We start from the raw sequence: 72,089 nt of genomic DNA, 5'->3' as shown, positions 1-72,089 counted from the left end.
AAAAAATTATGAAGCTATGTAGAATAATACAATTTCCTTACAAAAATAAAAAATATTAAAAAAAAGTTTAGTGGAATAATCCGCTTTTATTGAAAAAAAATACAATTTCCTTGTAATTAAGTGTGGGAGTCCAAAGTGAAAAGTAAATGTAAAGCAGTATTACAATGAAGACGCCAAGATCTTGTATTAATGTGGAACTCATGAAAATATATATTAATTTCAATAGCTCCTCTTTAGCTAGGCTTAATTGTAAGAAATTGGGCTCACTACGGACAATCTATGCACTGGTCAAGACAAAGCTTGCGGGCTGGCAACAAGGAAACAACTTATTTGGAAGAGGGGGCCACGATGTTGACAAATGATATTCAGCGTGTGAATTTAATGATCTTCCTCAAGCAAAGATCAATAATTGCTAGGTTACCTCTAGGGAAAGAGAGATTTAATGAAGATATGACTCCCTGAGTAAGATGCTTGTAAAATCCGTTTGACTTGTTTAGTCCATTCATCTGCACTGCCATACTTAGCAATATGAAGATTCAATGCTTGGGCATGTTATGTTTCAAAGATGCCACTCATAGAATAGATTTTTTTAATTTAAAAAACTTTCAAGGAAATCCAATTTGTAGGCGTAAAGCCAAATGTCATGACCTTTGTCATCACAACCACATGGGAGTTTTGTATGATCCTGTCAACTGATATGCTAGCCTAGTATGAGCTAAATCTAGTGGATATGTGCACATAACTGTTGTTCCTCCTGACAAGGAACCTACCAAGAGATCAACAATTGGACCAGTCTCAACACCGAGATAATAGTTAATGATCCAGCGGCGGTATTGTTCATATGTCATAAAATGCAGAGCAACATATGGGACAATTCTAGCAACACTAGCCCCGTTTCCTCTGTAAAGGCCACCAATGCCCTCGGTCTGACGTATCCTTCCAAATATTTCCATATATCCAGTGATTGAATTATCCACTTGTTGAAGAAGAGTATGGACAACTTTGAAGCATAAAAATTGAGAATTATTTCATATTTTCAAGATACAGGGAAAAATTCCAAGGGTGAAACCTCATACGTGGACCTTTTTACCATTCCATAAATTTATAAGGAAGTCGCTACTAAACAATCCGTCCTTTAAGAGTAGAACATGATAGTTTAAAACAGTGTTTGGTCAAAGATGTGGAAGGTCATGACCATTTCAAAATAACACTTAGTCGAAAAAGAGGTGATTGGTGATTGATATATGGTGAGGATAAGTGCAAACATGTTTACATGTCGTTCTTAGTGAAGTAATATGAGGCACTTAAAAATGATTTATGGATATAAATTATTAATAAAAATAATCAAAATCTATAATCATTTTTGTAATTTTAGACATATACAAAAATTTATTTTAAAAAATCAAAATATCACGTGTCTATATAATGCATGGCTCTTCTAAAAGTAGGTTTTGGTTAAATAATATGGTTATTAATAATAGGTGTGTTATCTTTTGTAGATTTTAGGATTCACAAGCTATTAATTTTTTTATGTCACTTAATAGTTAGATGGTTGGTAAGCATAATCTTATACTACATGAGTATTTAAGAGAAAATGTGAATTTTTTCAAGATATAACTTTTGTAAAAAAAAATTGATAGAATCTCCTAACTTGACTTTCATGAAATGATTTTAAAATTCAAGAAAAAGAATATAAGATACAATACAAAAAATGGCCTTGCATATGTGTTGATTGAGCATAAGGAGGTTTCTCACAAAGTCCTTTATATATTCTAGTATAACCTATAAAAATGATTAGTATAGCCTAACTTGCTCTGATACCATGTTAGAAATTAGGATCTTAGGATGCTAATCATTATAAACAAGATATAAAATAAATGAAACGAGAATCATACATGCATAAATGTACACATTACACAAGATATACATGGGGAAAACCCTTTCGGGTAAAAAACCCCATAAAGCATCATTTAATTAAAACACTTACAAATATAGTCTATCATAAAATAGACATGAACCTAGGGACACTCCTCCAATACTTCCACATTGCCAATAATATCTCATATGCATAGTGATACAACTCACCATAAAGCTCCAAATTCACACACCTCTCAAATGAGAGAGAACCTCCTCAAATATAGGAGGAAGGGTGACTTCACTAGTCACACCTTTTCAATAACCCCCACTCATAAATAATTAATAATCTAATAGTTATTGCATTATAATTATTTCAAATGGGATATGCTTATAAAGCATATAAGATATAAGGTTTTATAACCTTATAATAGAACATTATATATAAATGTTATAAGGATGTGATCCCTAATAACATTATGTTCTACCATCCTTCAACTTGTCCATTAATTCCTTCCTCTTTTCTCTACAAACACTTTCTTGATCCTTTAGTTCACTAATGAATTCATCAGCAGCATTCAGGTTCTTCTTCAAGGTACATACCTCATTTCTAGCTACATTCAAATCCTCAAGTGCCACATTGAGTTGTCTCTGAAAACTGAAATCCATAGAATCAATCTCCCAGATCTTCCACAAGTGGTTAAGCTTCCTTAGAGAAAATAGGATCTAATACCAATTGTTAGAGTCAGGGATCACTGGGAGGGGGGCATGAATCAGTGGTCTACCGTATTTTAAATCCACAACTTATTCTTTATCCACTGGTTAGCATTGCATAGTAGAAAGGAACATAAACATGCAACAAAGAATACACAAATCCACAACACCAGAATTTTAACGTGAAAATCCAGAAAGGGAAAAACCATGGTGGAGTTGGAACCCACAATATTCATATACTATGGCCGGGAATACATAAATATTACATAGATAGGGAATGCACTTGCATTCAGGCTCACTGTCTAGAGCTCACTTCTCAGTTACAATTGCCTGGAAGGCTACAACCTTCAGGGAAGTCTCATTGACTTACAATTTGATTACAATGATGAAATACAATGACATGAACTCTCAATTAGCATCTAATAATGCAAGAATGAGTTTCGGTTGAGCATTGAATCTCTGATTGTCTTCGCTCTGCTGAATACTCAGTTTTGGTCTCAGCCAGCTACAGGTTGGTCTGAAAGAAAAGTGTGCACGTGAAACTGTAGACACCTAAAAATGTCTCATTGATCATGTACGAATTATTCCTCTAATTGATTAAATAACTCTTTAATTTTTTAATTAAGTTAATTAATCTTATTCTTCTATTTTATATTTCCTCATAATCTTACTAATTATTCTATTTTCTATTTCTACCATCATTTAATCATTTTAACCATTTTCTAAATATTAATTAAATATTAATTATTTAATTAATTATGATTAATTCCCCAATTTAAATAATCTTTATTATTTAAATTAATTAATTCTCCAATTTAAATAATATTTATTATTTAAATAAATTAATTCTCCAATTTCTATCTCTAATCATCTAAACATTCAACTCTTTTCTAAATATTAATTAAATATTTATTATTTAGTTAATTGTGATTTAATCCTTTAAGTTAAATCATCTTTATTATTGAATTAAATTCCATTTCTAAATAATTAAATAGTTTCTTTAAATTATATAATTAACTAATTAATTCTTCCATTTCTAAATCCCCAAATTCTAATTTCATTTAATTTCATATTCTTCTAATTTCTTTCGAATTCAAATACATGTGCATGATTCCAAAAACCAAATTGAAAACCAAAGTCAAGTTCTAAATATATTCAAATGCTAAATTGAATTAAAATAAATTAAATTATTTGAATTAAAATCTCATGCAAAGATTAAATTGAAAATCTAAATCTAAATGCAAGCACATGCTAAATTAATTAATTCAATCAATTAATTAATTAAATCATTTATCTCTTCAACTTCTATTTCCATCTTTCAGTTAGCTTTTTCTAAATTAACCTTTCTTTGTCATCCTCTTTATTTCCTCTAATCATTCTTTTTCTTCCTTCAGTCATTTTTTTCTCAATCAGTTGACTCAATTGATCTATTCAATCTATTGAGTTTCACTCCTATAATCAGCAGTTCAACTATCAATTTTGATGTGAGCTCACCTGAGTTCCACCTCTTGATCAATTTGTTCCACCTTTCAATCAACCCTCTTCAATTTTCTATAAATTGATCATCCAATCTCCATTTTCAATAATCACGAACTTTGAATCTTTGTGTCACTTGCAAATCACCAGCGCAATATCTAAGAGTCATCATACCACAGAGAAGAGAAGAGCAATGGAAGGGATATGCAATCTTGGAATAGGGAGTTTCATTGAATTTTTAAAATTCCTATTTGATATTGCATTATTTCATTGTCTTGTTTGTTAAATTCTTTGATTAGATAGGGATTCGTGATTTCCCTTTTGCTTCTAATTGATATTTTATTAAGATGAATTTTAGACATACACATTTTGGTGAACCCGACATGAACTAACAACAAATTAACCTTCTTTATTTTTTTGTGTGATTTTTTGGAGATTGTGCAGATTTTTCATTTTTTGCAGGTTGCACGAATTTTGAGAAAATATTTTCCATCACGCAATTGAGCTTACATCGTCATGCAATCGCATAGACAGGATCATGCATTCGACTCTTCAGGGTCACACAGTCGTTCTAACAGGGTCACGTAATTGCCTTGTCTAGATCCCGCAATCGCCCTTTCTGCATCACGCATTCGCAGGAAGCTTTGTTGTTTAATTATTTATTCCGTCTGTTATTTGTTCTATTTAATTTTGTCTTGAATTGGGTTAATCTAGGATCAAATTTCTTTTATTTTATGATTTGATTATAACCGTTTATGGCAAGAAAAGTTCAGTTCAGGATTTCAGGTGCAAGGAGGACAAAGCAACAAAGGAGAGAAGCCAAACGCTATCAAAAGGTTCTTAAGGCAGAAAAATTGATACAGGATTCAAAGGAACAACTGGCCTTAGATAGATATAACAGCCTAGTTCTTTCTTATACAATTAAATATGATCTAATCAATATTGAATGGATGATGAGAGATTTGGCTAGGGCTTCACCATTGGTTTTGCAAGTTCCTAATCGGGTTTAGTTTCCTTTTAATTTTATTTTTTTTGTTGTATGCCTTCTGTCACGCAATCAACCTGTTAGTGCTACGCAATTGACCAAATATTGTCACGCATTTGGTCTGTCAGATTTACGCATTCACTCTATCAGATTCACACATTTGGTCTGTAAGTATCACGCAATCGCACAGGTAAAATTACGCAATCGTCTCTGACAAGTTTTGAGTTTCTATTTTTTGTTAGTTTGGTTTTACTACTAATCTTCTATTTACAGCCTATGGCGGATTTCCAGAGAGGATTAGATTAGTATTTTTGCATGCACACTTCACACTTCATTTTTAGTGCTTAAAATCAACAACAGTTAAAATGGACATGCATGGATAATCTCGCACTTCATTGTTGGTGCTTAAAATGAACATGGACTAAAATTGACTTGCATGTATCTCACACTTGGTTTTTGGTGCTTAAAATCAACAATTGGTTAAAATTGACATGTATGCCTTCATACTTGGATTTGGTGTTTAAAATAGACATGAACATGCGTATCTAACACCTAAATTTGGGTTATAAAATGAACGTGAATTAGGCTGCATTAGATTACATTTTTCTTTTTCTTAAGGTAAAGAAATTTTTATTGTGTCTAGGGTGGACCTACTGTTGCACTAACTGACTTTCCACCTGCCTTTGGCGTCTTGCGAGAAAGAAGGAAGGTGACAACGACATCCAAATTTTCTTTTATTCTACATAGTGAGGGGTATCTTTGACTAGGCATTTCATCACCCCACAGATGTACTTCGAATTGGCATGCATTGGGGATATCATCTCTCCCAGCGTACTCTCAAGCGGGTTTTTTGAGCCGCTATATAAATATAATGGTCAGGCGGCTAGAGTGTTGAGTGAATTCGACATATGTGGGGGCCTTCCCTGCATCGATAAGCTTGACTAAAGCCTTAAGTGGCTTGCTCTGAGAATCCATCGTTGGATCGGGACCCCTCGAAACCTAATACTAAGAACCAATTTAGTTGCCAAAAATCCTACATTCAGTGGTTCCAGGAGTGTGGATCGTACCCCATAGATACCCTTCATGTACCTTACACTATGATACAAGAATCCCTCAGCTATAAGATCCTCGGATCTTCAGGGTAAGAGAGACTGGCATGCTCAAGAAGTGTGTGTCGTGGAGTGGAGCCAGTGCTGCCAGACTCTCTATCTATTCATTTTGTCTCGGTATTTCGTAAGGGCCTCACTGAATGGTGTCCACTATCCAACCTAAGATTGTATTTCATGCTTTTTTATGTATCGATGTGCTAGACTAGTATCGAGTCAGTCCCTTGGGCTATTTCAGGCCCTATCCCACGTATCTCTGAATTTTTTGAGATTGTATGAAAATTGAGTCAGTCAGCTATACATACCTACTAGCAATTGTTCTCAGATTTGGAAAACTACAAAACATTGTCCTACACATGAAGTTACAGAAAACAAAGTCCATTTTGAAACCAAAACTCAAAAGTCCTTACATACTTGTGACCCTAGGCAGTCTTTTACATAGTCTTTTGCATAGACCTAATCACATCCTCATTATCGTCCTACGTCTCTTGCATAGTCCTAATCACATCCTCATTATCGTCCTACGTCCTTTGCATAGTTCCACTTATGTCCTCATTATCATCCTATGTCTCTTGCATAGTCCTAATCACATCTTCATTATCATCCTACGTCTCTTGCATAGTCCTAATCGCATCCTCATTATCGTCCTACGTCTTTTGCACAGTCCCACTTACGTCCTCATTATCATCCTAGTCCTACATTATCATATACGTCTTCACCTAGATCTCATATACGTCTAAGTCCATTGTTAGTTATAGGTTCATAGCATGTGCCTTCATGGGTCTCCCAGGTGATGGTTTGCTCCCCTTCGAGCAACCTAATTTAGTTCCAAACGACGGTCAACGAGAAATCATTGATGGTCTAGCTAACTTAGCTTGGGATTTAAGAAGAACGCACCTCAATATATAGGAGTCATACATGAGATAAACATTGAGTCTAGGATTTCCCGTATAATTGATAGAGAGATTGAGGCTAAACAACTTCGTCAACAAATGGAAAGACTTGCATTAGAGAAATCTAGGAATGCTCAAAAGGTCTCATGTCAAAATCCTCAATAGAGAGTCTAGTATAGCCTTGCATTTACGTCTACAGTCTAGGGTTAAGTCGTCATCTTGAATAGAACCACCTTCATATAAGAACTTTTAGATGCCTGTCACAAGGTCGCAAAAAGCAAAAGGAATAATGGACCTGAACAACACACAGTCTGTAAACCCTACTTAAAATTTAGACATGTCAACAGGTCAACACTCAGGTACACAGACAATGTCAACCCTAAACAAATTACAACAACATTTCACAAAGGAAGAAATTAAATCCGTACAACAAGACCCACATGTCCTCATGATCCTAGATGCACTTATACATAGCGATAGGGACAAGTATCTTTCGTTGTTAATACAAAATGGGGCAAAACTACCTGAGGATTTTGATGTCACAAAGATTTACCACCAGGAAAAACTTTAGGTCAAGATAACAGTCAAACACCACCCTTGACACAAATGCAAGAAATGACCTCCAGTTTTCTTCAAAATGTACCTATCCAAACAAATATCAACACAAACACAAACTTTCAAACAAGTGTGTCATCTTCAGTGATCAATGCTAGTATACCATCACAAAGCATACCGATAATATCAAGTGTCTCAGCACCTATTCAAACACAAGTAACAAGTGCAACCCAACCTCCAGTTTCCTATTCTATGGGATCCACATATAGTTATCAAAATGTAAATCTAGGTCTTGCCAATACAACAAGTACAACTCAACCAAACATGGGTTCGCATATTAGCTATTTCACAACACCTAGTGGAATGCACAACACACAAGGTTATAATATTGGTACCTTCCAACAACCTCCTAGTTATGCAACCATGAATCCTTTTGTGGGACATACACAAACACAAGGTATACCTTTGACACAAACAGATATTCTGACACAACAAATGATGACTATGCAAACTGGTAACGACAAAAAGAGCTACACAGTGCAAGACTTATATCCTTATCCATTCGATCACACATTATACATACCACCTTTCCCACAACATTTTGAAACGCCCAAATTTGATAGATATTGAGGGAAGGGTGATCCTAGAGATCATATCAGAGAATTTTTAACAGAATGTATAGAGGTTTCCTTAGAAGATACTTATCTAATGAGATTATTTCCTAAAAGTCTAGGAGGTCCAGCTTTAGAGTGGTTTTTACATTTACCACCAACCATCACATCATGGGGAGATTTAGATGAACAATTTATTGCAAACTTCTCGCACAACATTGACACCCCAGTTACTTTGATGGACTTGTGTGTCGTTAAACAATATGAGAATGAAATATTTGCATCCTTCATACAATGATGGAGGGCTCTCTATAGGAGGTGCAAGACAGTTATCCCAGAAATAGAGCAAGTGGATATGTTCACAAATAATTTGATTCCTAAGATTAAATATTCGATACAAATGCAATGTTTAACCACATTCATACAAATCACAGAAAAATATCTCAAATGTGAGAAGGGACTAGTAGAACAAGGTCTTATTAAGTATGACAATACCAACAACAATGACGAGTCTAAGTTTTGGTCAAAAAACAAAAATGTGACCAATGATGGTATTGTAGACACCAGAACGATAAACAAAACTCAACCCATTTTATCTTTGGGAACGAGTATGTCATCTAATTCACATACAGGGAATAACGCAACCTCAGCAAATGTAAATGCTACACAAAACATTAACACAAGATACCCATGGGTAGATGCTCCAAGAAGAAATTACACACCTCTAGGAGAACCTATTGAGCCAGTGCTCCAAAAGTTAATACAGACAAACATGATCACTTTACCTGAAGTAAGAGTGTATGAACCAGGTCCTTTCAAACCCACATGGTGGAATGATAATGATTTATGCGATTATCATCAGACTAAAGGTCACAAAATAGCAAGTTGCTACAAATTGAAAAACTTGGTCCAAGATATGATAGACCAAGGGGACATCACCATTGATACCGATAAAACCTCAGCAAACATAAATCATATGATTTTTAAGGATCCTTTTGTTAAGCATGACAAGGGGAAAGCTACCACATCAGGTACCCAAGACAATACTGCTAACTACACAAAGGTCTCATACGACTACATTATTCATGCAATTAGCTCAGGAGATGTAGCAAACAATGATTTACAAGAAACACTTGATCAAAATGACCAATATCAAAACACTCACACAGATGATAACCTAATTTGCATGATATTAGAGGCACCGAAGTACGATGATGATAGAAATATTTGTCTCAGAGACTGGGGGCATGATCAGCCATCTCACTCAGGTTGGTTTGAAGATGAACTCATAGAACACATCATGGATGTCAAACATACCCATAAAGACTATGAAGAAGGATTTAACATACATCTTGATAAAACAACCTATGATACAAATGATACAATCGCTACGATCACCATAACTCCCAGAGATAGAGACTATGCAGTAGTTACTCACAAATCAAAGGTAACTTTACAAGGAATACCACAAAATCAACCACCAGTAGTAGGAACTTACAATGTTGTTGAGCAACTTAAGAAAACTCCTGCACAGATATCATTATTCGAACTATTGCGAATTCTGCCCACCCATAGAGCTATACTGGACAAAGCACTTCAAGATTCGATAGTGAACAGAGATATAGATGAAAATGCCTTCCAGTCTATGGTGGTAAATCTGACACAAGGTACACGTATTGCATTCATAGAATAAGATATTCCTAGTGATAGACTGCTTCATAATGACCCTCTACATCTAGAATCTTACATTCATAAGAGAAGAATCAGAAGAGTACTCATAGATGGGGGAGTCGATCTCAACATTTGTACTTTAAAGCTGGTCAAAGCACTAGGATATTCTGAACTTCATAATGATTCTTCCAAGAGGATAAATATCAAGGCTTACGATGATGAAGATCGTCCATCTAAAGGCATTGTAACATTACCTGTACAAATAGGACCAATAACGACAAAGGTCGCTTTTCAAGTCTTGGACAGAGAGCTGGGATTAACATGTTATTGGGCCACCCATGGATCCACACCATGCAAGCAGTACCATCCACATTCCATCAATGTGTCAAATTCCCATACAATGGCATTGAAATCACCATAAAGGGTAATCCAAATCTATTTCAACATTGCAATTATTTGAAAGACAGTGTGGATAATCAGATACCTATTAATCAGGTCGCACCTCTCACTACACAGCTGGAAACATTAAAGATCACATAAACAAAAAAGGAAATGCCTACAACATCCTCATTACAAATCAAAGATATGGATTGTGGAGAGTATTCTATTGCAAATACTTTGAGTGGGAAACAATTGTCTCTTTCTCCTAAGTCCTTTGGGAAACCACACACTACAGTGCAAAAATAGGACAAAGGAAAAGAAATTGTCAGATATACAGATTCATGCTCTTTCATTAGATGGGGTGACTTACAAGAAGAATCCCTGAACGAAGATGTTAACCATTGGATATATAGAGAAGAAGATCATATGACAATACCCAAAATACACAGAGATTAGTATGGCAATGGATTCAAAATACTCCAAAGACATGGGCATGATGGTACCATAGGCCTTGGGTTACAAAAACAAGGAAGACTAGAACCTGTTGTTCCTAATGATAATCCAGGGAATTAAAGATTGGGATACAAGCATGTACAATGTATCACCGAAGCAAGATAACATACCCTTGATATACTAAATTGACCAAGAAAACTGTCAGACTACATATCACAAAGGAATTTGTCCACACAAGCACTCCCATCTTCATCTCAAACAAGTAATCAGGTACCTACATCACCTAGTGCAAAATCGGATGGAGAAGACATGAGACAACTCTTGCAAGAACCTACCACTAAGTTATAAAATGATGCAGTTGTTGACACAACAGTACAGGCTAATGTGGCAATAGATGTAGGTTTACCACCACCACCCAAATCCCACCCATGGTTATTGTCACTAATTCTACCATGAGAAGCCATTCAGGCTCAACCTAATGAAACAGATGAAGAAAGATTGCAAAGGCTTATACCAGGCTTAAGAAGGGTAACTAATGTCCAAAGAAGACCAGGCAATCTACAACAGAATCAAGGACAGGAACAAGAAGAAATAAGTGATGATAGCTCATATGATGAAACATATATTGAAAGTGAGACAGACTCTCATGACTACGAATTCTTATCACTCCATGATTCTAGCCCACCAGAAAGTGTAATATTAAGGAATCAAATAAGGCTTATATGGGATGAAGATGCACAAAGTTAGTCAAACAATCAAGTCTTCATGTTATCAAAGTCTACTATAGAAGGGAGTAATGATTTACCCCTAGTGCATTCACACTTGATTGATTGGGGGAAAGAAGGAAAACCAATGCTGGATTGGTTTGAAAATGACGAAGCAATTTTAGAATTTCTAGGAGTCGGAGAGGGATTTCCACAAGGTGATCATAAAGCAGGGTTTGTTATAGACATTAATAGAATGACATGCTTTGGAGAAGAAAGTACTTCTACAACAAAAGATAAGGATCAAACTACTTATAATGACAAGAGTGACTTGGGTAATCTTCCAAAGGAAAGAGAAAGGTCAGCATTACTAATAGAGGAAACAGAAGAAGTAAACATAGCAGAAGAGGAGGTTGTACATAACATCCATTTGGAAAAATCACTAAGCAAAGAAGAAAAAGACAGATTCATTCATTTTTTCAAGCAACGACCTATCAAATTTTCTTGGTCCTATTCAGACATGCCAGGTTTAGACACTGAATTAGTGTTGCATCAATTACCTTTGATACCAGGAGTCAAACCTTACAAGCAAAAATTGAGAAAAATGCATCATAGTATCGCATTACTAGTTAAAATAGAATAATAAAAGTTGTTGGATGTAGGTTTTATTAGACCTATTGACTACGCAGAATGGATATCCAACCTGGTACCTGTGACTAAGCCCATGGGAGGCATAAGAATCTGTACTCATTTTCGAGATCTAAATAAAGCTTGTCCTAGGGATGACTTTCTGCTACCCAATATTGACATGATAGTTGACCTAAAAAATGGAAATGAGATGCTATCCTTAATGGATGGTTTTTCAGGATACAACCAGATTAAAATTGCACCAGAAGATCAACATAAAATAGCCTTCACATGCCCATGGGGAACATACTACTGGAATGTGATGCCATTTGGTCTCAAAAACGTTGGAGCAACATACCAAAGAGCCATGACAACATTGTTTCATGAAATGATCCACAACATAATGGAAGATTACGTGGATGACATATTGGTTAAATCACAAACAAGAGAAAGTCACCTTGCAGTTCTTACACAGATATTTGATCGGTTGGAACAGTATAATGTCATATTAAACTCGAAGAAGTGTGTGTTTGGCGTAACAGCAGGTAAACCGTTAGGGTTTATAGTGTCAAACAGAGGAATTGAAATAGACCCTACCAAGGTCAAGGAAATCATTGATATGCAACCTCCGTCAACACTTAAACAACTCAGAGGGTTACAAGGAAGACTGCAATCCATAAGGAGATTCATAGCACAGTTGGTAGATAAGTGTCACCCATTCTAGCATTTACTCGGGAAAGGAGTTACTTTTAAATGGACAGAACAATGCCAGGAAGCTTTCCAAGCTCTGAAAGACTATCTTTTGAACACACCAATGTTAACATCTCCTACTCCAAGACAACCTCTATTGTTATACATATCAGCAACGAACTCAGCTCTAGGAGCTCTATTGGCATAGCATGACAAAAATGGAAAAGAAAGAGCCATTTATTATATAAGTAGGACTCTAATCGGCTATGAGCTTAATTATACCCCCATAAAGCGAGCATGCTTAGCAGTAATCTTTACATCCCAAAAGCTCAGACATTACATGTTGAGTCATAAGGTACAACTCATTGCACACTTTGACCCACTCAAGTACCTATTGAGCAGAGCAACATTGACCGAGCGATTGGCTAAGTGGGTTATGATCCTGAGCGAATTTGATATATAATACATAGATAGAAAAGTCATCAAAGGACAAATTATAGCAGATCAATTAGCAGAGGCTCCTATACAGGACAGTCACCCGCTGCTGATAGACTTTCTAGATGAATCCGTGTTTACATTAATTGCCTCAATAATGTGGAAGTTATACTTTGATGGGTCATATACAAGTCATGGATCTGGAGCAGAGATTCTCTTCATTACTCCTCAAGGGGACGTTATACCTAAGTCATTTAGGATCAATTTCCAATGCACCAACAATATGGCTGAATATGAAGCTCTCCTCATAGGGCTTCGTACAGCTGTACAATGGAAAATACAAGAGTTACAGGTCTATGTTGATTTGTAGTTGATTGTAAACCAAGTCAATGATGATTACAACACGAAGGATGAAAAACTCATTCCTTATAAGAAGTTGGTTGAAGATTACAAGGAGCACTTCAGCAAAATTACCTTCGAACAAATCCCAAGAATATAAAACAAGGTAGCAGATGCAATGGCAACCATAGGATCTCTTCTCAATATGCTTGCTAATGAAACTCAGTTCGAGTTCATCATAGAACAGTTGATGCTACCTGCATATGAGACTCCTCTATCAGAATATGTATGTGCAATTGTGGGTCCAGAATTACCTTGGTATAATGAAATATATACATATTTACATACTCAATACATATCACCGGATCTGTCCAGGAATCAAAAGAAGACATTTATTTGTCAGGCATCTAGATACACCATTATAGTTGATACTTTGTATAGAAAGGGTTTCGATGGAACTCTTCTCTGATGTCTGGATGAGAATGAGGCACACCTTGCTTTAAAAGAAGTCCATGATGGAATCTGTGGGGCTCACCAAAGTGGTCTGTCGTTGTCAAAGAAATTGTTGAGAACAGGTTATTACTAGCCAACCATGGAAAAGGATGCTTACAAGTATCTACAGAAGTGTAAACAATGCCAAATGCATGGAGACCTTATTCATGCACCAGCACAAGATCTTCAACCCATCACATCACCATGGCCATTTTCACATTGGGGATTAGATCTAGTGGGTAAAATCAACCCTACTTCTTCCAATGGGCACAAGTTCATCGTGACAGCCACTGAATACTTTACCAAATGGGTTGAGGTAATTCCTCTAGCATACATTACTAGAAAGCAGATATCAAAATTCATGCTCAACTACATTATATGTAGATACCGAGTTCCAATGTGCTTTGCTACAGATAATGGACTTCCATTTAAAAACTAGGAAGTGAAAGCGTTGTGTGACAAATTTCATATACAACAGAGATTTGCCACACTATACTATCCACAAAGTAATGGACAAGCAGAGGCTACAAATAAAATAATACTAAAAATTCTTAAGAAAGTAGTCATTGACAAAGGATGGGACTGGCATCTACAGTTAAATCTCGCTCTTTGGGCCTACAGAATAGGAGTACGCACACTTATAGGAGCAACACCATATTCCTTGGTCTATGGTACAGAAGCTATACTCCCCATTGAAATAGAAATACCGTCTCTAAGAGTCTCCTTACAAAACATCATTTCAGAGGACGACTACAGGGTAGAAACGTTACAAGAACTCGAAACCCTTGATGAAAAAAGAAAAACAGTGTTTAACCATCTACTAGGATATCAAAACAGACTGAGACGAAGTTATAATAAACGGGTCCGCCCATGAAATTTTCAAGTGGGAGATCTAGTACTTAAAGAGAATCAAAGGAACCTAGCGGAACAAGAAAGGCCAGGGAAATTCGAACCTAATTGGCTAGGTCCTTTCATTATAACAAGGGTCATAGGCAATGGAGCATATAATTTGGCTACCATGGAGGGAGATCCACTCTTTGACCCTATGAACAACATGCACCTCAAGTGATATTATACCTAAGGGTTGTATAGTTTAGGTTTTATTTTCTGCATTGCATATCATATCATTTAAAACACTACATTACATATAGTTTATTTTTTAGATGCATCGCATTCTCAAAGTTTCGGCAATTACATATATCAGCATTAATAAAACAAGGCAATTGTCCAAGTTTATCATTTGTTTACATTCAAGAGAAACAAGGGTCATCTCCTTTCTTAGATATTCGGACATGAAAACTTTGAGGTCCTAAGGTCATTCATTTTCAACATTACCCTATGACAATGCTTTACTTATGGTTGGGTAGCAATTTCACTATTTGAGACTTGTTAACCCACAATCTATCAATTGCTATATCTCACACATTAAGAAGATCTCTAATTCATTCTAGACACCTAGTTTATCATATGACTCGTGAAAAATCTAAAATTCTACTTCAGCTCCATTGTAATTGTCATACCCAAGTAGGTTTCATTACTTACAAGTCAAGGCAAAAAAAAACAAATAAAAAGAAAAAAAAGCTATGCCAAATAACAATCTCAAGGTAAAAGAGCAATGATATATAACTGAAATATCACGCATACAAATGCGATAAAAAGCTTGACTATGGGAATATGCGAGTAACTCCATTAGGGCTATGAACGCCTATTGGCAATGGAGAAATATTTGAGAAATTATAGTCTATAACCTCATCAGAGCTCTCAAGGCTTGCTGGCAGCGAGGCTCTATTCGAGATACTTTTGAAGTTAGAATAATCCATGTAGCTAGTCATATAGGATGCTAAGGATCTTTAGTGAACACAAGAGCAGGAATTAACTCATCTGCACACACATGGGCAAAAGAAGATCAAAGTTTCAAGAACCAATGGGGAAGTTTTTTGCGTCTCCATTTGTAAATCCTAGTCACTAAGTGTGTTGAGTTGAATGTTCCAAAGGGCCTTAGGGATCGATTGACCGCTTATCTATGAAATGTTTTGCACCTCGATTTCAATTGGTGTATTACAAATGCAAAAACAAACGCAATCAACCTTGTTCAAATAGGAAATGCATCTTCTTCCTGCATATTGCATTCACATAGGTCATACCAAAAATTCATTTGTCTCCACATACATTCTGCAGATCATCATGTCGTACAGGTCTGCACACTGGGGGCATAACTGAAAAAATCCTAAAAATCGGATAAAGTCCTGAAAAAATCCTAAAAATCAGATAAAGTCCTTAAAAAATCCTAAAAATCGGATAAAGTCCTGAAAAAATCCTAAAAAATCAGATAAAGTCCTGAAAAAATCCTAAAAATCATACAAAGTCCTGAAAAAATCCAAAAGCATTGAAAAACTCAAAATCCAAAAACATTGAAAAACTCAAAATCCAAAAACATTGAAAAACTCAAAATTCAAAAACATTGAAAAAATTAAAATCCAAAAACAGTGAAAACCATAAAAAAAAACCAAAAACATCCATACAAAGTCCTGAAAAAATCATCCAAAACAATCGGATAAAGTCCTGAAAAAATCATCCAAAACATCGGAAAATGTCCTGAAAAAATCAATCAAAAACATTCAAATATCGATCCACATAATCCAAAAACATCGAAAAATCTCTTGGAAAAGAACTAAAAATCGAAAATCAATCAATCAGAAAAACTTGCAATAAAATATCTTGTGAGAAACAAATACCCTAGCAGATATCTAGCAAACACTTCGCACGAAGTTAACAAAGGATATGACTATCCAGTCAAACATCTGCAATCAACTGGTCAAATTGTCTTATCAATCCTATCGTATCCATATCAAAGTGATCATTATCTTGTCTTAAACAGAAGATGATACACTCGAAATCAGACAAGTCAGTCTTAAACAGGGTCTGCAACTTTCTGAGATCAGACATTATCAACCATCACATCAAACAACTAAGAACGAAGGCACAAGGTCAGTATGGCTGCTGAATTTTGTCCGGGTCAGTCTTTATCTTTTTATTATTTGGCAACAGATATTATTCCTATGCTACTCAAGGATGTCTACAAGTGACTAGAGGAGCTATGATGGGCATTATCTTTTTCTTTGTTTGTTGTTTGTGGTGTGAACCGATGAAATTCTAGGGAAATTGCTCTAGTGGGTGTCTGTGATAAGAGCCTTCACATCAAGGTGAAATTGCCACACATACCTCGACCCCTAGCGTAATTCCTAGAATGGAGGGTTCACTCCTTGTCTGCTATGTGTTTGTTTATACAATGAGATATCTTTGCATCTTGGTTCCTTATACCCTGATGTGCTAAGATTCATTGTTCAATAATAAGGCTCAGTGATGAATATATATTGACGCAATAAAATATGTGACATGGGTTCGTGATTCATTCAATATCATTCTCATCTCATTTGTTTCTTGATAGTTTGTTGATTATTCATCTTCTGTCTAAATCACATTCTTTCTAACATTCCTTATATCATCAATTTCTCTTTCTATCATTTAACTAACGTTTCTTCAAGGTGTATCTGAGTTAAAATTGGTTCAACCATTGTCATACAAAAAAAACATTCATTGTAGATTCATTAACATTCATTATAGATTCATTAGCATTCATTATAGATTCATTAGAATTCATTGTAGATTCATTTGCATTCATTATATCATTTATTATAGATTCTATTTGCATTCATTTTAAAATTCATTACCATCATTAATACATACATGTACTACCATTGCATTCATAATCATATAGAATCGAATATATATAAATCATAAAACTCATAGCATCATATAAGCATACATGAGAAGAAAAACATACATAGATCACTATTAAAACCCGCATGTCATATATATATAACTCAAAAATGATAATATGTGTGAATACAATAAATAAAACCCAAAGGATCAAATAACATGATCAATCAACACTGCCTCTGTCCGCAGGTGGATCCTGCCCTAGGATGTCGAGGTGGTCCCATAATGCCACCATTGCTAGTCCGTCGTGAAGTAGATCTACTCGATCTCATCCCCATAAATGCACTGAAGCTATGCTCTCTCTGACCCTCAGGGATGGCTCGCTCATATGCCTGTCTATAATAAATAGCTTCCTGCGCAGCAATGAAATATCTATCTGCCTGGTCGCGCGCATTTGTACCTGCTCTAAAAATCTGATCAAAGGCATCCATGATAATCTGACATCTCTGCACTGCCTCATCCCTCTCCCTCTGGAGACGATCTCTCTCAGCCTCAAGGGCACCATAATCTACATGATAAGTATCTCACTCGATATCTCGTCTAGTGACCTCATCCTCCAAACTCTAGACTCGCGCTCTAAGAGTCTGTAGCTCATCCTCCTCACCAACCTGTCCTCTCCCACCCTCTACAGCAGGCATGTCCTCTAGCTCTGGCATATCCTCATCATCACCTCCATCCTCGCTACTCAATGACTCAGAAGAATCATCGTTATCCTCACTGCTAATAGACTCGATGTCTCCACCAATTTCTACATCCTCATCTCCCTCATTTCCTCCCTCATCTCCACCACCTCCTCCCTCAGCTCCACCCTCTCCATCTCCTCCAGCTCTCTCCCCTACATCTATCCTCAACCACTGTCTAGGATTTCGTATCTACTGTGTTGTAATCGGAATAGCAGGATCAATCAAAGGCACTGGCCTATGCCTAGCAAACCATGCATCATACTCCACCATCATCCTTGGATCCACTGCACCTCTACCCCAACCCCAGAGTAATGGTTGCAGAGAATCAAACTCAGCAGGAGCAACATGTGGCTATATGCACACACCCCAATCAGATACCTCTCGCGATACATGAAAAATATGCAATAACCATAGGTGTCACCTATACCTCTCCGAACTGTCTCAGAACTCACCCTGGAAGATACATCTCGATAATCCACTGGGTAAGGTCCTACCAATAAGATATCTCTACTATCGGCAGAAAGGCAAGTGTACTGCATCGTCCTCCCAACTGGGGCAATCTTAGTATGGTCTCCAAATAAAATGCTACAATATGTCAAACTGATGTCTCCAGTACAAGGTGCTCCCCAAACCCCTATGTCTGATACCTGTTGTATACCTATAAGCATAAGGCTCACTAAGTTGCAAATCTACATGAATAATAGGCCTCGAAATAGAAATGTGCTCCCATGCCCATGTCTGCAGAAGAGTAACACCACAACTGATAGAACGATATCCAAGATACACAATACCATGCAATTGATAGTATAACATGGCTAGTAGACAAGGACCCCAAGCATACAGTTGACGATGAACAATCATATCATGGAGCACTCTGCCCCATCCAACTGGAAACCCATGACCTCATCTGTCAGGTATCAGTAAACCACCAACAACACCGCATAATACAATAGTCAGATCATCATAGTCTAATCGGGCCCAAGGGATGTCATAACGGCCACTGATCTACAAGTTCTGAATCTCACATTCGAAAAGTGCACATAGTCCAGCAATGCCATCATCATGGTCATATACAACTCTCTCACCATGAATGGGAATCCGCGGTATACACCATACATCCTCTAAAGTAATCGATGCCTCACTAGTCAGAAGATGAAAAGAATAGGTCTCAGAATGCCACCACTCTATCAAAGTTGTAATCATGGCCCTATTGGCCGTAGCCTCTGGAAAATGTAAAACATGATATAGACCAAGCTGTCGGATATGCTCGATCTCCTCATCCGGTAAGTCAGCTCGAAGATCAAGTCCACTAGGTCTGCTCTGTCGATAGTATAACACTCCCATGTTCTCCTGCAATGAGAAAATATTCAAAACATCAGATATCGGATCCCAAGAAACTTAAAAAATAATTTCCAAACGCATGACAAAAAATTACACATACAATGAATGCGTGATAGTTATGACTAATGTGGTACAATTATGACTCTTGCATGATGTTTAAAGCTAATGCGTAATGATATGGGATCTTGTGTAACAATAAATACTTATGCATAAAGAAATGAGTGAATGTGGCATGTTTAATAGTAATGCGTAACACTTACGATGCATGCGTAGCATTTAGAACGTTTGTGTAACAGTTAACACTAATGCGTAAACATCAACAAGCAATTGCGTGACACAATGCAAAAATTGATCATGGAAATTTTTTTGGAAAATAGCATAAAACATGCATAAATCAGGAAAAATTTTGGAAAAATACCATGCCGCTAGTCCCAGGAGGTCTCTGATATGAACGTACTCGGTCAGACATGTGCAATCGAGCTCTATAACCAGCCATGATGATCAAATACTCAGACAACAGCACACAAATTGCAGAAAAAACCAAGGAATTACCAATTTGCAAATGAGCAAATGAAAACCTAAAAATCTCTATTTATAGCTAAAAATTAGGGTTTTCTGACACCTTGACGCCCGTGGTCCCCGCCAGCTTCAAACATCTTGTAGCCTACTCAAATGATCTCGAAATCGCATGAAATTTTACACGCTTGCTCATTAAACTGATATGGAAAACATGGTCTCAATTTTGGAATTTTCCGACCACCATTTCCGAGGGGGTATATTTACACTATACAACAGTACCAAGGCATACTGGGGCATAATTTTTTGTTTTCTTTGAAACAATGTCGTTCCGACTTTGTCTCAAAGAGGGGCAAATGTAGACACCTAAAAATGACTCATTGATCATGTACTAATTATTCCTCTAATTGATTAAATAATTCTTTAATTATTTAATTAAGTTAATTAATCTTATTCTTCTATTTCATATTTCCTCATAATCTTACTAATTATTCTATTTTCTATTTCTATCATCATTTAATCATTTTAACCATTTTCTAAATATTAATTAAATATTAATTATTTAATTAATTATGATTAATTCCCCAATTTAAATAATCTTTATTATTTAAATTAATTAATTCTTAATTTCTATCTCTAATCATCTAAACATTCAACCCTTTTTTAAATATTAATTAAATATTTATTATTTAGTTAATTGTGATTTAATCCTTTAATTTAAATCATCTTTATTATTTAATTAAATTCCATTTATAAATAATTAAATAGTTTCTTTAAATTATTTAATTAACTAATTAATTCTTCCATTTCTAAATCCCCAAATTCTAATTTCATTTAATTTCATATTCTTCTAATTTCTTCCAAATTCAAATACATGTGCATGATTTAAAAAACCAAATTGAAAATCAAAGTCAAGTTCTAAATATATTCAAATGCTAAATTGAATTAAAATAAATTCAATTATTTAAATTAAAATCTCATGCAAAGATTAAATTGAAAATCTAAATCTAAATGCAAGCACATGCTAAATTAATTAATTCAATCAATTAATTAATTAAATCATTTATCTCTTCAACTTCTATTTACATCTTTCAGTTAGCTTTTTCTAAATTAAGCTTTCTTTGTCATCCTCTTTATTTCCTCCAATCATTTTTTTTCTTCCTTCAATCAGCTTTTTCTCAATCAGTTGACTCAATTGATCTATTCAATCTATTGAGTTTCACTCCTATAATCAACAGTTCAACTATCAATTTTCATGTGAGCTCACCTGAGTTCCACCTCTTGATCAATTTGTTCCACCTTTCAATCAATCCTCTTCAATTTTCTATAAATTGAGCATCCAATCTCCATTTTCAATAATCATGAACTTTGAATATTTGTGTCACTTGCAGGTTACCAGCGCAATATCTAAGAGCCATCATACCACAGAGAAAAGAAGAGCAATGGAAGTGATATGCAATCTTGGAATAGGGAGTTTCATTGAATTATTTAAATTCCTATTTGATATTGCATTATTTCATTGTCTTGTTTGTTAAATTCTTTGATTAGATAGGGATTTGTGATTTCCCTTTTGCTTCTAATTGATATTTTATTAAGATGAATTTTAGACATACACAGAAACTACGCTCAATCGCACCAAAATTGATCGCCACTCCACTAATACACCTAAAATCAATCACCAAATCGATCTTATATATCTTCTCTTAACACAAAAGTAATATCCTTGAAGTCAGCTTCAATAAGTGTAACATGTAGATCCAAGTCGGCTTCAATCTCGAACACAACATAGCACCAGACCAAAAGATTCGCTTCCTAAGGGTCTTCCCAATCACCGAGATCACAAAAACAATCTCCAAAAACACCGCAATAATCGGAAATCATTCTGGACCAAAACATTACTGAAATACCCTATCTTATCAGTTAAATGCCAACCGGTTACCTCCTTCTTCCGGATAAGATGAATTACAACTGTCGGATCAAATCATCAAGAAGAGTTACCATAAATGACAACCCTAGACTATAAATCAGGCATCAAAAGTCATTGAATGAGTGTCAATTGCCAACAACAGATACCACATTGACACCTAAATTACATGAATCTAACACCTATTTATACAATTCATCAACCTTGACTACTAGGTCAGTCAAACTCTCAACCCTTAATTACAAAATTACATCACATGATACATAAATCAACCACCAAACCAATCCAATACCATAAATGGCATAGCATGGACCTAAACCAAATCTTCAAACATGCATCACCACTGGAAATCTCGCCAAGATCAACCACAACACGTTACACCATTAGAAATACTGCATAACACGAAGAATATCACCAAATCAGAAAAATCACCAATACCATGCACAAGGATCTATGTGGATCAACAAAACAAATAGGACATGATTAGGAAACACCAACAAACATGTTAGAACCATCTGCAATAGCTGCACCAACACCACTTATTCAAATCTTCATCAATCAGCATGCTAACTCTCGAGAACACTTAACAACAACAATTTGGACTAGAAATATGAGTTGTGAAGCAGTAAATCATGAACCATCTTAGATAAAGATACACATGAACACCCAAAACATTCTCCCAAATCTACAACCAAAGATATGATCATACCGGAGCACAATGGATCAAATACCAGAATCTGCCAACCACTAAACAAAAAGACTAAACTTCAAAACTAGATCAAATGATATAATCGAGTAAACTTCGAAATCATTGAAACCAATAACGAATGAAGTATTTCAGCATCCCAAACAGGTAAACCAACTAGATCAATTCAATGCAATCATCGAAACACCAAACAACTCTACACAACATTAGAACATAGGAATATGTTGACATCAATGACAACAACATATCCTAGTAGCAACAATATCCAACAATCTCCCCCTTTAGCATTGATGGAAACATATGAATGTGAAAAAAATTCAATGTAAAGGAATGAATCAACATTAGCAATCTACAACAAACTCCCCCTAAGATCATGCATACAAAGGTCCAAAGATAAAGCGTTTTTTCACATGCCTCTCTCCCACTTTGACAACAATTGCAAAGGCAGAGTACAGATCATGCTTCTCTCCCCAAAACTCACCCTCTAAGAAGGAAAATCTCCCCCTTAGGATACACTCACAATTCTGAACATTTGAACCACATATTAACTACTTTGACTAAGTAACAACACCAACTCATCAACTCGGATAAAGAGATAAGGCTCTGAAATCCACCGGATTGATGCAACTCCATGCATCTAGTTCTCATTAGGAGGGGCAGAGACCCCTAACTTGTCTCTCAAATAGACAATGTATCTGCAGGCAAGGGTTTAGTGAAAATATCTGTAATTTGTTCCTTTGTAGATACATATTCCAATCTAGCTTCTTCATCACTAACCTTCTCCCTCAAGAAATGATACTTAATTGATACATGTTTTGTTTTAGAATGCAGTACCAGATTCTTGGAAATATTGATAGTACTTGACTTAACACAATATATAACAGTAGGCTCATCATAAATCACTCTAATATCCTTCAACATCTGCTTCATCCAAACTACCTAAGTATAGTTGCTAGCAACAACAATGTATTCAGCTTCAACAGTAGATAGAGATACAACATCTTGCTTCTTACTGGACCATGAAATCAGCTTCTTTCCAAAAAAGAATGTTCTACTGATAGTGCTCTTTTGGTCATCAACATCACCCACCCAATCAGCATCAGTATAGGCACATAACAGGAAATTATCATTCTTTAGATACCACAAACCATAGTCAATATTTCCCTTCAGATATCTAAAAATTCTCTTTATGGCAGTAACATGAGTCTCTTTGCGATTAGCTTTAAATAGAGCACAAAGAAAAACATCCTGCATATTATTCGGTCTAGTCTGAGTTAAGTACATCAATCCACCAACTATAGATCTATACAAAGTCTGATTAACTTTCTGAGATTCATCATTCTTAGACAACTTGCATCCAGTCACCATAGGAGTTCCAACAGGTTTAGAATCATCTAACCCAAACTTCTTCAATAATTCCTTCACATACTTGTTACTACTTATCAGATTGCCATTAGTTTTATGTCAAAGTTATACTATATACTCTAGTTGGTTATCTATTACCGAAATATTCAGTTGGTATGTATAGTCTAGTCGGTTATAGAAGAAAGCAGTCACAGAACGTAGTATACACCGAGTTGTCTACCGAGTATCATTTCATGTCTACCGAGCAGCAAAGAAGACACATCGAGTTGATTTACACCGAGAAAAACGTGTTACCAGATTCATTGAACCTGGACATGCATATGAAAACGTGTTACAAGATCAAGGCACATCTAACCGTTATCACATTGGAAATTGCACTTAAAGATTGTGTATGATTTTGAGGTTATCTAACCAATGAAATATTTTACATGATTATTCATTCAATAAATCGTGTTTGTAAGATCGAAGCAATGAATTGGATCACCATCATAAAAGATCTATTTATACAGCATGAGTTAAGAGTTAAAGGTGTGTGCATGAGTGTAAGAAGACTGTTACAGAGACACAGAGGTCACCGAGAAGGTTTTTAGAGAACAGTCGAAGAACAAAGTAAACAGAAGGGTTTACCGAGTTACTATATGGGTTACCGAGGTATGCTATAAGCAAGGTAATCTATTCTGAGCACATAGAATCTGCTTTAACATTTTAGATGTAAAGTTGCAAATATTTGTAATGATTTTATTGTAATATTGTGAAGTTGAAAGAGAAACCTTTAACAGGGTAAAAAACTCTAATCAAGTCTATAAATTGTAAAGCCTCTAACAAGGTGCAGCATTTAGATGAAGTGTTGTAAAATCCTTTAGCAAGGTAGATCTAATAGATCTTGTTACTCCTAACAGGGTAATCTATTAGAAATAGCTAAACATGTAGCTCTAATCAAGCACCCTTTACTATTGCAGTAGTGAAGTTGTGGGTGCCATCCCCACCGCAGTTTTTCTCTCTAACCAAGAGTTTTTGTGTAACCAAAATATATGTGTTATGGAGTGAATCATGTATGATTGTTATCTATTTGTTTTAGTTTTATATTATGTTACTGCACTATTCGGTTTATGCATAACAGTAAAGATATTGTTGAAGAAATGTTTTGAAGTACCGATTCACCCCTCCCCTCTCAGTACATTAGCTTTCCATATTGAGCTTAACAATTGGTATCAAAGCTTATATCTTGGAAAAGGGTTTAACTGCCTAAAGAGAAAGATCTTATCAATGGAAGGCTATAAACAATCTTGGAGGATTGTGTATCTGCAAGAAGAGCTGGATCATGCTAATCAAGTGATTGCAGACATGCAAAGGCAAATGCAAAAATCTCTGAAAGTGAGAAGAAGATTATCTAATGATTCGCAAGACTCTCAAGAGTTAGTGGAACAAATTGAGACATCATCTAAGAATAGTATATCTGAAGAAACTGAAGAAATGATTGGAGTATTGAAAGGAAAGAACAAAGCACTAGCTGATCAACTAAAAGCAATGAAAAGAGAACATGAACATTTCAGCACACAGATGACTAAAAATCTAGATGCATTGAGAACAACTGAGGATACAGTAAGAGATCTAGAAAGAGAGAAACAACAACTTGAAGTCTTAGTATCTGATAAGAATGATGAAATCACAAGGATGACTGGAATTCAACAAAACCTATCAGATCAACTAGGTTATGCACATCATGAAGCAATTTTGAAGAATGATGAGAATCAAGCATTGAAACTTGAAGTATCAAAGTTAATCGATGAACTTGAAACAGAGAAGAAATCCAAAGAAACACTAAAGAAGAATTATGAAGCATCAAAGATGTTGGATGAGCAACTGAAGACAAGACGACCCAAAAAAGATGTAGGAATCGATTACAAAGGAAAAGAATCTACCGAGAAGGGAATTCATACTACGGAGAGAGGAGAATCATCAAAGCAAGCTAGAAACAAGAATAACATCAAAAGAAAGAAGCCTATTTGCAACTACTGTGGAAATCAAGGTCACACTGCCAACATATGTCAAATTAGAAAAGGTAAGCAACTGAATATCACTAAGTCCAATGGTTATTGTTACAATTGCAATAAATATGGTCACACATCTAATCAATATAGGACAAAGTTTGTTAACAATTATCAGAAGGCAAAATTCAAAGGGTTTTGTAAAAACTGCAATAGATATGGACATAGTGCCGAGAAGTGATGGTTTAAGCAAAAGAACTTTATGTGGTATGCACACCGAGCAAATGCTAGAGGTTACCGAATTCACACAGATCCTTATCGACAGTATTCTGCAGTACCATGGGATTACAATACAAGAATATGGTGTGAATGTTGTGGAAGATATGGACATATTAGTGCTAACTGCTTTATAAGGTTTGGAATGAACAACCGAAGATCATGGAGAAATCCTGGTATGACATGTTTTCATTGTCACAAAGTGGGACACTTAGCTAGAGATTGCAGAGATCAACCTAGAAAAGACACTAAGGAAATAAAAGAAAAATTAAAGATTATTTGGAAAAAGAAGGAAATTATGTCAAATGAAGAAAGCACCTTACCTACCGAGTTAGGTGCTCCTATTCCAAATTAATTGGTAAATGTATGAAGGGATTGCATTCTCTAAAGGTTAAAATCTTAACAGTTCCTATTCTATTATGTACTAAATTCAAAATCTGCATAGTTAAGATGTAATAGTAAGTTTGAAATTCTATCAAAGTCTTTGAAGCACTTTACAAGAAACCTGTCAAGTCGGTGAATACAGGAAGTCTGTCAAGTCGGTAAGAAGGAAGTTTGGTTACTCGGTTAAAATGAAAAAAGGAGAGTAAATTGGTTAAAGGTGAACCGAGTGCTTTTAATGTTTTTGACCTAACCCGCACAGAGCCCGATAAGGTATTTTGTGTACTTAAAAGCATTTTCGCAGTCATTTACACTTACCAAGTTTTCAAGAAAGCAGAGCAAGCGATTCAAAGGCAATCAAACCTCCTACAAAGCAAATTCAAGGTATTTACATCAAATCTCAACACATTGTTAAGCTGGTTTACCAAGCGTATCTAGTTACCATTATCTGCTAAGTATAAAGCGTATGTCGTTTGAAATCCTGAAACCCTAAGGACTCTTTGTTAGTTTTTTTAATCTGAAATCTTCAAATGGCGCCCAAGATCCAAGATCCCATAGTTGTCAAGAATGTAGAGAAGCCCTCACTGAAATAATCTTTGACTCCCAAAGTCACTTCTGAACCAGATCACAAAACCACCTTTTCACTCATCCCGGACAGAGTGTTGTTAGTCAAAGATGTGATATTCTTCACCAAATGTCTTGTTGAAGAACTCGGTCATGTTGAAATCAGAGACACCTATGATGAGCTATGTACCGATGGTGTATTGAACAACAAGTATGAGCATATCAAAGTTAAGGGATTAACTGAAGCCCTAACCTATCCTCGTGTGTTCAAACCCCAGTGGGTCAAGTTTGTTCTAAGCAGAGTTCATGATGATTTCATGTGGCTAGAAGAGCAACCATTCAAGATTACCATGGAAATCATTCATCTAATTACCGATTACCCTATCTATGATCATGCCCGAGCCCAGAAGATGATATCACAGAAGGAATTGATCAGTTTAACTGGAGTGAAATCTGATTGCATAGGATTGAAACTGAATAATGTCACTGATGAAGAATTAAAATTCGCCATTAGAGTAATGGGCTACTGTTTCTTCCAATCAGCAAGGGAAAACAATGTTCCCTGTGCAGCAGTAGACTTGGCATACAAAATTGTGAAAAAGGGAATGAAAATTGACCTATGCGAGGTATTGTTGAAGAACCTATTTGAAAATCTGAAAACCATCAGGAAGCCGAAGAAGAATAACTCGGCTAATACTCTAAAGTTTGGATCACTACTGGTATGCATGTTTTTCTACTTTGAAAAATTCTTTCCATCAGTCGGTAAAGTTGTTTGGGAGCTACACCGACCAATCACCCATCAGATTAATGACTTCATTAAGAAGTTAGGAGATAATTTCAATGATATCATGGATGATTACTTCAGTAAATTTCAAGAGAAAATGCATAACAGATATAGGATACCACCCCAACTAGTAAAGAAATACAAAAATGATATATGTTTTGAAGTTGACACCGATTATTGTTATGTGAATGTTGTGGAACCGAGGACTCAATCTTTGTCACCAATGGGTTACGAGATTGATTTTGACATCACAAAACAATAAATTGATGCATTTCTTACATTGCCCAGACATGCTTCCGAGCTAAGGTATGGTACCTATGAGGAAGTAAAGGAAAAGGTAAAGATGAATATTGTAGTACCCAAAGCTACAAGAAAGGAAACAAAGATGATTAAGGCATTGTCTGAGAAATTCAAAGAAGACTCTTCCTCTACACCTATCAAAGGCACCATTGCCATTACCGAAGAGGAATCTGAAGCCCAAGAGGCAGCTATAACACTGAGCACTAAATTACCTAAGGGTAAAGTGTTAAAGACAAAGAAATAGGACACATCAAAAGTCTCACCGACTCCACCTCCAGTAAAGCGACCTAACACTAGAGCATCTGCAGCCTCACCGAGTAAGAAGACAAAGAGTGTTACTATTCCCAAGGTAACAAAGACATACAAGAAATCTACTCGGAGACTCATTTTGGCAAAAGAGTCTAGTGATACCGAATTAGAGGATGCAAGCAAATTCCAGATTGTCAAGAGCAAGAAGGTAAATGTACATAGTGTTGAAAACTTCTGTGCTAATCTGAAAGAATGTGGTGGATTTGGAGGATTTAGATATGTTAAGTATGAAACCAAGAACAATGATGAAAAGAGACAAATTGAAGAAGCTGTCATCTGCACACTTCTAAAGTTTCGGTTAGCTCCATTGGAACTAGCTAAGTCACTTCCAAATGAACTATATCTACATATTGATAATAGGTGGAAGTATGCAATGGACTCAAAGAAACAAATCAAAGAAAGAAGTCTAGTCCATCTCTTTCCTGATATGTCAGTAGCTGAAATAAAGGAACATCTGACAACCTACAATTCAAAGTTTCTTGTCAAATAAAGAGCCTTAAAACTGATGAATGGACTATATATTGACGTAGAAAATGAGACAAAAGCAAAGTGGTAGGAAATCTTCAAAATCAAGGATGTCGGTGAGCAAGCTACAGTTGAAATTGTTGATGTCACCGAGCATGATCCTGATGTCACCGAGCAAGGTCCTGATGCTACCGAACAAGACCCTGCTGACACCATTCAAATAGATGAAGATGTCATGGATACAGAAGCACTAGAACAGGAAATGTTAGAAGGCACTGCATATGCAAAATTTGTATCTAGTGAATCCGTCTTGGAACAAGTTCAGCCTTATCCACCGGTCAAGCAACCTGTCTCAACCAAAACTCCTCAGGATACAGATCAAGGCACTGAAGGTCTCAAATCTACAATAGGAGAAGGTACTACTCAAGAGCAAACATCTCAAGCACCTTCTGGCACTGAGAATATTGCAACTGAGACACCAAGTACCGAGACACCGAAGGATTCTACAAAGACTAAAAGAACCGATCAAAGTGTTGCCTCTATCGAGCAACCTACCGAGGGTAATCAAGCCTCACAAGAAATTGTCTTAATTCCATCGGTGAAAGGTAAAGAAAAGAAAGTGAAGAAGCATAGTTTTAAACTTGATTTGTCAAAACCAATAGTGTTTCCCAATGTTGATATATCAAAATTGAAAGGGCAAGCACTCATTGATTTTGGTGAGCTATGCAAAGCAAAGGCCGAACAAGAGAAGCAAATGGCCATTCAAAAGAAAAATAAAGTACTTCAGAAGGTAAAAGCACTCCTAATAGATATGGTACCTGAAGCTACAGTATCAACAAATGCAGCCATCCACATTCAACTGGATGAACTCCTAACAAAGATAGAAACATCTGGAGTAGATGCATTAGAGTATTTGAGCAAGCTGAAAGACAAAGAGCTCACTGCCAAAATGATAGAAGAGGTACAAAAAGCTATCGCTATTGGCAAAGTTAAACTTGTCAAATTTATTGCTGAGTTAACTCCTCAACTCAAGCACATTCATTATTTATTTCAGAAACTCTGCACATTTTCTTTATTCATTAAAGACATTAAGAATAAAACAGAGGCAATTGAGAAAGAGATCACCAATCTCTCAAGCAAGTTGACCACAGAGCCAAATTCAATTCAGAATTTTTATACAAAACTTCAACAGCTCATGGCTCAACAATTGGACTTAAGAAATGAAGAACACAAGATCAAGATGGACATAATGACACTTCATACATTATTCCTTCCACATCTTTCATCAGTCCAAGAACAGATCAACCGAGCCACATACCTATCTACTACTCAAGAGGGAAGCACTCTAGATGGCTTAATATTGCTATTGGCTGATATTCAAGCACATAATTCTTTAATGGACAGTGTAAAGGATGCACTCTCTGTCGCTCTACCGATGCCCGGACCAAGTACAAATCTATTTTTGACCAGTTACCGCCCCCGGATGGAAATTAAGTTTTGATGTTTGTCAAAAAGGGGGAGTAATATGATAGTCTTGGGGGAGCAATACAATATATTTGGAGAGTGATACAATTTTGATACAGTATTGAGGGAATGTTATAGTATTCGAGTATAGTATACAGGGGGAGTATACCGAGCAGAGTAAGCAGAGTATCCAAGAGCAGTATACAAAACAGTAAGCAACGAACACAAGAACCGATCACCAAGCATGCAAAATCAAAGTTATGTACAGTATATCGACAAGGGGAGTATATCTGATATATTATTTTATTGACTAGTGTATATACTGTCAGTATAGTCATTTTGCAAAGTCTATAGATTTTTGAGTTATAACTTTGAAAGTAGTTTTTGTCAAACATCTCAACTAATGTCAAAAGGGGAGATTGTTACTACTTATCAGATTGCCATTAGTTTTATGTCAAAGTTATACTATATACTCTAGTCGGTTATCTATTACCGAAATATTTAGTCGGTATGTACAGTCTAGTCGGTTATAGAAGAAAGCAGTCACAGAATGCAGTATACACCGAGTTGTCTACCAAGTATCATTTCATGTCTACCGAGTAGCAAAGAAGACACACCGAGTTGATTTACACCGAGTGAAACGTGTTACCAGATTCATTGAACCTGGACATGCATATGAAAATGTGTTACAAGATCGAGGCACATCTAATCATTATCACATTGGAAATTGCACTTAAAGATTGTGTATGATTTTGAGGTTATCTAACCAATGAAATATTTTACATGATTATTCATTCAATAAATCATGTTTGCAAGATCGAAGCAATGAATTGGATCACCGTCATAAGAGATCTATTTATACAGCATGAGTTAAGAGTTAAAGGTGTGTGCATGAGTGTAAGAAGATTGTTACAGAGACACATAGGTCACCGAGAAGGGTTTTAGAGAACAATCGAAGAACAGAGTAAATAGAAGGGTTTACCGAGTTACTATATGGGTTATCGAGGTATGCTATAAGCAAGGTAATCTATTCTGAGCACATAGAATCTGCTATAACATTTCAAATGTAAAGTTGCAGATATTTGTAATGATTTTATTGTAATATTGTGAAGCTGAAAGAGAAACCTTTAATAGGGTAAAAGACTCTAATCAAGTCTATAAATTGTAAAGCCTCTAACCAGGTTCAACATTTAGATGAAGTGTTGTAAAATCCTTTAGCAAGGTAGATCTAACAGATCTTGTTACTCCTAACAGGGTAAGCTATCAAAAATAGCTAAACATGTAGCTCTAATCAAGCACCCTTTATTATTACAGTAGTGAAGTTGTGGGTGCCATCCCCACCGCAGTTTTTCTCTCTAACCAAGAGTTTCTGCGTAACCAAAATATATGTGTTATGGAGTGAATCATGTATGATTGTTATCTATTTGTTTTAGTTTTATATTATGTTACTGCACTATTCGGTTTATGCATAACAGTAAAGATATTGTTGAAGAAATGTTTTGAAGTACTGATTCACCCCTCCCCTCTCAGTACATTAGCTTTCTGTATTGGGCCTAACAATACTTAGATTGAGAAATGAAAATACCTTTACCGGTCTGAATAATCTGCAATCCTAAGAAAAATTTCATCTCACCTATCATAGACATCTCAAATTCCTTTTGCATATCATCAGAAAACTTCATACTCAAATCATCATCTCTTCCAAAAATGATATCATCAACAAAGACTTCAACAATCAAAATGTTATCATTATCAACTTTAAAGTATAAATTACTGTCAACAGTACCTTTACAGAAACCCAACTTCAACAAATACTTATCCAATCTAGCATACCTTGCTCTAGGGGCTTGCTTTAATCCATACAATTCTTTCTTCAATTTGCATACCATATCTCCTTCATTTGATAAAGAAAATCCATCCGGTTGCTCAATGTAGACTTATTCTTCCAAATCTCCATTCAAAAAGGCTAACTTGACATCCATCTAATATACCTTAAAATTCTTATAAGCAATATATGCAAGCAACAATCTAACAACTTCAATTCTAGCCACTGGAGAAAAATTTATTGGAGTTGAGGAAAAATCAACTCTACAACTTCCAAAGATCACCTGCATGCAAACCTGTCACAGAAGGAGAGAAGCGAAAAAGCTGTGGAGGCCAGAATTCAGGGATCCATAAAAGAGGAGTCATCATATTGATTGTGCAACAAGAATGCAATTCAATAATTATAGTTGTTATATAAAAAATACAAAGAGAGAATCCTTATAAAAGAATACTCGAAACCCTAAAGAATTATAAGATTCCTAGGTTTAGCTTAGTCATAGAGTATAATAGACTAATAATTAAATAAATAATTATTAGCTAATAAAACACAACTCTAACACCCCCCTCAAGATGAGCTTAAGGAGTATCTAAAAAACAACTAAGGACTAAAAAAACATGTAAAAAATGCAGGAAAACAACAAATGGATCCCGACAACTAGGCCTAATGAGGTACCCAAGTACAATAGAATCTCTATAAAGTAGAGAAAAAGGAGAAAACCCCATGGGAACAAAAATCCTCTCCAAGAAGAGATGAAAGCTCAAGTGAAGGACTGAGAAGCCTCCAAACAAGAGTGATCCGGAAGATTGGAACAAAAAGAAGAGAATGAAGAACACCACTGAAGCATGAAATAGTTGCAAACACTGTCGAAGAGTAACTGCTAATCTAAAGAACCTCCACTGAAATAAAACATGATTAGGTAGAGAAGATTGTAATCTGCACGAGTGTCCTCAAATGACACTACTCGAATCAGATGGAAAACAAAGACAAACAACTCAACTCGGAGATACATATGGCATGAAACACCATAGCCTAAAGAGCTAATCAATCAAACCAAGGAAGCATTAGAACAATAGGACCAACCTCCCCATAATGTTGAAAAGGGAGAGGGACAGGTACACTGAAAAGAATGGCCAACAAGAACTGCATGATGAAGAACCAGGAACATCGAAGGTGCAAAGAAAAGTGCTTAGTGTCGTGGAAGGAACACTCACTTGACCCACATCATGAGGCTAATGTTGTGGAAGGAACACTCACGTGACAAAGGTAGATGGAAAACAAATGCAAACATCAACCCCCCATGGCACTTTATAAGTAGTGCATGTACAATAAGGCACAAGATGTGCAAGATCCTAAGTATACAATGCATGGTGGCACTTTATCTCAGTGTGTTTGCATAAATAATTTTTTACAATGATCAAAAGAGACAGAGGACTAGAAATAGAAAGAACAGCCAAAGATGAGACATCCTACTCAAAGAAAGAGATCTCAAGACTTGAAACATCCAAGATATTCACCAAAGTGCTAAAAAGAAAAAATTAAATAAAATATACCTGGAGCAAAATCTGGAAAGAAAACTTATATGAATGGAAATAAAACAAAACAATCTTTCCAACGATATAAAGTGTTCGAAAAACGGAGTTCGGATGCTCAAGTAATGTCTCCTGGAGTGCAAAAAAGAACTTCTGGCTTTGACAGAAAAAAAAAACACCATCAAAAAAGAAAAATAAAAAATTCAAACCTCCAGATCTAGATAGAGCTTGCAAAGAGCTTTCCGACGATATAATATTTGTCAAAAAACGCCTCCGTATGACCAAGTTACGGCCAAAAGAAAAAAAACCCCTCTTTTAGGGCATAAAGAGGGTTTAAATTTTTTTTATTATTTATTTATTTTTTTGACGAAAAATTTTCTGCTGCATTTGCAGGTACGGCCCTATGGTTTTTTGTGCCTCGTAAAGCATGCTAATGAAAAAATCATGCCCCAAATGCCCCTGTCACCAAAAATAAGCAAATTATATATCAAAATTCATGGAATCAGCCTTATGAATCCAATTGTGAAGTCCTTTTGGCACCAAAATGTACCAAAAAATCAGCTACCCCCAGAAATGGAAAAAAGCAACTACACAAACCCCTGAATACACAGATCTGAAGAACAAGGCCCAAAATATCTCATGAAGAGAATAGGGGCATGCAAATCTGGAGCTCTGAAACCATATTGGAGTTGAAGAAAAATCAACTCTACAACTCCCAAAGATCACCTGCATGCAAACCTGTCACAGAAGGAGAGAAGCAAAAAAGCTATGGAGGCCAAAATTCAAGGATCCATAAAAGAGGAGTCATATTGATTGTGCAACAAGAATGCAATTCAATAATTACAGTTGTTATATAAAAAATACAAAGAGAGAATCCTTACAAAAGAATACTCGAAACCCTAAAGGAGAAAACCTTAAAGAATTATAAGATTCCTAAGTTTAGCTTAAGCATAGAGTATAATAGAGAAATAATTAAATAAATAATTATTAGCTAATAAAAGATAACTCTAACAAAAGTCTCCTCATAATCAATTCCTTCCATCTGAGAACACCCTTTACATACCAATCTTGCTTTGTTTCTGACTACTTCATCAACTTCATTTAGTTTATTCTAGAACTCCAACTTAGTGCCAATTATATTTTTGTCTTTAGGTCTCAAAACAAGCTCCCAAGTGTTATTCTTCTATATCTGATTGAACTCTTCTTCCATTGCTTTTATCCAATTCTTATCTTTACATGCTTCTACAACATCTTTAGGCTCAATCTTTGAAATCAAGCATATCTCTCCAGCAACAGTCCTTCTCCTGGTCATCACACCTTTATTCTTATCACCAATAATCTAATTTTCTGAATGATTCAATCTTACATACCTCAGAGTTTTTTGATTGTTCTGATTCTCAAGCTCTTGCACTTCTTCACTGGTAGCAATAATATTTGGATTAACTATCTCCACTAGATCATTCTGCTTCAAGATCTGAGTCTGCACAAGCTTAAAAACAACATCTTCATCATCAAAATCATAACCGCATGCTCTGATTTGTTTTCCAAGACATTCATCCACCTTCACATTTGCACTCTCCACTATCTTTTTCAATCTCTTGTTGCAACACCAGTAGGCCTTGCTATTAGTAGAATATCCCAAAAAGATTTCTTCATTACATCTTGCATCAAACTTTCCTATTTCCTCATCTCTCTTGATATAACATTTACTTCCAAAAACTCTTAAATATTTAACTGTAGGAATATGACCAAACCATAGCTCATAAGGAGTCTTACCAGAATCACCTTTAATATGCACCCGGTTGAATGTGTAAATAACAGTGCTAACAACTTCCCTCCAAAAATTTTGCGCAACATTTCCTTCAATCAACATAGTCCTGGAAACATCCAAAATAGTTATGTTCTTCCTTTCAACAACTCCACTCTGCTGAGGGATTCTAGGAGCAGAAAACTATCTTCTAATTTCATTTCTCTCACAGAATGTATCAAACTCTCCTCATGTAAATTCTCCTCCTCTTTCAGATCTCAGGCACTTTAGCTTCAATCCAGTCTCAGTCTCCACCCTGACTTTGAATATCTTTAATTTCTCCAATGCTTCTAATTTCTCCCTTAAAAAGGTAACCCACATCATCCTAAAATAATCATCAATCAACAACACGAAATATTTGTCACCTTGCATGCTTCTCACTCTTGTAGGACCACATAAGTCAGTATGCACTAGATCTAACAATCCATTAGATCAATACAACTTACTCTTAAATGAAGTTCTTGTTTGCTTTCCCATCTGACATTCCTTACATACTAGATTAGCAAGCTTTACAATCTTAGGCAAATCTCTAACAAATTGAGTAGAACTTATCCTTACCATGCAATCAAAATTAACATGACGCATTCTCATATTCCACAACCAACTTTCATCTATCTAAGCAATCAAACAACTTTTCTCACCATCATTCAAATGAAAGATATTACCTTTAGTCTTAGTCCCTGATGCAATCTCTACACCAGAGGCATTTAGAATCTTGCATTTACCATTCTTGAATTGGAAATCATATCCATTTTCAACCATTTGTCCAACACTCAAAAGATTATGCTTCAAACCTTCAACATACAAGACATAATCAGTATTATGCTTACCATTAAAGATATAGAGCCTCTACCACCAATCACACAAGCTTTATCATCTCCAAATCTCACTATTCCACCATCATATCTTTCCATACTCACAAATTTACTTTTATCACTTGTCATATGATGTGAACAACCACTGTCAATTACCCATTCATCTTTCTCTTCAATCTTAGCATCCAAAGCTTTCTCCTCAACTATGTAGCTTGTAGGATTCATTAGTATCGGATCATCTTCCTTGATAGCAATAAATACAAACTCGTCTTCTGAATTCCCATTCTTTGATTCTTCATTTGTCACACCTTCATCAACAACATAATAACATCTCTTCTTATTTATGTACTTCCATAGGGCTTATAGAGCTTATCATACTTTTCATGCTTCTCATATCTATCATACTTATCAGATCTATCATGCATTTCAAATTTATCATGCTTATCATATCTAGACATTCTCTCAGAGCACCTAGAAGCAAAATGTCCTATCTTATTACAAAAGAAACATTTCAAAGGTATCTTTCCATCATACTTATCGACTCCCTTAGGCAATCTCTGAGCAATAAGGGATTCAAACTCATCCAATTCTCTTTCTTTCTCTTCCATCTCTCTCTTTTCTCTTTCATATCTGGATACCCAACGTGAACTTTCTCCCTGATCATACTTCTGCTTCCTGGATACAAAGGCTTTGAATGTAGTCTCAGATTTACCATGTGATTCTCCAAATTCACTCAACTCAAATGTAGCAATCTTTCCAACCAACATATCTCATCACTATAGTCACACTCCAGATTTCATCAATAGTGGCTACTTTATGCTTGTAAGGAGGAAGCAATGATCTTGGTACCTTAGCAACAATCTCATCTTCTTCAAGAGTTCCATCGCCACATCTGATGTTCATGACAAGCTCATTCACCTTAGCCATAAAGGATGTTATGTTTTCATCTTCTCCCATCTTCAATGTTTCATACTTCCCTTTCAAACTCTGCAACTTAGCAACTTTAACTTGCACATCTCCTTCATACAAGGTCTCTAGCTTCTTCCAAATCTCATGTGCAATCTTCAAGCCCATCACATTAGTCATCTCTGAATCGGTCAAGGCACTTAGCAATGCTTCCTTAGCTCTTATGTTATGTTCAACATCCTTGATCTCAACAGTAGTAACCAGTCCATTCTGAGGAACATTGTAGACATTCTTTGTAATCTTCCAATACTCATCTCCAAGACACCTCAAATGAACTTCCATCCTGTCCTTCCAAAAAGTATAATTTCTTCCATCAAATCTCGAACTTTCCTTCTTAAACACATAAGCTACCATCCCAGATCTCCTTAAGTAGTCAATCTTCTTTCGGAGGATCTAGCTCTGATACCAATTGTTGGCAACAACAATGAAAGAAAATTGAGAGGGGGGGTGAATCAATTTTCACCAGATTAAGAAAATTAAGCACAATCTCATATTTCAATCAACTGCAACAAGAATAAAGATAAAGACAATAATAGCAACACACATAACACCAAGATTTTGACATGGAAAACCTGAATAAGGGAAAAACCACGGTGGGAACCTACCCACAATAAGATGATACTCTATAGTAGTATGTGTAAATATTACAATGGGAAATGCACATGCATTCAGGCACACTGCCTAGAGCTCATTACTCAAAGTATAATGAACCAGAAGGATCCAACCCTCAGGGAAGGTTCACTACCTTACAATAATGATCGAACTACAATCTGGATTACATGAACTACAAAAATAGCATCTGCTAATGCTTGATGACAGTTCCGATTAAGCTCATTTGTCTGCTTTGCAACAATCTTTTCTCAATACACCATAATGAAGGATAAATTTTCTTATGCACACATACACCACTCTCTGATGATGTAGACATCACATCGACACCTAAATTACATGAATCTAACACCTATTTATACAATTCATCAACTTTGACTACAAAGTCGGCCAAACCCTCAACCCTTAATTACAAAATTACATCACATGATACATAAATCAATCACCAGACCAATACAATGCCATAGACGACATAGCATGGACCTAAACCAAATCTCCAAACATGCATCACCACCGAAAATCTCACCAAGATCAACCGCAACACGTTACACCATCAAAAATACCACATAACACGAAGAATATCACTGGATCAACAAAATCACCAATACCGATTAGAAGGATCAATGTGGACCAACAAAACAAATAGGACATGATCAGGAAACACCAACAAGCACGTTAGAACCATCCACAATAGCTGCACCAACACCACTTATTCAAATCTTCATCGATCAACACGCTAACTCTCAAGAACACTTAACAACAACAAATTGGACTAGAAAGATGACTTGTGGAGCACCAAATCATGAACCATCTAAGATGAAGATACACATGAACACCAAAAATATTATCCCAAATCCACAACCAAAGATATGATCATACCGGAGCACAATGGATCAAATACCAGAATCTGCCAACCACTGAATAGAAAGACTAAACTTCAAAACCGGATCAAATTATATGATCAAGTAAACTTTCAGATCATTGAAACCAATAAGGAATGAATTATTTCAGCACCCCAAATAGGTAAACCAACCAGATCAATTCAATGCAATCACCGGAACACCAAACAACTCTCTACAACATCAGAACACGGGAATATGTTGACATCAATGACAACAACATATCCTAGTAGCAAAATATCCAACAAACTTCCTATATCTTTATCTTTTTTATCTTTATATCTCCCCCTTTCTCATTATCACCCTCTTTCTATCTTTGTTTCTCCCTTTCCCCCTTTTTCTCTCCTTCTATCTCTTCCTCTCTCTCACCCCCTTTATAATTTACAAGTAATATCTATTTTCTCTCCCATTTCTATCCCTATTTCTATCTCTATCTCTTTCTATGCCTATATATCCATCACTCTCCCCCTCTCCCCATTACTCCCTCTTTTATATTCTCTCTCTACTTTTGTTTTCTCTGTGTATACACACACTCCATGGTTGTCCGTCCCTATCTCTATCTCTATCTCTATCTTTCCCCCTCTCTATCTCTCCCTCTCTCTAAATTCTAAACCTTTCTCTCTATTACTTGTCTCTATCACCTTCTTTCTCTCACTCTTGCCCCCTCTATCTCTATCTCCACATATCTATCTCCCCCTATGTACCTATATATAATTATCTCCACTTCTCTCTATCTTATTCACTCCATCTCTCTTGTACAATCTCTCTCTCTCTCTCTCTCTCTCTCTCTCTCTCTCTCTCTCTCTCTCTCTCTCTCTCTCTCTCTCGTGTATCTCTTTATATCCATCTCTCTCCATTCATGAGGCCTACCTCTCTTTATCTTACCCTCTTCTATATTTCTTCCCATCTCTTCCTCCCTCATTCCCTCCCTATCCCCCTATCTATCTCATTATCTCGACCTCTCTCTCCCTTTTTTTTCATGTATATCTCTATATCTATATCTTTCTCTTGCAATGTATGACTCTCTCTCCCTAATTCTCTCACCCTCTCTCCATCTCTATCTATCTATCTCTAGTTCTCTCTATTTGTTCATCTCTTTATCTCTATTCCTCTCCACCTCCCTCAATATCTCTATCTCTCTAACTTTATCTCACCCTCCATATATCTCTATATCTCTCTCTCTTCCTTTATAGATCTCTTAATATATTCCTTTTTGTCTCTCCCTCTCTATCCCCCATTTTTCTATCTCTATCTCTCCCTCTCCCTCTCTCTATCTATTTTCCCCTCTTCCTTTCTTGCTCTATCTTCATCTCTACATCTATCTTTCTCTCTCCCCTCATATCTCTAGACATGCCTCTCTCTATATATCCATCCATCTCTCTCCCTCTTTTTGGACCTCTATATCTATCTCTCCCTATCACTTCTTTCATTTATCCCCCATCTCTATCTACTTATCTATATCTCTCCCTCTCTCTTCTACTATTTACTCTCTCTCTCTCTCTCTCTCTCTCTCTCTCTCTCTCTCTCTCTCTCTCTCTCTCTCTCTCTCACTCACTCACTCACACACACACACACACACACACACACATCTCTCTCTCTCTCTCTCTCTCTCTCTCTCTCTCTCTCTCTCTCTCTCTCTCTCTCTCACACACACACACACACACACACACACACACACACACACACACACACACATGTATATCCCTCTTTCTAACCCCATCTCAACCTCTCCCTCGCTCTCACCCTATTGCAAACATAACAGGAGCTTGCTGGTAAAGAAACTTGATTATCTTCTCCATTCAGAGGTTTTGTTTTAGTTATGATTGGATCCTTGTGCGTGGATGCATAGTTGATTTTAAGTTATCACTTCTCCATTAAGACCTTTGTTGTACAAACAACATCATGACCTACCAATTGACCTCATGTACTACACAAATTTATGCAAAAAATAGACCAATTTTTTTCTAATCGATCTTCCACACCTCTTTAGCATATCCATTGCATACTAAAGTGCAATTGCTAGTAAATAAATCTTATTAACTTATGAATTGAGCCTATATGGACAATGTAGTTGGCTAAAGGCTTTGGATTCTTTCCATATATATTTTGAAATCAAATCGTTAGAATACCTATACAACAAACAAACAAAAATTATGAATTGAACTTACAAATCTATTTCAAACTTCAAAAAAAAGTTGTAGCTTTTCTTTTATTCTGCTGCAATTCGTTCTGAAAATCTACTTTTATTATAAACTGCTTTGTTCAATAAAAGGTCCAAAGGAAAAACATAAGCCATTTGGAGATGGTGAACAATCATTTCTATTTGGAGTCGAGGTCAAGTTTGACAAAGGAAGTCGTTGGGATTTTGAAAAGGAATCCAACATCGAAATTATATGATTTAAAAATGTTTAAGTCGCCCTAATTCCCCTCGGGATGGGAATAAGAATTTGGACAAGACTTTCGGATTGATCCACAATCATGAATTTCGTTGCATATTATAAAAAAATATTAATCATTGACTTGTTGTACGAAAAATAGTTTAATCCCCTAATGTGATTTAAAAAAAGGGTCTGGAAAAGATTTAGCTTTTTCTCAAAGAGATCCAAGTACAGATACGACAGCATGTGGAGACATTTAATGGTAGTCATACAGTTTGTGACAGAGATTTGTGCCCACATCCCCAGGGACCCTACAAATAAACAAACTAATCCGTGATTTTGTTCAGAATCAGAACAACTACTGCAGTTTACAGGTGGCAAACAAAATGGACGAGACTCGCCATTAATTCTACTCGTTCCAATTGGCTCTAACTCTGCTAAACTTCCTCTCTTGTACCTTGCAAGTGAATATATGCTTTTAGTAAAAGTGAATAGTTTAGAAATGGTAAACAATGTTCCATAGAGTTTCATATATTAAGATTAAGCCATGAATATAAACAGGAGACAGGAGACTGTGAATTACAATAATAAAGTATGTGACTAAACAGCTATCAAACTATAATACAATTTATTATTGTCATACAACGAGTTCATAAGTGTGACCAATGAAAACATAACGATAAAAAGCTTCAAAACATCATTAAATCCTGAATTTGAAGAGTCCTTGTAGTTATCTAGAACAGAGAATATCTTCTTTGTATAGATGTAAGATCTGTAGTTTAATGGTGTCCAAAAGGTTGCTGGTCTTAACACATTTTTTGGTGAGTCTCTGCACCTGAAAACGTAGAGATACTATTTGACTTTTATAAGTCATCTATAGACCTAGAAACAGATCACTCTTATTGCAAACTCTCAAACATGATTCCGATCCCCCTTATTGTGGACTACAAAATGATTTATTCCATTTTCATTTGACTATTTTGGAATTTACAATAAAGTGTTTTTCTATTTACAAAAAGTTCTCTTCTCAATTTTTTTTTGCCTTTTTCATGGACCCCACTTTACAATGTTATATCTGTATATTCAGTTAAATCTAATAAATTTGATTCACGTTCCAATTTTTTTGAAGAAAAAAAAAAGAAGTCAAATTTTTTTTATTACATATTGACTCAAACTAACGTCCACTGGGCAGTACTCTCCCTTCTCAACTATCTTTTAACCTTTTTCATTGTCCCCACTTCACAATAGTATATCTTATATCAATATCAATATTGAGTTAATTAGATTTGATTCACATTCCAACTTAAAAACAATTTATTACAATATTGACTCAAGCCAAAATGTCTATCATTGATTTAAGATCCCATGTGAACTAACCTATCTATTTTCTCTAGAAGAATGGGTTTTTTTTTTGGTGCACTGTCAACAAGAGGAATTATTTTCAAAGAATTATTGAAAAGATCTATCTTGTGATGTAATTTCTGCACATGCTTCAGGAAGAAAATGACATCTCTTAAATGTAGCATCATGGGTATCTAGGACTTTCAAGCAAAATGGGTATCTAGGACTTTCAAGCAAAAGAGGCATAGGTATACTGGAGGTGAGGATTTGTTTCCAGCCCTACTGAATCAGGACCTGAAATTGTGTCTTGGTATTAGGTATATATAGAGTTTAGTGTTATTACAAAGTAGGTACATTTGAGGAAAAGATAGCAGGGCCTTGAGCTTTGTGGAGGCCTAGATTACCTGGATTACTTCAAGGCTATATCTTATGGATCGCTATTTTTAATTATATAGGTAGGATGGTGGTTGTGACAGAGGAAGAATATTGAGCAGAGATATTACGTGCTTAAGGGGCAAGGTCAGTAAATATTGTGACAGTCTGCAAGGAGAGGATTCTCGTGATGTAGAATCAGATTAAGCAAAGTGAGTACAGAACAAGGCTGCACTGCTTTAATGCTTCATACCCCATCACAATCCATAGTGTTTATTATTTGTCATCCGTATATAGTCTGTAAGGGGGAGACCTGGTTAAAGGAAAGCAATTTGCAGAGAATGCAAAGAGAGTGTAAGTAGTTCTAAGTTTTTAACAGATTTTTTAATGCATGGAAAGGTAAGATTAGCCCGTCTTATCAATGCTTTCTCTGTTTGGAATCCATAGTCCATGTGTACGTCACCATGAATTCCAATATAAGGCTGCTGAGGCATCCATGCATGATATGTTGTGCATTTGAACACAGTAAGTGACCTTAAAAAACCCAGTTGAAAGTAGATAATATATTTATGTTATAAGGCCTCTCTAGATCAGAGCTCTTTCTTTGCCTGCCAACATGCAGCAACAAAATTTTTTTGGGCCTAAACACGGGTGCAGCTTGAGCCCTGCAATGGAGGACACTGGTGAAGAACAGAAGGCAAATGAAAGGCAAGAAGAGATTTCTGAGTCTGGATGGACAATGTACTTGGATCAATCCATACACGAGTTTTCTAGCTATAAGAACAGCCTAGTTGATTTTGAAGAAGAAGAGGCTAGAAATAGGAAAAATGGGTATTCTTGGTTTCAGCACAAGGATGAAGAGGACTCTTCCATGGCTTCTGATGCATCTTCTGGACCTGCACAACTCTTAGAAGTTGTGAATCATAAAGATTTTTACAATGAAGCTGGGCAAAATGGGCTGAAGTTAAGTTTAAGTGAATGTGATGTTTCTGGTGTGAGGAAGCCTAAGCGGAGAAGAGTGGAGTCAGATGAACACAAGGATCTGGATTTGCTTGAGGACACTGCAAGCTCTCCCCTTCACAGCTTCAAGGTAGTTAAGTTGCCTATCAGATATTACATGAAATGCTTGAATGGGCATCATGATAGTGTTCATCTGGTTTTTTCTAAATTGATATTGGATAATAAACAATTTACAGTTGAGAGGGTGTTGTTTTACTGTAACTATAAGAACATTGACAAATCAATTTTTCTTTTGGCATGGCAGACATGTTTATTCATATGATGCTAGCAGTATCTTATAAATAATGTAGTAAGTTCTAATAGCATTTGCTTTGATTCATTTGATGTAAGCAGTGGTATATCCATTTTTTTAGATTCCCAGTAGTTAAATATGCAGGCAATAAATTATTATATTCATTTTTTTCACTTTACTCCTAGATCTGAAATCCTTGTTAAACATCAGACAATATTATGACATTCTTTTCTATACTTTCTTCAAATAGGTTCTGAAATCCCTGTGAAATACACTGCCAATATTCAAACGGGACCAGGAATCCATGTAGTAATATGTGTACAATAATATAGTATGCAATTTAATACTCTATTCAAATAAGATCTGAGATCCTGGTAATGAAATATGCCAACGATATCATCTTCTGCATTGCATACTCAACTCATTGTGTGAATATTCAAGTTACAGTCATTATGCTCATAATATTTGGTGTTGTATGTACAGAGTGGGCTCACAGAAAATGAAGCACAAAACAAGGATTTTTCAGACTTCTCCAAACTTGTTTGTGACTCTCATGATCAGGTATGCAAACCAACAACACAACAGTAAAGCATGGATTTATGAAACCCAATCTGCAATCTGCCATTGTTATGATATTAAAGGCCTCACTCACACTTGAGAGGCTTGGTATAATAATAGAGATGAATTTGTTGTATATATTTTTTTATTGACATTTTGAATCACATTCAGCCATCCATGGTCCAAAACGTTGATAAAAAACATTTGCAGCAAATCCAAAAACAATCTCCTTTATTCAACATGGACTGTGAAAATTTTATGCCAACTAAGGTTTGGTATAGCTTATTGTAGCTGATAAAACTGTAGCCATTCCAGAAACAATCTCTATTATTCAACATGGACTGTGGAAAATTTATGCCAAGACTTTGTATAATTTATTGTGGCTGATAAAACTGTAGCTTGCTTTATTGTATGATGTATCCATGAATGATCTCATCTTACTTCTATTGCTTTATATTGACAGGCAGATGCAGTGAACAAGCGCCTAGATTTTCTGCAATCCATCTTGCCCGAGGCACCAGTTAAGAAAGTTTTACATAATCTGTATTTGCACATTATCAAATTAGAAATACCAAATGGTAGTGTGCCTGTGATAACAGATGGTTTATGTGCATGTGTTCAAAAACAACAGAGGGCTGCTTTGTAATTTTAAATTGGTTTATTAGTCTTTGCTTAGTCTACTGACAGATGGATCTTTCCTCCTTATGTTATGTGCAGATGTGCAGAGAAGAAACTGTGGGAGTAGCCATAAAATATATAAGTGCACTGGAACAAAGAATTAAGGTGAGAGTAAGATCATCGTGATCTCAGAATAGTCTTTTTTAATTTTTCCCTTGTCCAGATATGTTATTTTTCCCTGAGAGATTTCAGGTATTCCAAGGACATGAGGACAAGAACAAAGACAGCCATGTGGTAACAGCTGCAAGAGATAAGATTGAAGGGGAGAGTGGTGTTCTGAGAGATAAGGGTCTTTGCTTAGTACCCATTTCAACTCTGTGGAATGCAATCTAAGTTGTATTCTCATCATCATCCATCGGCCAATTTTGAAGGAGCAGAAGCCTACAAAACTTAATGTTCAACTCTGGACATTCTTGTTACAGTTTGTGATGGGATTTTGATTTTGTTGACGCTGATGATGTTCATATGCTTGTAAAGTGGGGTGTAAAAGTGGGACCAAAATCAAATGTATCCAAACTTTTTGCAATGCAGTAGAAAATACCTTATGGACTTGTATTTTCAGATGCTAGCAGCAGGGTCCCATGGAGGTCCCATGCAACTAGTTAGCAATTCAGAAGTAAATATATTTCTTGAACTGTTAAAGATTATATCTATTCTAGCTTACTATTCTGATCATAGATCATGGAGTATGATCAGAAAGATTGAATCAAAAAGATAAAGGGAACAAAGTTAATTAATGATTGTAATTTCAACTGGTCTTCCCTTGTAACAGAATCATTGAATCTGATCATAACTTTTTCATTATTTTAAAAACAATTTTAAGTTGTACATATGTTAATTAAAAAATTGCATCAAATTGCCAACTTAAAAAATTTAAGATAATGAAACACAGTTTTACAGTTTTATTTTAGCCAAAAGTTGTCAAAGACTTGAAATATAAAAAAAATTGTCATTGACATAAGTCAATAACAATTGGTCAGGTTAATAAAAATTCTTGGTATGATAGGAATCAATTCTTTTGACCATTTGGAGATTGGATTTTTTTGAAAGATAAGGTATGTGTGGGTAATTGTCAAGGTTTTAAAAAACATTCAGATGTTATTCTTTCTATTAATTTTTTAAGTATTAGATTGATTGTAATAAAATATAAAATTAATTAGTAAAACAATTGTGATTATATAAAGTATATAAAAAATTATGGTCATGATGATCTAATTAAATATTATAATGATTTTTTTTTGGATTTATAATGAACTTGACAGGTATTGATTTTTGTGAGTATCTAAAATTAGATCTTCTAAAAAAACAAGCTTGATATGAATTGGATTGGCAGATTGCCTTCCTCCTACTACTAGTATTACATTATAAGATTGGCTACTAGCATAAAAAAATTGAGATGTTATTCTTCCAACACAAATGTAAAAGGTGTGAGAAATAGTATTGTAATAAAAGTTAAAATTAGTTGACAAAATAATTGTAGTGATACAAATCATTTAAAAAGTACGGCACATGCAACCAAATAAATATTATGAAAAATTATAAAGAAATATTGTAATATTGATTTGCACCAAACAAAAAAAGTGACATTGATACTAGACAGATTGAACTCTAAAAAGTGATGTTGGTACTATATAGATTGAATGCTAATACAAAATCAATTGACAAAGCAATTGCAATGAAACATTACATATAAGAAAAAAGGACCACAAGAATCCAATAAAATATAATAGAATATGTTTTGAAGTCATTAAAGTGGTTCAAATAACAACTTAAACTAAGACCCATTAGAATTTTTCTTATAAATTATTTATTTATTTATAATAATACCATATGATATTTCATCAAATGGCATGTGACTATTAGACACCAAAATCCAATTAAACACATGCATGCACACTCATCAAAGTAACATAAATAATTAATTTTTTAATAAATACTAAAAAAATGCCACTAGATAAGTTATTTCTTTTATAAATTTAAGGATATTGTTAACCCTTGCAAATTTGCCAAATTTTCAATGTATTTAGATCTTTCAGTTGGTGCCAAAAGCTTATGTTTAATCCTTGTGGTGACTAGTTGGCTAAGCCATTATTTCAACATTAAAACTGAAATCTAAAAGTCGTCATGGGAATCTGCTTGGCAAAAAGTTTATATAATAATTATGAGCATTAATTTTAGCTTTTGAGCGGCTTTTGACAAGAATTTTAATCTATTGCCATTTTAAGGTAGGTTTGAAGAGTCACATAAAAAAGTTGGATTATTTGTATTCTAGCTAAAATATGAATGGTCATTTGCCTTTAATTGCACCCAACTCTGTTTTTGTGATGATCTAAGGAGTTCTTGTGCCAGAACAATATTTTTAAACTAGCCCCACGAGAGGCCTAATTTACAAAGGAGGTCCTAGAAGTTGATTTTTCAGCATGCCAAAACCAAATAACAATTATTAGAGTAATTAATTAAGCACATCTACAAGTTTTCACAACATTTGAATGTTGTATATTCCTGTTGCAATGATTTAGTCTTTTTGTTGGCAGAAAAATTAAAGGTTTGCTATTTTTGCAGGTTAAAAATGTACAAATAATTAAATTTTTTCAATGTTTTAAACATGTTGTAGGAGGCGAAAAATGATTAATTATTATCCTCCATCATGTTGACATGTAAATGGCATTTTAAAGCAAACATTCTAATGTTTGTTTTAAAAAATTAAACTCCACATTTAAAGGAAATGCTTCACACAACATTAACTAAAAACTGGAATCACTAATTCACATGTAGAAGTGAAGGAGGATGAGTATAGACATGATAGGCCTTTCTCACACAATGGGTTCTTGAGAGCACTTTTACAATGCCCATTCCTTTCATAACTCTTGTGACATGTAGCTATCAATGCACAAATTCACAAGTTGAAAAGGAGGAACACAATGAAAGTTGAGATACATTTCCTCCATGTCATAAAGGGAATGATAAAGGAACCAAGTTGCAATAAACTTGCAAGTGATATCTCTTGTGCCACATGAACTCGATTTTCCATTTCACAAGGAGGAAAATTGGAAGCAAAATAGGCCCAAATACAAACCCTTGGGAGAGTTGGACACAATGATTGATTATTCATTTTTGTATTTTTGATATGATTGGATAAGATATAATGATAAAATGCAAGAACTAAGTATAAAGATGTAAATTTGAAAATAACTAGCATAAACAGTAGGATACAAATCAATTTCAGGAGAAAAGAGGGAGAAGCACCAAAGTGAGCCATTTGAGTATGAATTCATATGAGGATACAATTTATGACACTACATTTAGCCCCCACTTTAGCGATAGTATGACCTTATGCTCATACTGTTGATAAAGTACATGATAGCATTGAAATACTTCCACCAAGGCAATTAAAGAGATAAGAAAACACCAAGCCCCCAGGGAGTTAAGATCTCATCAATCTAAAATATCAAGATAAATGGAACAACGTGATCAACACATGAAGCATGCAAGAATGAAGAAGAGTATGAGTTCTAGGTCTAGTAATGAGTTACTTACTGTGAGCCATATGAGAAGAAAAAGAGAAGAGACATGACTTCTTCATATAGTAAGGGTTACTTAGTATAAGTTACGTTAGCAAAAGGAGAGTCAAACTAGTCTAGGAAGATGTGTTATGCTAGTTGACTCTAGAGATTACAAAGAAAAACCTCAATTTTATAGATAATTTGATAAAAAGCGACTACAAAATGGGTGTTGCAGAATCCACCAAACACAAAGATTAAAAAAAAAGCCTCAACTTGCAAAGTGATTTTAAAAAATGCTACTGCAAAATGGGTGTTGTAGTGTGTACCAAGCATATCATGGTGTGTGATCAAAGAGTACAAACCAAACCTTGTGGTGTGTAGTGTTTAACACATAGCAGTGTGGAGGATTCTATGTTAAAGTGATTGTTTACGCTTTACTGGGAGAAATTGATTTAAGGTAGCATGCATACATCCAAAGTCAAGCACATCACAACAATGAAATGCTCCCAAACATAGGCAAATTAGAGGCAAAAGTCATAAGACATAAAAGAGCACATAAGGGATTCATTATCTGGGGTCATTATGCACATTAGATAAATCATGTATATCAAGTATGATTGTATTGAATTGACCTCAACCCCCAAAGGTAGTGGAACTATGAGCACAATGGAAGAAAGCACATAAGAGAACAACAAAAGTATTTTTGGGTCAACATGGAAGATATAAAAATTACTCAACAATTTGCATTGTCGCCAAGTAGATAACACAAAAGAACATTTACTACAAGATCACATTTATGACACAACATGCATACAACATATAGAAGAAGTGGCATACAAATAGAGGAATGTTATGACAAGGTTGGCCCCCTTGTTTCCTTGTTTCGACAAAGCAACAAGGATCATACAAAGAGAGCTTAACAAAACACAAAGACACTCCAAGCATCACATTACATGGATCACTTTACACACAAGCAAATGCACAAAAGAATCTATTGTATGAGTGAGCTAGTCTAGAAAATAATCCACCTCCAAATCTTGCTCAACATCTTTTAGAGATGGTGGACGAGATGCTAAAGGATCCACCAGTAGTACGCTAGATGGAGCTATCGCTAGTGCCAAACAACAACCATGCTCTAATTATGAATCACTATGTGTGTCATTGGGAGCTAGAGTTAAAGATTTTAAAAATCTTGAAGATGTTTCATGATTAATTTCAACCATATCATCAGAATCATCAGTACTCTCAACATTATTATTACCATAAATATCCAAATTAATCACAATAGGAGATCTCATGCGAGGAGGAGATGAAGAAAAGGAACCATCTTGTATAAAAACCTTTAACCTTTAGCAAGGGTGATCAAGATAAATATCCTCTCTAGGATTAGGTGAAGGTCGAGAAAATGGGACCAAATCAACATTTAACTACTTGGGAGAAGAATCATTTTGGGATTGAAGATCATTAGTTTTGGCATGTCATCTTTGTCGATATTCTCTTGCACTACAATTTTGTTTGGTACAACTCAAAGCTTGTGTGGAAGAAGGTTGGAGATCACTCACCATTGGCTCCTTTTCTTCCTTTCTCTAGGAATTAAAGGATGAACAAAAGGAACCACACTAGGTTGAGAGATACAATATGTTGGGAACTTCTCTCTTTGTCCTTTATAAGATTTACGAGGTTGAATCACAACATATATAGGAGGAATAAGAGTAGGAAGGAGTCTTGGTATAGGATGTGGAGATGAAACAATTATATCCATATCCATAGATGAAGAATCATTAGGAAGAGTAGTCGAAGTGGACCCTAAAGGTTTACTTAAGGCATTTATTCTATCAACTTTGAACTTTTGATGAGATAGGAAGATGACATCTTGATGGGCTTTCAAAGGTTGATGTTTTTTAGGCCAAAAGCAATCAAAGATTAAGTTTCCATGCTTGGATAAGGGATAATAGATACAATGATTGATCATTATAACTTGCCCATTGTGAGGGAACTTTAAACACTTATGAATTGTAGAAGGGACCACTTTCATGAAATTGAGCCAAGGATGTCCCAACTTCACATGAAATTGGTCCAAGGTAGGGATAATGGAAAATGTAACATCTAAGAACTTAGTACCAATGTAGAAAAGAAGGGTGATGGAGCCTATAGTGGGACAAGTGAAACCATCATCCACCTTAATCACAACATCAAATTTATCATATGTATCTTGATGAAATTGTTGTGTGTATAGATGTTCTTCCATAATAAAATTCACCATACATATGTTGCAAGTTTGGGCAAAATGAGTTGTTGGTGTGTTGTCACTGATGTCAACATGCTTTGGTTGTCATTAGTGACTAGTTGATGTTGAGTTTCCTGTGTAGTTGTGCTATGAGATTTTCTCCATTTTTCTTCTATATTGTACATCTATTCTTGCAATTTGGATATGTTGTTAAGTAGTGTTTAGAGATGTTAGATTTGGGATTTGGTGCTCTGGATTGAAGTGCTAAGGAATTTGCGTTCACCAATTTGTGACAATGTTTGACAGTGTTTCCATGTGAAATGCATGCTCCATATTTCTCCTCTTTATGGTTTCTAGTATTGTGGTTTTGGAGATAAGTTGGTAATGTCTTTAGCTTCATTCTATTCAGTTGACATGAGTTCTTGGGCTTTGGAGGTAGGGTTTCATAGTTCAACTATGTTTACTCTAGGTCTAGCTAACCTTGGGTGTTAACACTTCACATTATTGCTTCGATGATTATGGATAGTTGTATGATGTGTATGATTTTTATTTTGGTCTTAGTTAAGACGTGTTGTGGTCCACTTTACATTCTTTTCCACCGCGGGAACGTTTAGTGTCGACGTAATTTGAATTGTGTTCGGTTAAGATGCTTAGCCAACCTTGGGATATTTTACATATGTAAAGAGGATATAAATAAAGGATTAATTGTTAAGGATGATATGTATGTGTGTGTGTGTGTGTATGTGTAATGAGAAAGAAAGTGTGAGTCGTGGCATATATGTATGTGATGAAGGTGTATGAAAGAGGATCTATCTCCTTGATTGTTTCAGTTGGTGATAAGTGTTGTTTGAGTTGGTGAAAAGTGTTGAGCACTATGGAATTTCATGTGTTAGCTACTGGAAGCAGTAAGCCGAAGGTATCAAAAAATAGTATGGTTGCAGAGGTGTATTAGTTGTGGATTCTTTCTCTTTCATTCTTCTTCATCTAGGCAGTGAGCCCTCCGGTAGTGAGCCTTTCTTTCTTTCTTTTGAGAAGTGAGCCTTTCTTTGTAAAAATCACCTTAATCGGTGTCACCCTATAAGGTGTTCATATATTGAGAAAAGAATTCTCCATGGTTTTTCCCTTAACATGATTTTCTATATCAAATCTGGTGTTTCATTGTGTATGTCATGTTCTGATTTTCATGTTCTTTCATGCTCATATATTTATGTGGATTAAGTGATAAAAGCTAAGTTACTATGTATCTAATTTAAGGGAAATATTTTAGAGTTGTATGCACAACTGATTCACCCCCCCCCCCTCTCAGTTGTCTTGTGCGTAAGAACATTCAAAAATTGGTATCAGAGCTTTGGTTCCTTGGAGAAGAGTTGAACCACTTGAGAAGATCCTGATGGTGCACAAATTAACAATCCCTATGTTTGATGGATCCAACTATGCTTTCTGGAAAGTGAAGATGCAAGATTACCTGATTTATCTTGGTTATAAAGTTTGGAAGTTTGTTACACAAAAGTACATGAAACCGTCGACTGGGGTGAATACTTTAGATGAGATCAAGGAATTTGAAGATAATGAAAAGGAAAAGTTTGCTATCTTTAGTGATCTTTTTTATGACTAAATTAACAAAAGTTGTATCTTTGGAATCTACTCATGATGTTTGGAATAAATTAGAAAAGACATATGAAGGAGATGATATAATCAAACAAGATAAGTTGCAAAATGCTAAAACTAAATATGAATGCTTGAAGATGGAAGAAGAAGACAATATAGCTAGCTACCTACAAAAGATAGATGATGTTGTGAATAAGATCAAAGGTCTTGGTGGGAACTTTCTAGAAGATGAAGTTGTTGAAAGGGTACTCAGAACTCTTACTAAACCCTGCAACTATAAGGTTTCAACAATACAAGAATCAAAGAATCAGAATAAGTATACTAGAGAATACTTGTATGGCTCATTACTTGCTTTTGAGATGAGAGAATTCGGTACTACTAGTGCAAGAACAAAAACTGCACTTAAGGCTACTCAATCAACAAAAGATGAAGAATCTAACGCAGAGAACTTTGATGAGATTAAGGAAAACTTTGTGAGAAGAATGAAGAAAGGAACTAGAAAGTACAATATTAAGTTGCCCTTTAAATGTTTCCGCTATGGAAAGATAGGTCATCAAAAGAATAAGGAAATCAAAGGAAAGTTCAATAGGAAAGCTTATTATGTTAGAGAAGATTCAAATATTTATAGTGATGAATCTGATTATGAAGAAGACTGTGAATGTTTGTTCTTGGTGGTAAAGGAAGAATCTTGTTATGCTAACCCTAACAAAATTGTGAAGGAAACATCTCTAGAAGATGCTACTAAAACAAAAGGTACTATTGTATCTGCTTTTCATACTAGAAGAGATAAAGATGAATGGATTATTGATAGTGGATGTTCAAATCATATAACTGGTGACAAGAGTAAGTTTGTAAAGCTTGAAAAATATGATGGAGGTGTTGTTAGATTTCAAGATGAACAAATGGCTAGGATAGTTGGAATTGGTTCTATCAGTTTTGATGGCAAACATAATACTGACGATGTTTTCTATGTTAAAGGCTTAAATCATAACCTTTTGAGGTTTGGTCAAATGTGTGAAAATTGATATAATCTTATTTTTTAGGATGATGGGTGTGAGATCAAAGAAAGGTTCAGAACTATGATTGCAATAGGAAAGAGGACAGATGGAAATTTTTATCAGTTTAGAACAACTGGTAGATATTTCCTGATGGCACAGATTAATGAGAGTTGCACCAAAGGATGTGTCACATTAATTTTTATAATCTAGTGAGGATTAGTTCAATTCAAGCTGTGAGAGATTTTTCAAAGGTTATAGAGCTCGCTAATGCTAGCAAATAATTTCCAAACAATGTTCAATTGGATTGTTGGAATTAGTGTATACTGATCTTTGTGGTCCGACCAAAACAAGAATTCAACAAGGTGATAGGTATTTCATTCTCTTAATTGATGTTTACTCTACAATGACTTGGGTTACTTTCTTAAAAGAAAAATCTGAAGCTCTAGAAAAGTTCAAGAAATTCAAGGCTATGGTTGAAAATGAGATAGATAGAAGAATCAAATGTTTGAAGTCTGACAGAGGTGGAGAGTTTACTTCTGATGAGTTCAATACTTTTTGTGAGAATCATGGGATAAGAAGGCATTTGTCTACTCCTAGGATGCCACAACAGAATGTTTTGGTTGAGAGGATGAATAGAACAGTTCAAGAGGCTGCTAGATCAATGATGAATGAGGCAAGTCTACCAGAAATCTACTAGAAAGAAGCAATACATACTATGGTATACGCACTTAGCAGAGTACAGATCATTAGAAGAAACTATGGAAAGACATCTTATGAACTATGGTATGTAAGGACTCCGTCAGTAAAATATTTCAGAGTTTTTGGAAGTAAATGCTAGATCAGAAGAGATGGAGAGAATTTAGGAAATTTTGAAACAAGAGTTGATGAAGGCATATTCCTTGGCTATTCTACTAAAACAAAAGCTTACAGACGTTATAACAAAAAGACTGATAAGAATTGTTGAAAGCACAAATGTAAAAAGGATATGGATGATGAAGGGGAAATGAATGAATTGGAGTCTCCAAGATAAATGGATGAAATGAGATGAATGAACAAAATGAAGTAAGTGGATGGGATTTCTTGTTATGTAGATGTGGAGAGAAAACCTAGTTTTGATTTTGCAATGGACCATCTACACCACTAACTATAGAAGTCAAGATGTTGTGAATATCCGATGAGTGGACTAGACTCTCATACAATAGGTATCTCAATGCACATAGGTTTGCAAACACCAATGATGGTGTAGATGTGAGACTATCGGATTGTACAAGAAAAATCATCAAACACGCTATACCATAAAAACTATGCCCCATTATACATTAACCAAGACATACCAAGATATAGGCTGATCAAGGCAACCCTGAATAGGTATAGTCCTGGAACACTAGATAAAAATCAAAGAAAAAAGCTCAATCATGCAAACAACATGCACATAGCCAACTAATATCTCTTGCCAAGAGTAGGACATGGATTTGGATGAACTGCCAAACATGGGAAGGATACATCCCAATGGGCAGGATGATGGATTTGGATAAACTACCAGACATGGGAAGGATGCATCCCAATGGGCAAGGTGTGGATATATTGATGGACGACAAAAGACAAGTTGGTTATGTGAGGTCTATAGATGAGAGGATTTCCACTTAGATTTGTTTATCACAGTATGGATGGGTGTTTGGATCACACACAAATTTATAACCTCAGATAGATGGGAAAAGCTCAGTTTGATGGGGATCATAGATGGATTGGGTATGATGGAAGGAGGATTAAGGATTGAATATGATAGGATTGGATTGTGGATATAGGATAAAGGGAGTGGGACCTTTGACAAGGGAGAACTAAGGCTTTGTAAAAAGGATGGAATGAAGGAAGAGGTTGCATGGATAGGAGATGTATGGATTAAGGAGATGGATAGTGATAGGATATGGGGGACTAAAGGATGAAAAATAGGTGGAATGGGGATCCAAGAACTATTGTGCAAAGGAGTAAAATTCTCGACTAAGGGTAGTGCAATTAAGGATATAAGGAATGGTGGATAAAGATGTATGAGATGAAAGAAGAATGGAGAATGTATATGGATGGAGGAAAAATGTAGGCTTGTGTGTTCCAAAGCATGCATGGATATTATTTTTCCTCTAGCTTGGTAAAGATCAAAGGTAGGAATGAAGGATGAATTTGGATAGGATGAGGAATACGAGATGGAGAATATGGATAGGATAGTCAAGATCAAATATATGAAAGGAGGATGGGCGTAGATAGGATGTGGATAGTGGATAAGGAATATGGAAGATGTGGATGGCATAAATGAAACTTGCCCCCAAGTGTAGAGTGCAAGAGGATAAGGGGATTACACATGACGCTTGTTTACCAAGTTTTCATCATGGTACTTATCCAAGGCGCCACAAGACATGGTTTTCACCATTGGATGAATTTTTTTCTCTTTATTTTTTTTGCTTCCTTTTTCTTCTTTTTCTTCTTTTTTTTTTGATTTTTTTTGGAAATTGTTTAGATGGATACGAATTAGGATAAGGATGGTGGATAAGGGGATGCGTGAAAGGGAGATGGGGGGAGGACTCAAGCATTTAATTCCATGGATAGTATCCCTTAAATATATTCTTCATTGAACTAAGACAATTGGAGGTATGCTCATAGATGTTGGTAGAAATAGATGGGGAGATGAAATAGATGGAAGATGTAGGGGGATAAGGATTTATGCAAAAGCCTAAATTAAATGGATGAGGTTATGGAAAATGGATGTTAGATGGGGTTTTGGAAGACTTGTGGATAAATGGATGGGGATGTTGGGAAGATCAACATTAGTACACACCTTGAAGGGTGGTGGAGTTGTGGAGGAGAGGATTTTAAAGTAGATGGAATAAAATATGGTTTTCGGGACATGAGGAACCAAAATAGATGAAGGGGATGACAGACTTAAGATAGTGGATTTTGAGACGTAAGTGTCCAAAATGGATTTTGAAGATGGAGGAGATTTAGATGGAGGACTGGAGGACTTATGAGTGGAGGAAGCTTGTGGATTGACGAATTTGGATGCCAATTTGGATTTTTCTTTGAGATACATTTCTTCGATAGTAGCTTGGGAATCCACATAGTTTTTTATTTTTTCTTTTTGGGCCTTTGTGGCCTTTTGGATTTTTCTTTCTTTTGGATCATATTTTTTTCGTTTCTTGAGCATGTATTTTTTATGGGACATGTTGATCCTTGGATTTTTATGGATTTCTGGCATTATGCATTTTAGATTTGGCATCCAAATTGCTTCTAATAGAAATGGTGTAGGTGCATGAGGATGGATGACTTAGAGATTTAATGGATGGTAGGATGGAGGAAGATTGTTGGAAGGAATTCAAGGATGTGTGCCTTTGTTGATCTTTCTTAGGGATCATTTGAAGTGATGAGGTGGTGGATGGATGGAGGTAAGAACCCAAGATGGATGGAAGCAATTAAGGATTTATCTTTGGAACATAAGGACCCAAACTAGATGTGGATGAGGAAGGAATGGAATTTAGGACATAAGGACCCAAAAGGGGTTTGGAAGATGGGGTATGGTGTGATTTTGATTTATACGAAGGGATTTTGGATTTAGGAGGAATAGAAGATATACCAACATCTTGAGCATGACCTTTGTAGCCAAGGCCATATGAACTTTCATTTTTTTTTACTTGAAGGGGTTCCAATATTCCTTGTTCATGGAGGCCTAGCCCTTTACCTTGATAATTCATTTTTTTTCAAATTATTTTTTCATTAGGATACTTATTATTTTGGAAAAAAGATGCAAGTCTATTTTGAGGGGGATGGGATGTAGAACGGATTGTAAGCTCTTGGAGGAAACCAAAATGGATGGGCGTGAAAGAGCCAAGTTGATAGGTATGGGATTCATGGATAGCTTGGCTAGGGGTGATGGGATCTTGTGTAGGATTGAGATCTTGTGGGGGATTAGGATCATGTGGGGGATTAGGAGGAATATTAGGATCATGAGATGGATTGGTAACATGATATGGAGATGGCAGAATACTTTGATCTTGACTTGGGATGAGATCATGTGGTGGAGTGGAAGGGATGATTAGATCTTGAAATGGAAGGGGATCATTAGATGGAGTGGGGGGTAGACTTGGATTTTGAGATGGATTGGTATTATGAGATGGAGCGATGCGTTTATCTTGAGGTGGAGAGGAATCTATGCTAGCATGCTTTGGAACAAACTTTGGACATGTTTGGGGTTGTGGGGATGGTGTGATGTCGGAGGATATGGATTCTTAAAATTGGGTAAAGGGAGGGATGGTAGTATCATGAGGCTTAGGTAATTGAGGGTTGTATTTATTTGGAGGGGATGGAGGTGGATGTATGACTTGGGGAGATTGGGAAACTTTGTTTCAAGGTAAGGATTTTGTCTCCTTTGCTACTATTTCTTGGATAAAATTGCAGAGAAAGGACTTGGAGGATGGGGATGGTATGGATTTTGGAGGATGAGGATTATGTTGAGGTTTAGAATTAGATGTAAGATTTGGATTATGGGTTGGGGGATTAGGATTAAGCTTGGAGAACTATGATGTAAAGGATTTGGATGGTGATTAGATATGATAGAGGTGTTATGAAAAGATGGGGATTGGGTGTGGATGGGGGAGAAGATGGAGGTATACATATTGGGTCAGAGGGGTATGTGAATGAGGGGTAATACAGGGACATGGATGGATTTCCCTTGTCAAAGGTAGGGGAAGAATAAGATATGTGAGATGAATTGGGATTGACTTTATGAGTGGGTTGGGGTGGGAGACATGAATAGGTGGAAGTTGGATAGCATTGAGGCATGTATGAGCTGGATGGGTATGGTTGATAGGGTGATCCATGAACTTCCATAACCATTCCCTCAAACCAACCTATGATGTTTGAATGTGGGTTTTGAATAGATAACCTTTTCTTTTGTGAGTGCATATAGACCATGCAAGGGCAACCTCAAAAGGATGAGAACGAAGTGAAAAGTTGAATCGGATGAATGGACTTGATCAAAAAAAGTGATGAGATGATGCTAGATGAAGATGAGGACTAGGACTTAGAAACTTTGGATTTGATTGAGGATTGATTGGATTCAATTTGATTTGCTTGGATTGGATCGGGCTTGATTTGATTTGATTGGATTGGGTTTTATTTGATTAGATTGGATTGGTCCTTGGATTAGGACAAGATTGGTTTGGATTTGGATGACACCTTGATCTTTGGATTAGGATTAGGCGAGGTATAGGGATTAATGATGCAGACCACAAGGCAAGGTAACAACCAAGCTAGGCTAAATCTAGATCTTTGTACTAGGAGTTGATTGAGCCTTCTTCTACTTAGGATAGACTTTGTTCCTAAGCAAAATAGGGCAAAGGATTAGGGTTTTGATCAGCCCAAATGATTAGGATCAATCAAGAAATATACTTGAGATATATTCTTTCTCAATCACAAGGATAATTGTGGATTTGACAAATGATAAAAGGTCTAAGTCATACTTTGCAAAGTGTTGACCTTGGATTATGGTTAACAATTGATTGGTTGGTTGATTGATTGATTGATTGGGATTAAAGGATTTATTAGGTTGATGTGCTAAGTCCTCAAAGGTGGGAGGAAAAAAATTATGGAAGAATGAATTAATGATAGGCAGAAGAAGGGGAAGGTTACTCGAGACTAGATTAATGATTGGCTAGAGATATTAGTTGGGGATTGATGATCGTTGGATGGATAAAAATTGATTGGGGATTTGACTCAGGTGGAGACGTTGAAACAAAAGCGAAGACATTGAAACTCAAGAACGTAGATGTTGATCCTCAATGGCGAAGATGTTGAAACAGAGGTGGAGATGGAAAAGTTGATTCTCATATTTTTGACAGTTTTGAGATAAAATTTGGAAAATTCGGTCAAATTTTTGGTCAATTTTCAATATTTTGGATTTTCATCTATTCTTGGCAAGAGAAATCAAATAGTGAAAAAAACATTGCCCAAGGTAATGCTTGAAGCAAGAATGAAAGAGTGGGGCCTAGATTATCACAACGTTACAAAATTTCATTGGTTTTGCACAAATGAAGACACTTTGAAAACATACAACTTAGGCGTCCAAGGGGTTGATCTTAACTAGTTAAAACACTGGGTTCTCACTATGGAGACCCAAGTTCAATTCCCAATAGGGACATCTGAAGTGGAATTCTAAGTTGTGACTCTTGGCCTTCGATAGGATGGGGAAGGTGTTGGGGTCAATTTAATCGAACATAATAATAATAATTCAAAGATATGTAATGGGGATGGGGCCCCCTATTGTGTCCCCACTGTTTCATAGCTCCATTCAAAAGCTATTCAGGCTTTGGCCAATTACTGATCAAGAAAAAAAAAACATACAACTTAGGCTGGAAATTGGAAACCATTCAATGGGGCCTCTTGCATGTAGCGATACCTAAAACAAGCAGACAGATAGAGATTCTGGTAGCATTGGCTCCACTCTATGGCACTCACTTCTCGGGCATACCAGATTCTCTTACCCCAAAGATCCGAAGATATTTTAACCAAGGGATTCTTGTCTCATTTTGAGTGGGCATGTGAGTTGTTACTTTGGGGTACGATCTGCACTCCTTGCACCATCAAATGTGAGATTTGAGCCAATACAACAAGGTTCTTAGTTATTTTTCGATGGATCCAGTCCAACAATGAATCGTAAAGCAAGCCACTTAAGGCTCTAACTAAGATTATCAGTGCAAAGAAGGCCTCCACATACATTGAATTCACTCAGCACTCTGGTCATTTGACTAGGTTTTTATATAGCGGCTTGAAAACACACCGCTCGAGATCATGCCAAGACAGTCAATATCCCTGACGTGTCCCAATTTGATATATCCTTATGGGGTGATGAAATCCCCCAATCAAGAATAGCCCTCAACTACTAAAAGAAAAAGCGGGTGTTGTTAATCACTTTTCTCGTACACCCAAGATCCACGAAGGTGAGGCTAGAGGATACTAAGTGTAACGGTGGGTCCACCCTATAAATATGAAAGTGCACAAGACATAGAAAACACACATTCTTTTTAACCCCAAAATATGTGTTTTCTAATCTAATGCATGAAAAAATTTTACTTTAGTGGAAAACCAAAAGCCTTCGACAAACATCCTATAAAAGATGATTAGTAATCTATGATAATTGATCTTGAACAATAAAAAAAAAGCTGCAAACATAAGATGATTAGCCCAAAAATAAAATATACAAAGATTGCAAAATTGGATTCCTTATTATTTTCTAGGTAATTTCAAAAAAAAGTTTAATGAAAAATGATTTTATATGCTAAAGTTACGTGCATTTAAAGTTCAAAAAGAAGGGTTGACTTTGAACGTGTTAAACTAGTTTTTGACGAATGTGTTAGCAGCAGACAAGAAGGAAGATTGAGAGGGGGGGGGGGGGGATCAGTCTCCACTAGAATATAAATCTTTAAGCACAATAACAGATCTACCAAATTCCAACAATAAACAGATAAACAAATTGTCAATGCAACACACAACACCAATAACTCGCACAACAATCAATGCGGATCGCCAAAACAAATAGGACATGACTAGGAAACACCAACAAGCATGTTAGAATCATCCAAAACAGTTGCACCAACACAACTTTTCAAATCTTCATCTGTCAATATCTAAAAGCTCAAGAACACAACCAATCAACAACTGTCATGAAGAAAGATAACTTGCAGAGCACCAAATAACGAACCATATGAAATGAAGATACACAAGACCATCCAAAATGATATCCCAAAGTCTCAACACTAGATCTAATCACACCGAAGTATGTCAGAGGATATACCGAACCCTACAAAACAATGATTAACAAAACCAAACTACAAAACTGGACTAGAAAATCTTCCCAATCAAACCGAAATTAATCACAGGAATATATTGACATCAATGACAACAACATATCCTAGCAACAACAATGACCAACCATATCCAACAATCTCCCCCTTTGGCATTGATGGCAAGGTATAAATGTGAAAAACAGTCAATGCAAAGAAAGAAGATATCACCAGCAAACTCCCCCTAAGGTCAAGATAGATTAAACAGTTTTTCACATGACCTCTCTCCCCCTTTGACAACAATGCCAAAGAGCTCAAATCAGATGACCAAATTGATTCTCCCCCTTTGAATATCTCTCTCTCCTCCAAAAACACAAAACCAAGTCAACGGACTACTCCAGCAGAGGAGCAACACCAACTCATCAATCCGAATAAAAGAATAAAGCTCTGGAATCCACCGGATCGATGCAATTCAATGCATCTAGTTCTCATCAGGAGGGGTAGATACCCCTAACTTTTCTCTCAAATAGGAAAATGTATCTGCAGGCAAAGACTTAGTGAAAATATCAGCTATTTGTTCCTTTGTAGATACATACTCTAGTTTCACCTTCTCCTCACTGACTTGCTCTCTCAAGTAATGATATTTGATTGATATATGCTTAGTCCTTGAATGTTGTACTGGATTATTTGACATGTTGATAGCACTGGAATTTTCACAGTAAATAATAGCAAGCTCATCATGAATAACTAATATCTTTCAACATTTTCTTCATCCAAACCACCTAAGTGCAAATGTACTCAGCTTCAATAGTAGATAAGGACACTGAATCTTGTTTCTTGCTATCCCATGAAACCAATTTCTTACCCAAATAGAATGCTCCACTGGTAGTTCTCTTTCGATCATCTACATCACCAGCCTAATCAACATCAGTGTAGGTACACAACATGAAATCATCATTCCTCGGGTATCATAAACCATAAGCCATAGTTCCCTTTAGATATCTGAATATCCTCTTAACAATAGTGACATGACTCTCCTTTAGATCAACTTGATATCTAGCAGCCATACACACAACATGCATAATGTTGGGCCTAGCCTGAGTAAGATATAGCAATCCACCAACCATAGATTTGTACAAACTCTAATTAGATTTCAGAGATTCATCTTTTTTAGACAATTTACAACCAATCACCATTGGAGTTCCAACCGGTTTGGAGTCATCTAATCCAAACTTCTTCAACAATTCCTTCACATACTTAGTTTGAGATATGAACATATCTTTTCCTATCTGTGCAATCTACAAATCTAACAAGAATTTCATCTCACCAATCATAGACATCTCAAATTCTTTTTGCATATCACCGGCAAACTTCATGCTCAAGTCATCATCACCACTAAAGATAATATCATCAACAAAGACTTCAACAATCAGGATGTTATCATTTTCAATCTTGAAATACATATTATTGTCAGTAGCACCTTTAGTAAATCCCAATTTTAACAAGTATTTATCTAGTATAGCATACCAAGCTCTAGGGGCTTGTTTTAGTCCATAAAGAGATTTCTTCAACTTACATACCATGTCTCCATCATCTGATAGTGAAAATTCATCAGGTTGTTCAATGTAAACTTCTTCTTCAAGATCACCATTCAAAAAGGCAGATTTGACATCCATCTGATATACCTTGAAATCTTTATAAGCACAATAAGCAAGCAACAATATAACAACTTCAAGTCTATTAACCAGAGAAAAAGTATCCTCATAATCAATTTTCCTTCTTCTTGTGAGTATCCTTTGCAAACCAGTCTAGTTTTATTTCTAACAACTTCACCGACTTCATTCAATTTGTTTTTGAATACCCATTTAGTACCAATAACATTCTTATCCTTAGGTCTAGGCAAAAGTTCCCAAGTGTTATTCTTTTCAATCTGATCTAGTTCTTCTTCCATAACCTTCATCCAATTTTCATCTTTACAAGCTTCAACAACATCTTTAAGTTCAGTTTTAGAAATCAAACATACTTCTTCAGCAGCTAACCTTCTTCTAGTCATCACACCTTTATTCTTATCACCAATAATCTAATTTTCAGAATGATTCAATATTACATACCTCGGAGTCTTTTGATTGTTCAGATTCTCAGGTTCCTAAACATCTTCACCAGCAGCAGTAACATCTGGATTAATAGTCTCTATCAGATCATTCTTCTTAGGTTATCCAGGTTGAACAGGAGCCAAAACAACATGTTGACCATCATCATAACCACATTCTCTAATCTCCTTCCCAAGGTTATCATCCACCTTCACATTTGCACTCTCTACTATCTTTCTTAGTCTCTTATTATAGCATTGGTAGGCTTTTCTCTTAGTTGAATATCCCAATAAAAAATCTTCATCACTTCTAGCATCAAACTTTCCTATTTCCTCATCTCTCTTGATATAACATTTGCTACCAAATCCTCTGAAATATATTACACTAGGAACATGACCAAACCATAGCTCATAAGGGGTCTTACCGATATCACCTTTGATGTGAACTCTATTGAATGTGTAAAGAACAGTGCTAATGGCTTCTCTCCAATATATCTTTGGAACATTTCCTTCAATCAGCATAGTCCTTGCAGCATCCAAAATAGTTATGTTCTTCCTCTCGACAACTCCATTTTTTTGTGGGGTTCTAGGAGCAAACAATTGTCTTCTAATTCCATGCATCTCACAGAATGAATTGGACTCACCGGAACATAATTCTCCACCTCTATCAAATATTAGACATTTCACCTTCAAACCAGACTCAGTTTCCACCTTAGCTTTGATTATCTTGAATTCGTCCAATGCTTCTGATTTCTCCTTCAAATAGACAACCCACATCATCCTGGAATAATCATTAATTAGCAGTATAAAATATCTGTCACCCTGCACACTTATAACATTTTTAGGTCCACATAGGTCAGTATGCACAAGATCTAGCAGTCCATCAAATGTATATTATTTTCTCTTGAAAGAAATTCTTTTTTTCTTACCCAACTAACATTCCTTACATACCGGATTAGCAGGCTTAACAATCGTAGGTAGATCTCTAGCAACTTGTGCAGAAAAGATCTTAATCATTGAATCAAAGTTTACATGACACATTCTCCTATCCCACAACCAACTCTCATCTATCTTAGCAATCAAACAAATTTTATTATTAGCATTTAAATGAAAAATGTTACCTTCAGTATTAGTCCCATATGCAATCTCTATACCGAAGGCATTCAAGATCTTGCATTACCAATCTTGAACTATAGATCATAACCCTTATCAACCATCTGTCCAACACTCAAAAGATTTTACTTCAAACCTTCAAAATACAAGACATCATCAGTGTTATGCTTACCATCAAAAGAAATAGAACCTCTACCACAGATTACACAGGATTGTCATCTCCAAATCTAACTATCTCACCATCATACCTTTCCATGCTTATAAATTTTCTTTTATCACTGGTCATATGATGTGAACAACCACTGTCAATCACCCATTCATCATTTTCTTGTACCTTAGCTGCCAAATCTTTCTCCTCAATAAAATAGCTAGTGGAATCAATAGGTACAGGTCTATCTTCTTTAATGGCAAGAAACACAACTTCATCTCCTTTTAATTCATCATCTGTAACACCTTCATCTGCAGCATAATAATAGTTCTTCTGATTCCTAAACTTTTGGTTAGACTTATAAGGCTTATCGTACTTCTCATTCTTCTCATATCTATCATTCTTATCATGCTTATCAAACTTATCATGCTTGTCAAACTTAGCCATTCTCTTCGGACATCTAGAAGCAAAATGTCCTATCTTATTGCAATAAAAACATTTCAAGGGCAACTTTCCATCATACTTATAGGCACCTTTAGGAAATCTCCAGGCAATCAATGCTTCAAGCTCATCAAGCTCTCTCTTTTTCTCTTCAATCTCTTTCCTCTCTCATATTTGGTTATTCTGCACTCATCAGGATCATACTTCTTCTTACCGGGTATAGATGCAAATTCTCTAAATGTTGTCTCAAACTTTCTATGTGATTCTCCAAACTCACTCAGCTCAAATTTAGCAAGCTTTCCAACCAACACATCTCTTGTCACTGTAGTCACACTTCAGATTTCATCAATAGCAGCCACCTTATGTTTATAAGAAGGAGGCAAAGATCTCAACACCTTGACAACAATTTCATCTTCCTCAATGCTTCCACTGGCACATCTGATACCTAGGACAAGGTCATTCACCTTAGCCATAAAAGAATGTATGTTCTCATCATCTCCCATCTTCAATGTCTCATATTTTCCTTTCAAACTCTACAACTTAGCAACTTTCACCTATTTATCACCTTCATACAAGATTTCAAGCTTCTCCCAGATTTCATGTGCATTCTGAAGTCCCATAACATTTATCATCTCTGAATCAGTCAGGGCACCAAGCAATGCTTCCTTGGCTCAGATGCTATATTATGCTTCCTTAACCTCATCTGGAGTAGATGGTCCATTATGAGGAACAACATAGACATTCTTTGTAATCTTCCATTAATCTTCTCCAAGACATTTCAAGTGCACTTCCATTTGGTTCTTCCATATAGTATAGTTGCTTCCATCAAACCTTGGGTTGTCCTTCTTGAAAAGAATACCTTGAGCTGTCATCCCAGATCTCCTCAAGCGATTAAGCTTTTACCGAAGGATCTAGCTCTGATACCAATTGTTAGCATTAACCAAGAAGGAAGACTGAGAGGGGGGGTGAATCAGTCTTCACCGAAATATAAAAATTTAAGCACAATAACAGATCTACCAAATTATAGCAATAAATAGATAAACAAATTGACAACACAACACACAACACCAAGAACTCGCACAACGATCAATGCAGATCGCCAAAACAAATAGGAAACAACTAGGAAACACCAATATACACATTAGAATCATCCAGAATAGCTGCACCAACACCACCCTTCAAATCTTCATCTGTCAGCATCCAAAGGCTCAAGAACACAACCAATCAGCAACTGTCATGAAGAAAGATAACTTGCGAAGCACCAAATCATGAACCATCTGAAATGAAGATACACAAGACCATCCAAAACAATATCCCAAAGTCTCAGCACCAGATCTGATCACACTAGAGTATACCAGAGGATATACCGAACCCTGCAAAATAGTGATCAACAAAACCAAACTACAAAATCGGACCAGAAAATCTTCCCAATCACACTGGAATAAATCACAGGAATATGTTGACATCAATGACAACAACATATCCTAGCAGAAATAATAACCAATCATATCCAACAAAATGATATACAAAATCTATTAACAACCCATTTTATATCTCCAATTCCTCTTTCCAACGCATTTTGAATTTTAAAAATCCAACACTCGAGCAAAAAGTTATGCCTGTTTTACTAAAACTATTTTTTCACTAAGCGCAAAGGCTGATTCAGACCTGCGTAGACACCGATTCATAGTTTTTCATGAAAAACTCAAAAAAAAAGTTAGATGGGATTTTTTTCTTGAATGGAGACATTGATTTAGGACTGCAAAGATGCTGATTCAGAGAGGCGAAGACATTGATTTGCGGGTGGAGACGTTGATCTGCAGTTTTTGCATAAAATGTTAGGCGAGGAAAATATATTTGAATGAAGATGTTGATTTGGGAATTTGAAAACATCAATTCAGAGATGTAGACAGAAGTGTAGTCTCAGATTCTAATCCGCTAAACCTTTCAGAAAATTTCTAAAAATACACAAAAATGATTAATAGAAAGGGACATGGGACCCACCGGGCATGCCAGAATGAAGAGGGGGAAATATAAAGCCTAATGGTTAGTGCACAAATCAATTAAAACATAAATAAAGAATTCAAATGCACAAACAAACCATTATACCTTAGTTCTTCACTTCTTCATTAGATTGAACTTGATGAAGTAGAGGTGTTCTTGTTGCTCCACTTGTTTTACTCCTTGGATGGGGGATTTTGGATTGCTCTCCACTACACAATAAGATTAGATTGGATTAAAGGATAAGTGTGGATGACATGGATGTGTCAATATTTTGACATTATAAGGGTATGATGGAGGGTTTTCATCCTCAAATGGACATCATAAGAATATGATGGAAGTGGATATGGGAATAAAAGAGCAACACAAGAATGCAATGGAAGTGAATATAGGAATAAAAGAGAAGCATAAGAATGCAATGGAAGTGGATATGGGAATAAAAAAGTAGCATAATAATGCAATGGAAGTGGATGATTTGTAAGGAAATGAGACTCCAATTTATAGATTGGAGGGGGCCAAAATGGAGGGCCAAGATTGATTTAGAATGGAGGGCTAGGATTGAATGAAAGTGGGAGAGAGGATTGAGAGGACAAGGTGTGTGATTCAAAAGATATGCCATAAAGGTATTTCTTGTCTCCATGCCCCTCAAGGTACATGGGGAAGAGCTCCCAAGTACATTGGGAAGAGAAAAAAGAATTAAAAATTCACTGGAGAAAGGGGAGAGGAATTAAAAATTCCAAAATAAGAGGATGTGTGGGAAGACTAAACGAGAACAAGAATTAAAAATTCCTTGGGAAGAGGTGGCATGGGCAAATTCAAAGAATTTGAGTTTTCATGAAAAGATCAAAGTGGGTAGCATTATGGAAAAGAGTTGACCCATCCCTAATCAAAGTGATTAGGTGAGTTAATGAGAGATTAGAGTACAAGTGGGAAAGTTAGGAGGATGTGACATGAGGAGAGATAATGAGTGGAGAAATATAAAATTAGAGAATAATGATAAGCATGATTAAGGAATAATTAATTAGGATAGATGAAAATTAGGGAAAGTGATTTGTAGGAATCAGGTAATTACCTTAGTTAATTGAAGTTAATTAACTAATAAGGATATAGAATAAATAATGATTGAGATAACTTTAGAAGAATGGGGAATAATTAATTATTGTTAAATTAATTATGAAAGGTTGCAATCATAAAATTAATTAAATGAGATTTAATTAATTTTAAGAGGAATGAGATCAACACAATTAAATTAATCAATTATGTTAATTAAATATTAATTTAATTAATTTTAGATGTCTACATTTTGCCCCTCTTTGATATAGCGTCATGAAGTGATGTTATATCAAAGAATAATAAAACATAGTGGATAGAAAGGATAAGGACTAGTAGCATGATACCCCAATCATAGGTGAGATGAGGAAGGATGACGAGGAGGCAATGGTATGCCCCCTCGAGAGGACATGTGGGTTCTAAGAACATGGGTGTGATCTTGAAATGGATTACAGGACTAGAGGATTGAGGATGAAAGAATGTAAAAAGGATAAGGATGATGAAGGGGGGATTAATGAATTGGAGTCTCCAAGGTAAATGGATAAAATGATATGAATGAACGAAATGAAGTGGATGGGATTTCTTGTTGTCTAGATGTGGAGAGAAAACCTAGTTTTGATTTTGCAACGGACCATCTACACCACTAACTATAGAAGTCAAGATGTGAATATCCGATGAGTGGACTAGACTCTCAGACAATAGGTATCTCAATGCACATAGGTTCACAAATACCAATGATGGTGTAGATGCGAGACTATCGAATCGTACAAGAGAAATCATCAAACACGCCATACCATAAAAACTATGCCCCATTATACACCAACCAAGACATATTGAGATATAGGATGATCAAGGAAACCCTGAATAGGTATAGTCCTGGGACACAAGATAAAAATCAAAGAAAAAATCTCAATCATGCAAACAACATGCACATAGCCAACTGATATCTCTTGCCAAGAGTAGGACATGGATTTGGATGAACTGCCAAACATGGGAAGGATACATCCCAATGGGCAAGATGATGGATTTGGATAATGTTAGGATTAATGATAGTCCCAAAGATACTGAGGGGGGGGGGGGGGGGGGGGTGAATCAGTATCTAACCAGTTGACATAATATTTAACCTTATTAAGTATTTTGCATTCCAAAATAGTGTACCGGTAAACAAGAATTAATGCAGTAAATAGGAACAATAAAGACAACATAGAAAGCACACCATAACACAAGATTTTTAACAAGGAAACCCGGTGTGGGAAAAACCTCAGTGGGATTTGTGACCCACAATATTCACTCACTGGCCAATGAATGGATATTACTTACAAGAGGGGCCTGCACATGCAGGAAGGCCAGCTGCCTAGAGCTCACTGCTCAATTACAAAAGGAAGTCTCACTGACTTACAAAATGGATTATGAGAATCCAATATAATGTACTGCTATAATTTAGCATCTATTATGCTAGGTTCAATACCAGTTTAAGCTCATACCATAACCATAAACCCTTATACAAAATCTACCTTAATATTCGCTTGTCACTTCTCTACATCCATGCTACCTCATTACAAAATGATTTACAATATCTCATACATATATGAGTCTTATTACAATATCCCATGTTGTCTTTACAAAATATATTTACAATTAAATACAATAAACAAAATCCTGTCGGCTAGGGTGTCGGTAGACATTGTTGTCACTGTCGGTGAAGTATTTGCCGGTGTCGGTGCCTGCCGGTGATTTACCAGATGAATGCCGGGTGGCTGCCTGTAGGTTACCCGTAGGTTGCCATCAATGACAACACCATCATTTCTCACTAGAGTGTAGAATGCCAACAATCTCCCCCTGTGGCATTGATGGCAACACTCATGAGAAAAATCCAAAAATCTGTCCCAAAAATGAAGTCCAAAATTTTTGGTTACAATCTGGAATACGTCTGCTAATACCAAGTTTAGGCTCTGTAAAAACCTGTTACTGTCCTTCATAGCTACCTCAGTTCTCTGAATTGTACCGGTGAGATGATGCATATGTTCCTCTGGTGTCTTTTGTCCTTGAATTAATGCCTCAGAGATTTCTTTCCTTAGAGAGATAAGGTTATCTAACTTAGGACTGAGTTTGCACTTAAGCTCTTTGGCTTTTCCCTTTAACCTTTCCTTCTCTTTCTCTAACTTCTCCAGTTTTTCCTCAAATCCAGCAATTTCTTGATCAATAACTGATATAGGTTCAGATTAACCAATGATATTATCAGCTAAATTATTTATCTCCTTTTGAACTTTGCTAATTTCCTTATCAATGTCAATTGTCAACATATTTGTCTTGCAAGTATCTCTGTACAGTTCCTTATACTCCAAAATTGTTTTATTTAGTGCCAGTAAAAGTGTATTGATGTGTTCCGTGCACTTGTTTATTATTTCCTCAAAGAATTTTCCTTTTTCCTTTTCCATTTTCTCCTTGAATGTTTCCTCATTTATTTGATCAACTATCAGTATATTACTAGTAATTGTATGCGAGAAAAGTGGGTCAATAAAACTTAATATGTGAAAATATGACAAATGCCTTATCCACACACACACACAGGACTTCTTGGTGCAAGCTATGGAGTAATAACATATTACTCAGCTTCCCAAGGAGTGTCCCATGGTTCTCTATCTCACAATGTCCCTCAAACCAATGTTTTCCTCTCAGATCACTGAGCAAAATGGTCCAGGGATGGCAAATGCAAGAATGAGGGATGCTCTGATAGATTTTTAGTATGAGATGTGTTATAAGCTATGTATGATTCTAGAAATGCAATAAACTAACTATAAGATGACAAGGTTAGTAAACAAACTATCCTAGCATACTATGTTTAGTCTATGATTGAACTAAAATGATAAAGAAATTATTCTAAACATGCATATTTAGTCTACTTCCTGATTTAAAGAGAGGCTAAATGATGAGCATATATGAAATGAAAGCTTGAATATATTTGAGCATAAGTGTGATGCTACAAATTTGAAGGATGATTGTTGAAAATGGAGGAATGAGAGCTCTATTTATAGAAAAAATAGGGCAATGGATGGTCAGGATTAAAAGATTTAATCAAGGGTTGAGTTTGAAAGTTGGGGATCCATGTTTGCAATTTGCACCAATGAAATGGTGACAAGTGTCAACATAGGGTTGGGTTAAGAGAAGAGGTTGGAGGCATTAAAGGCCTGACAAGACCTCATGGTTATCTAAAGGCTAAGGGTCAA

The 72,089-nt window shown here is 35.8% G+C and overlaps 1 protein-coding gene across 1 annotated transcript; it reads left to right on the top strand.

Moving 5' to 3' along the window:
• The first annotated feature begins 43,051 nt into the window (after positions 1-43,051).
• On the top strand, positions 43,052-46,613 carry LOC131063257 (protein SOB FIVE-LIKE 6). The gene is made up of 5 exons (XM_057997045.2): positions 43,052-44,463; positions 45,109-45,186; positions 45,647-45,703; positions 45,901-45,966; positions 46,054-46,613. Exons 1-5 carry the CDS (start codon positions 43,990-43,992, stop codon positions 46,192-46,194), a joined length of 816 nt encoding a protein of 271 aa, XP_057853028.2. The 5' UTR covers positions 43,052-43,989; the 3' UTR covers positions 46,195-46,613.
• Positions 46,614-72,089: the final 25,476 nt, after the last annotated feature.

This window comes from Cryptomeria japonica, chromosome 9 (genome assembly GCF_030272615.1).
Source record: "Cryptomeria japonica chromosome 9, Sugi_1.0, whole genome shotgun sequence".
NCBI classification, from domain to species: domain Eukaryota; kingdom Viridiplantae; phylum Streptophyta; class Pinopsida; order Cupressales; family Cupressaceae; genus Cryptomeria; species Cryptomeria japonica.
Note: the sequence above shows the minus strand (reverse complement) of the source record. Positions and strands in the feature narration are given on the sequence as shown.

What these genes read in the sequence shown, in the direction of transcription:
- LOC131063257 (XM_057997045.2), top strand. Translation starts at nt 43,990, where the DNA reads ATGCAGCAACAAAATTTTTTTGGGCCTAAACACGGGTGCAGCTTGAGC. An exon ending in CTCCCCTTCACAGCTTCAAG is followed by an intron (nt 44,464 to 45,108) that starts GTAGTTAAGTTG and finishes TTGTATGTACAG; the next exon opens with AGTGGGCTCACAGAAAATGA. An exon ending in CACTGGAACAAAGAATTAAG is followed by an intron (nt 45,967 to 46,053) that starts GTGAGAGTAAGA and finishes GAGAGATTTCAG; the next exon opens with GTATTCCAAGGACATGAGGA.